This window comes from Melopsittacus undulatus, chromosome Z (assembly GCF_012275295.1).
Source record: "Melopsittacus undulatus isolate bMelUnd1 chromosome Z, bMelUnd1.mat.Z, whole genome shotgun sequence".
In the NCBI taxonomy this organism is placed as follows: domain Eukaryota; kingdom Metazoa; phylum Chordata; class Aves; order Psittaciformes; family Psittaculidae; genus Melopsittacus; species Melopsittacus undulatus.
Window position 1 is genome coordinate 1,553,197 of NC_047557.1, and position 50,689 is coordinate 1,603,885.

Consider the following 50,689-nt stretch of genomic DNA (forward strand, 5'->3'; position numbering starts at 1 on the left):
TGGACAGCCCCAACTTTCTCAGCCTGTCTTCATACAGGAGGTGCTCCAGTCCCTGATCATCCTCGTGGCCTCCTCTGGACTTGTTCCAGCAGCTCCATGTCCTTTTGATGTTGAGGACACCAGAACTGCACACAATGCTCCAAGTGAGGTCTCACAAGAGCAGAGCAAAGGGGCAGGATCACCTCCTTTGACCTGCTGGTCACGCTCCTTTTGATGCAGGCCAGGATATGTTTGGCTTTCTGGACTGTAAGCGCACACTGAAGCTGGCTCATGTTCATTTTCTCATTGACCAACACCCCCAAGTCCTTCTCCTTGGGCTGCTCTGAATCTCTTCTCTGCCAACCTGTAGCTGTGCCTGGGATTGCTCTGACCCAGGTGTAGGACCTTGCACTTGGCATGGTTAAACTTCATGAGGTTGGCATCAGCTCACCTCACAAGTGTGTCAAGGTCCCTCTGGATGGCATTCCTTCCCTCCAGTGTAAGAACCACACAGCTTGGTGTCACCGGCAAACTTGCTGAGGGCGCACTCAATCCCATTGTCCATGTCAGCGATAAAGATGTTGAAGAAGACCGGTCCCAACACGGATCCCTGAGGGACACCACTCGTTACTGGTCTCCAGGCGGACATTGAACCATTGACCACAACTCTTTGAGTGCGACCATTCAGCCAGTTCTTTATCCACCGAGTGGTCCACCTATCAAACTGATGTGTCTCCAATTTAGAAACAAGGATGTCATGTGGGACAGTGTCGAACGCTTTGCACAAGTCCAGGTAGATGACATCAACTGCTCCACCCCTGTCCATCAGTTCTGTAGCCCCATCATAGAAGGCCACCAAATTGGTCAGGCAGGATTTGCCCTTAGTGAAGCCATGCTGGCTGTCACCAAGCACCTTGTTGTTTTTCATGTGCTTTAGCATGCCTTGCAGGAGAATCTGCTCCCAGACTTTGCCAGGCACAGAGGTGAGACTGACTGGTCTGTAATTCCCGGGTCATCCATTTTCCCCTTCTTGAAAACTGGGGTTATATTTCCCTTTGTCCAGTCATCAGGAACTTCACCTGACTGCCAGGATTTTTCCAATATGATGGCCAGTGGCTTTGCACCTTCATTCACCAGCTCCTTCAGGAGCCATGGATGGATTTCATCAGGTCCCATGGACTTATGTACGTTCAGGTTTTTAAGCTGCCCTCGAACCAGATCCTCTCCTACAGTGTGCCCAAGGTCTTCATTCCCAGAGTCCCTGCGTCCACCTTCCAAGACTTGGGTGGTGTGGTCAAAACCTTTGCCAGTGAAGACAGAGGCAAAGAAGTTATTCAGAACCTCAGGCTTCTCCAAATCCAGGGTAGCCAGTTCTCCCGATAGCTTCTGGGTGGGACTAAATTGTCTTTAGTCTGTTCTTTAATTGCTATGTACCTATAGAATCCTTTCCTGTTATCTTTTACATCCCTAGCCAATTTTAATTCTAACTGGGCCTTAGCTTTCCTAACTTGGTCCCTAACTACCCTGACAACATCCCTGTATTCATCCCAGGCCACCTGTCCTTGCTTCCACCTTTTATAAGCCTCTTTTCTCCTTTGAATTTTTCTCAGCAGCTCCTTATCCATCCAAGGGGGTCTCCTGGCCCTCCTGCTGCACTTCCTTCTAGTTGGGACGCAACACTCCTGAGCTTGTAGCAGGTGGTCCTTGAATATTAACCATGAGTCTTGGGTCCCCCTGCCCTCTAGGGCTATATCCCATGGAACCTTGCTAAGCAGGTTCCTGAAGAGGCCAAAGTCTGCTCTCTTGAAGTCCAGGGCAGTGAGCTTGCTGCACACTCTTCTCACTGTCCTGAGGATCTCAAATACGACCATCTCATGATCGCTGCATCCAAGGCTGCTCTGGAGCATCACATTTCCAACCAGCCCTTCCCTGTTGGTGAGCACAACGTCAAGCAGGGCACCTCTCCTTGTCAGCTCCTCTGTTACTTGCAGGAGGAATTTGTCTTCCACACAATCGAGGAACCTCCTGGATTGCTTGTGCTGGGCCGTTTCGTTGCTCCAGCAGGTATCAGGGTGGTTGAAGTCCCCCATGAGAACAAGGACCTGTGAGCATGAGGCTGTTCCTATGTGTCTATAGAGCGCTTCATCCACAGGTTCCTCTTGATCAGTTGGCCTGTAACAGATCCCCACACTAATGTCTCCCATCGCTGTTTTCCCCTTAACCCTGACCCACAAACTCTCTTGTTGACTGCTCAGCAGTCCCCATGCAGAGTTCCATATTCTCCAGCCTATCCCTAATATAAATGGCAACTCCCCTTCCCTGCCTGCTGGGCCTGTCTTTTCTAAAGAGCCTGTAACCTTCCATTCCAACACTCCAGTCATAGGAGCCATCCCACCATGTTTCTGTGATACCCATTATATCATACCACTGCAGACGTGCCCACATCCCTAATTCCTCTTGTTTGTTCCCCATGCTATAGGCGTTTCTACAGAGGTATCTGAGCCGATCTCCAAATGAAGCCGGCTCATTGGCTGGAGCAGCTGGAATATCTGTACATTGCTCCAAGTATTTATTATAGGTGCTGGCAGCTGACTGGATGTGTTGAGATGGAATGATGTCCCCCTCCCCCAAGACGTCTAGTTTAAAGCATCCTTGACCAGTCTGGCAAGCCTGCTACCAAAACCACTTTTCCCCTTCTTTATCATATACACTTTTAATCAGGATAGTTTGTCTTAGAAAACGCACCTGGAGGAACATTTTAGGAGAGGCTACTTGTCATCTGCTAAAGACTTCCAGAATCTTCTAAAACTTCACTGATGCAGGGAATAGGTATGCAAACTTAGGGCTCATGCCTCAGAGCTTTAAATGAATCAAACTCTTAAGAGTGATTCAAGGAAACCTAAACTGCATTTATTTATGAGGAAACTTCATATGCAAAGGGAGAATTAGAAGAGCTCCTCAACTTGAGCAGTAGCAACACCCAAGTTACAACCATTTGGCAAAGCTATACTTTATTTAGTTCCAGTGTGATAGTCCTCTTACATAGAAACAGGTTTACAGTTAACAGAATACTGCAGACAAGTTTGAAATAGATGTTACTTAAAAGCTTGTAACAGGTAAGGTATCTTACATTCTGGTACAGAATACAGACCTTCCTATTGTATCAAGCCAAATGATTCAGTGCTCTGCTGTAAGAATCTGTGGTCTAAGGAAGAGAAGTAAGGACCAGCCTACACATTCAGCTCCTGGGGTGTCTGAAACCATCTACTGTGAATTTATTCCAAGTTCCAGACATCCAAGTATCCTTTTTTCTTGCTTTACAGAAGCAACATAACTGTACCTGGTACTGTCTCCAGCTTGCAAGTGTTCTGTGTGCCACAGCTGGATACCAGAACCCTACTGTTACCCAATACCAGCCTAGTTTATGTCTTCACACCGAGCTTGCTAACATTATCATTTTATCTTTCTCATTGGAATTTCTATTGTCATGAAATCCTCTGCTAGTGTTACTTCTTGGCCATCTAACACTGACTCTGCCTGTCTCTTCAGTTCGGTGATGTCCGCATCCCCCTCACCTCTCTGTGCAGCCGGTTTGTACCGCTGACTGAAGTGAGTCAACACCACTTTCTTAACTTTACACGATTTTGCAAACTCCGAAGCCATTTTCGGAGTGCTATGACCATGTTCTCTGGCCTTTTCCTCTTGTGTATCATCCAACGTGGCTTCGTGTACCAGTACATCTGCTCCACAGCAAAGCTTTGCAGCCGCATCTCCAACCACCCCTGAACAATCCCCCAGAATGCAAATTTTTCTTCCAGGAATAGGGTCTTCTAAGACATCAGAAGGAGAAATTGTTAGTCCATTTTCTAGAACAACTGTACTCCCATTCTTCAGCTTCCCATATAAAGGACCTGGTTGAACTCCTGGTGAATAAAGGGAAAAGAGTTTGTAAGTATTATAACAAGTGTCAGGTTTAAAAACAAGAAAATAAGAAGAAATACCCTCTATATATTATATACCTCTGTATATTATATACCTTTATATATAGCTATCTCACTGAAAACATACAACCTCAATGTAAGTAGAAATATAAATTGCAATTGACACTTCATATGCTTCATGCAAATACAGAGCTTATAACATTAACAGGAAGCGTGTTTGAAGGAAAGCTGTATTATCTGTACTAAAGTCAATAGAGCTATGCAGATACCCAGCCATACATTTCCCTGAAAGCCACATTGTGCTTTTAAAACTCAAACATCTGAACTTGTTTGCCCTTCTCAGCATGACAAGATTAAATGGCACTACTGTTACACACCAACATGAAGCATTTAAATGCCTTTCATAGAAAATGGAAACTTGAATTAAAGTGGTTATGGAGACATACAGCAGCTCTAATTTCTAGACCCCTAGGAAGGTTGGTCACAAAGATTTCAACTGCCTGTGAACGCAATTTTGTTCCATTTGCTGAAAATCAGAGTTGATACTCAAACACATAAATTTAGGCATTTAAATACTTTAAAAAGACAGAAAACAAGTAAAAGTAATTACCAAGGTCTTTCAGTTTCTGTACATTGAGTTTACCAGTCCGGGGCTTCTCTTCCACCACAAAGCCAAAGGAAGGAATGCGGTGAAATAGGCGAAATGCTTTCAGAACTAGCTGCTCATCCTCAAGCAGCAAGTAAGAGTCTTCTACTGGATCCAGATGGAGTATTCTCCCTTGTGCTCCATCAGGACGTATCTCATCACTGCCCATGTAAGAGAACTCCTTGAATTCTTCTGCAGGGCACTGGTCCCGTGTAGGCACCAGTTCATGAACAGTGTAGGGAAAGAGAAGTTGGGAGTGGGAGAGCTCCATACTTCTCCAGATGAAGTCTCGCAGCCCTAATGGTCCATAAATATCCAGAGGTAGTTTGTCTGCATCAGGGCTGCTTTGGAGGCTAATTGTACACAGCAGGCCAGGAAGTCCAAAAAAGTGGTCACCGTGAAGATGAGTGATGAAGATCTTGGTAATTCTGCCTATTGATCAGAACAACAGGGAAAGAAAAACCAGAAAAACAAACCCCAGGAAAATAAATGAGCACAGCAACTCAGAAATAATCACTTTGGGGCAAGAAGTAGGAAATGTAAGGGAGGAGGGAAATTAATATAAAACTAGTGTTTAAGAAATAAATTCCAAACCACAGTTTTTCTTTTCCATGGCAGTGATAAGTGTCCACACCAGGTTTATTTTTGCTTGATTTGCCAAAGACTGCCCGGACAGAAGTGTTAGTTCCTTCTAAGCAAAATGTGCTACAAGCATGGAAGAGAGCTGACTGGTGACATCTGCTATATTAAAAAGTGGAGAAGTGCTGGAAAGTGGTCATGCTTCCTCCATACATTACATGGAGTCTGTAGCCTAACGAGAAATATAATGTGGAGTCCATGTTGTTCCCACTTTTGAACTTAGCACATGAAATGAACATAAATTAAAACCAAAAGTATCCAGGTTTGACTTCAATGTTTTTAAAAGGCAAGAACCCCACAGATCCTGACTCATTTCTTTGGAACAGATGAAAACCTGCACTTAAAAGATTTGGCTTTGTTTTGGGGTTTAAGCCCTCCTCTTGATCGATTACAAAAGCCCAGAATCTTCTCTCATTACAGACACATGTACTTTAACCAGGCTGCCTCAGCTGAGGTTCCACATCAACACAGTGAGGCATTTTCTCCACCATCTGTTAGGACTCAGCAGTAGGAAGAACAGAATCTTTGTTTTGATTGAGGAACAATCAAGTAAATATCAGTAATTCTAGCAAAAAATTAATCTATCCATTTGGGCACTAAATCCCCTGATAGCTTCAGATTTCAAATGAGCAGAAAGCTGGTTTTCTGTTCACAACTGGTAATTCCATCTTTACAACTCAGGAGTCAGAAGTCTGCTCCTGCCGCTTCAGGATGAGAATCACAGCGACTGAAGGCTTAAGCCTGGTTTCTAGTTAATTTGCCAAAATGGAAAAGTTACCAGGAATTCACAGAACTTTTCCTGAAAACAAAAGCACAATAATCACTGAAAGGAAGACTCACAGCAGGTATTGTCTAGAGCTGCCTTCAGACAAACTGTGTTGGTTTAAAGCTGGTCTGCAGCCTATATTTCAAAGTACAAAGCCCGATACGTTAATTACAGAGTTTGGTTCTCAAACAGAATTCTTTACCAAAGGGCAGTCAGGGATTTACTACACAGCGGGTTCAGCAGCTGCCATCCATAGGCTCATGCATGTTCAGTACATATTCAAATGCCACAAGAATGAGTGTTTTGTGTAGAGCTCCTGAAACTCCCCCTTTCCTTCATTGCAACAGCTTTCACAGCACAAACCTGCTCGGAGATGGCTCTTCATGAACTGTGTTTGAGTTCCCTCCCCGCAGTCGAACAGCCAGCACTCTCCTTCCCTGCGAAGCACCAGTGCCGACGCTCCTCTGGTTGGAGAGGGATATGCCGAGCCAGTGCCGAGGAAAGTTATATCCATTGACATCCTCAGTGCATCCGTGTACCCAGAACAGAGATCCTGAGCTGCCGAACGTTTGCATTCATGCTGGGAAAGAAACGAACATTTTGGCTTTAAATGAAGGCATCCTCCCTGCTTTAGTGTGAGGATCAAATTCCCCTTGTATGGAATAGGGTATGACTTTCAGACAACACAATATTTACAAGCAGAAATTCTTCTTTATGTCAGTGGAAGGTTGCAGACAGCCCAAACGTAACGACTTTGTTCATTACCCAAAGACACAGCCCTATCCAGCTGGAATTGCTCAAATCTTTATAAACACATCACTGCTTCGTTCTTATTCTTTAAACTTTGTGTCTTCCCATGTGCTTTCCTCTAAAAGCTGTTTTGGAATGACTGACAGCACAGCCACTGCTGACACCTGAATGTTGTTATTGGATGTCACAAGTGGGCAGCCCAACAATGCAGAGGTGAGAGATCTGCTCCCTTCGAGACAACTTCAGAGACCACGAGGCAGGAGTGACCTGATTTACTTTGCCTTTGCAACAGCACCTTTGAAAGCTTGTTTGATGTCTCAGTGTTAGGTGGGAAACCAAACCAAATTACCGAGGCTTACATAGCCATGAAGATGCATAACTGCTCATGGGACACCTATTGCGGCTGAAGGATCTACACAATCAGCTGTGCACTGGTGGACATACCCACTGTAGTGTCGGGATGAGGAGCCCAGCTGGTCTGTATGAACAGCACAACCTTTGGAAAGCTGTGTTAGAATCATCAAATCCCAGAATGGTTTGTGCTGAAGGCACATTAAAGCTCCTCCAGCTCCAACCCTGCCACAGGCAGGGACCCCTTCCACTGGAGCAGCTGCTCCAAGCCCCTGTGTCCAACCTGGCCTTGAGCACTGACACCAATGGGGCAGCCACAGCTGCTCTGGGCACCCTGTGCCAGCGCCTCAGCACCCTCCCAGGGAACAGCTTCTGCCTAAGAGCTCAGCTCAGTCTCCCCTGTTCTGGCAGGTTCAAGCCATTCCCCTTGGCCTGTCCCTCCAGGCCCTTGTCCCAAGCCCCTCTCCAGCTTTCCTGCAGCCCCTTTAGGCACTGGAGCTGCTCTCAGGTCTCCCCTTCAGGAGCCTTCTCTTGTCCAGGCTGCCCCAGCCCAGCTCTCTCAGCCTGGCTCCAGAGCAGAGCTGCTCCAGCCCTCGCAGCAGCTCCATGGCCTCCTCTGGCCTCGCTCCAACAGCTCCATGTCCCTCTTGTGCTGCTGCCCCAGAGCTGGATCAGGGCTGCAGGGGGGGTCTCCCCAGAGCACAGCACAAGATAACGGATGATCCCCCTCACCCCAACCCCACAGATGAACGTTCCTCTCCCCGGTGCAAAAGCAGCCACATCCCCTCAGCCGCCTCCCGAGCTCCGCTGGAGCCCCCGCTCCGCTCCGGCCCTCACCCGCCGCTCCGCCCGCGGTGAACGGCCCGGGGCAGCCGGGTGGGTACGAGGGGTCCCTCAGCCGCTGCTCTGAACCCGGCTCCGTTCGGGGCCCGGCCCCTCCGCGCTCTCCCAGGCGGCTCTGCGGCCTGCGCCGGCGGGCGGGGCGCTGCGGCAGGTCCCGGCTCCGGGCGCGGCCTGTGGAAGCACGGAGCAGCGGCAGGGATGGGGTTGATGTGTCCGGTAACCGCTAACGGTAATCGAAGATAATTGGTTCTAAATTGGACTGTTAATGAAAGCGGTACTGATATGCATGATCCTATCCAGTCCATGCACACCTGGCCTGAGTGTCTCTAAACTAGTCTGTTCAACAGCTACCTGGAAACATACTCGATGTGTTCCATGATCACTGAATCCCAGCCTGGTTTGGGTTGAAGGGACCTTAAAGCTCATCCAGCTCCAATCCCTTCCACTGGAGCAGCTGCTCCAAGCCCCTGTGTCCAACCTGGCCTTGAACACTGCCAGGGATGGGGCAGCCACAGCTTCTCTGGGCTCCCTGTGCCAGAGCCTCAGCACCAGTGTCCAAAGGAGGATGCGTTTGGAGGTGATGTTCTGTGCAGGGAGGGTATGTTGGGCTCTGCAGGACACTTGGGGTGAACCCTGTGTAAAGGAAAGAAGGTGAAGCACAAGAAAGACAAACCCATTTTGAAGATGGGTAGCAAAGGTTTAGGATGTGGTGCAGATACTGTGATGAGATTGCTCCAGTCACTGATGGCTTTTCCAGGTGACCTGGATGGTAAGAACAATATGTGTGCTAGGTTTCAGTAGTGGACCTGGCAGGGATTGGTGAATGGTTGGACTCCATATTACAAGTCTTTTCCAACCAAAACAGTTCTTTAAGCCCCTTTACAAAGGGTTTCTTTGACAGTGCGGTAAAACAACCAAATGTTCAAAAAAGCTGTTTTGTAATAAAAACTGGAATTGCTTTACCTTCAGCCTAACTACCTGTTTTGTTGGCTAATCAGGCCAGGCTGGATGGGGCTTGGAATAACCTGCTCTAGTGGAAGGTGTCCCTGCCCATGGTTGGGACTGAATGAGCTCTAAGATCCCTTCCAACCCAAACCAGTCTGGGATTCTATGATCATCTGCAAGGGACAAAAGGGGGTGGGGGGTGTGGGAAATAAACCAAACCATCAGTAATTGTGTACCAATTCTATATAGATCAAGTGTTATTTTCACAGAATAAATAATATCAAATATAAGCAAAGGGAATGCATTTTACTAAGAAAATAGAAGACCAGAACACACATTTCAATAGAGTTACAACATTATAAAGGAAGAAAAATCCCCAACCTGTTTACATGTAAATACAACTTTAGTTTCAGCTGAGCAATGACCCTCCCAGGTAAAGCCAAGCCTGGACAGATGAGGCTAGAACTGTTCTCACAAGCACTCCAGTAGACTTACATTTATTTTTGTAAGGTACATATGCTCAAAGTAAAAATAAATGTAGATTATTCTGACATTTATTGACAAACTGGCCATCTTACTATGCTTGTGTATTCCTAATAGTGTTTTTATTTCTATTAGGAAGGAGCTACTTAAAGGATGGGTGAGTCAGAGTCAAGGACAGTTGGAGAGTTAAGTGCAATCCAGCGCCAACGTTGTGTGCAGGAAATACAAACACACACCAAAGGTTTCTGCACTGCACACACAATGTCTGATGCGAGGCAGCTTCTTACATGAGCCATGGTCCACTGTGCCAGCAGGTTCCGGATTAATCCCCATGAACATTTTCCCCCGGAGCAGGCACGAGTAAGCTGCGTCATCATGGAGTGCTGCGGTTTGGGAAGCAATGGCAGGAAACAGAGGTCTAAAGCTGGATTTTCCTTGCTGTTCACCCAGAACATCTGCAGGCTTCCCGATACCACAGCAATGATGTTTTTGGAAGCAGGTAAGTAGGTCAGTGTAGATCCACACAGAATTAGATGTTCCTTCAACAACGGTAACTGAATTACGTTTCCCACATTCATTGGCCATTTGGGTACAATTCGAGCTCTGCTCTAGATTTTCTCCTTGCTCCAGTATTCAATGTAACACCAGTCCCCGCCTGTTACATACGGCTGTTACAAAACACAATAGCAGTATGCATGCCCTTAAAAAGAGTTCAAAAACAACAGTGGTTTTCTTAAATTCGGGAAAAGCATTTATGGCTGAGACAGATGGGAATCCAAACTTGTAGTCCAATCCGAGAGGCTCACAGATACCTTTATTTGAATGACAAAGGTGCTCAAACCTGCACCTTTGAAGTCAAGACAACCCAGAGCAAATGGAAGATGACAACTTGGATTTAGTTAGGCCCAGAGTCAGCTGAACTAAGATTCACAGTTGTACATCAGTAATCCCCGTTCTCCTACAGGAGTAGTCACCAAATAGGGCTGCTAGTCAAAAACTAAAAGGAGTATCACTTATCTTTGCAGTTACTACCAGTGGAGTGTGACAGAGTTACTTTACCTTCTCCCACAAAATAGCGTGCTGGAAAGAACACTACAGAGAAGACACGCACATACCACAGGAAACCTGTTAAACACCAATCTGCAGGTACAGTGTTGCTTTGTTTTAAGCTTGGAAAACAAACACAACATCATGAAACATCACTATTCACAAACATAACTGAGAATTTATGCAACAGTCACATTTGGGTTTTAAAATCTATCAGACACTGCATTTTAACAGTCTTCCTCTACATGTCAGTTGTGGGCATATGCTTCAGGAACATACAAATAATTGTGGAATCTTTGAACAAGAACATGGATATTGTATTAAAAATGCTGCACTCCCTTAGCTACCTTTCTTCTCTGTCTCTAGATGCTTCTATACATTGCTGCTCAGTCCTGCTCCTGTTGATTTTAAGGAAGTAAGTCCTGGAAAAGACCAAGCTACTGACCTCGGTGTGAGTTTCTGATCTTCTCAAAGTGTTCTGTACATCCATAGAAATATCCTCACAGAAGAGACTGTGAGGGAAATACAGACTTCTGTACCACTTGTATGGGGAACTCCCTGTGTGAGAAGCTAGCACACTAGTCATCTTTTAGGCGATATGTTTTTTAACTTATGGTATGTAACATTAGAAAATGCATCCTGGTGACAAGATTTTCCCTTTGCATACTGCGTTAAGAGTTTTCTGTATAGATAAAGATCAGTAAATGCTTTTGAGTAAGCCGTAAAACAGAAAAAAACAGGTTAAGTTATATATGAAAATTGTACTGTGATTCCTTACTAAACGGCAAGAGTAGCATTTGTAGTTAATTGAAAGATTAACTGGATCTGAAGAATACTCAAAACTGAAAAAAAAGGTATCTATGTATTTTATATAAAGAAAAAATAACCTGTAAAAGACGACAGGGAGAGTGAAATGCACTTAAACATTTGCAAGCTGATGTGTTACTTGCTGCTAAGGGAAAACAGCAGTGCATTATAAGTAAAATTCCACCATGTCTTTATTGCAAGAACCTGATTAAACAATGTCCACAAGTGCAGATGCACAGATGAGGTCTGACTGGTACCAGTTAGCTGCAGTAACTCAGACAGGTTAAAGAGGGACAGTCTAGTCTAGAGCTCCAAAACATGTGCAGATCTGGGCAGGGCTAGATGGTAACTGGAGCCTCAGAGCCAGCTAAAGACTGTTTTTTCCTCACCTGTGCAGTGGTATTTCCAGAAAATTTATGCAGGAACATTTGTACTTGGGAAGATCCCACTGACAGCCAGTTCTGAACAATCCCTCTTGGCATCTGCTTGAAGACAGCAGGGAGCCTGTGCCAGGAAGGGAAAGGACTGCACTGCTCAAAACAGGCATCTTCCCTCAGCTTGATAGCAGCCACTGCCAGTTTCAAGTGCAGGAGCTCCCCCTGGGAACCGAATTCACTCTTGCCCAGAGCAAAGACTCTTGCTGGACACAGGTATTGCTATTTTTGCAAGCAGCAGGTTTTCACAGGTACTACCAGTGCCCACTGGTCATGGGCTGTGACTGTACTTCTTGCCTGAAAAAAATGATCAGACTGAAGAGATGGATGCAGGTCTTTATTTTGTAAGACAAGAGTTATATTTACGGACTGACTGCCCTTACTCTGTGATTGTTCCCAGCCAGGACACATGATCAGTGTGTTGGTCATTTTTGTTACTCGTCTTGCCTGATCAGTATGTGGGCAGATGTGGGGAAGTGTGCATTCCCAATGTACTTGAATCTAATGATGCAGAACTCCACCAGCACTACAACAGACTTCAGCTAGAGCTGAATTTTCAGGAGGCAAAAATAATTTGTACACTAAATAAATAATTTTTTCAGTAAGATCACAGATTTAAATACAATAAAACCCAGGCATAACAAAAATAGATGGGGAAAAAAGCATCCTCTGTAAAAACATCCTATGTGCATGTTGGTCTTTTTTGTATATATGCTTAAATATACAGGTTGCAAACCACGTATGTTGCCCAATTTGGCAATGCAGCATTTCAAGCCCCACCAGACACCACTTTACCACAGTTTGAATACACAGTCATTTCTCCACATCACTATTTTCTGTTTATGTAATCAGTCTTCTTTCCTCACTTAGCTAAAGCCTTCCCAAAGTTTACTCTTTTTATTTAATACATGGACATCATTTTAAATTCAAAGACTAAGCAGTGACAGAGCCCATGTCTAAAAGGGTAACAGAGATTATTTTCCCTGTTCTTTTTCAGGCCTACTCTGTGGAGACTGCGTTTTACAACATAAATTAAGCTATGAGAGACGTGCTTGCCATGAGTAAATCCTGAGCAAGCTTTATTTCATCACTACTACATTGGAATCTGGCTTCAAGTTTGCCACTATCACCTTGTTATGTCTAATTATTTAGTTTTGGCTTTTTTTTTTTAATGCCTTGATGCAGCAAACAATGGAACAGCACATTAACTTCATTTTTGTTCCTAATATACCACTGTTCTAGTTACAGAGATTACACTGGGAGAAGTCACAGACTGTAACTACCACTATGTGTCTGTGCCTGCGAATATGAAGTGATGAAGGGCACTCTGACCTGGTATAAACAAACCAGAAAGGAACGCACGTTGTGGTATCTGTAGCAAACGTGCAGTGCTACTTATTGCAAGGAAAAATTCAACTTGCATTTTGTGTTCACACAAAAAAATCCCCTGACAAATTAAACCTGTAAATGGAGTGAGGAAGATGAAGTGATCAACTAGGAGCTTCGAAGCATGAGATCTTTCAAGTCCAGTATTCAAACTGAACCAAATATACCACACCACAGGAAACATTCCGACTTGTGTATATGTGTGTGTCAATAGCTGCCTGTAACATTTTCTGTTCCAGCTTCCTCAGCTGCCTGTGGGACATTTGTTCAACGTGGCAACTGAGTCCACTTAGGAGTTTTTGAGTCTGCAATGTCATGAAAACATCACACACAAGTCTTTGTGAGAAATGGGTATGCAGGGGAGAATTAAACTTAGAAGAAAACAGAACCTTGAAAAATTAACAAGTGAAACAAAAATCCTTTGGTACATCACCTTGGAGTCTGCTGCAGGAAATCTCCTTGTAAAATCCCTAAAATATTTTGGTTAATTACCTCAGATCATAGAATCACAGAATAGTTAGGGTTGGAAAGGACCTCAAGATCATCCAGTTCCAACCCCCCTGCCATAGGCAGGGACACCTCACACTAAACCATATCACCCAAGGCTTCATCCAACCTGGCCTTGAACACTGCCAGGGATGGAGCATTCACAATCTCCCTGGGCAACGCATTCCAGTACCTCACCACCCTAACAGTAAAGAATTTCTTCCTTATATCCAATCTAAACCTCTGCTGTTTAAATTTTAACCCGTTACCCCTTGTCCTGTCACTACAGTCCCTAATGAATAGTTCCTTCCCAGCATCCTTATAGACCCTCTTCAGATACTGGAAGGCTGCTCTGAGGTCTCCACGCAGGGACTATTCATTAGGGACTGTAGTGATAGGACAAGGGGTAATGGATTGAAACTTAAACAGCAGAGGTTTAGACTGGATATAAGGAAGAAATTCTTTCCTGTGAGGGTGGTGAGGCACTGGAATGGGTTGCCCAGGGAAGTTGTGAATGCTCCATCCCTGGCAGTGTTCAAGGCCAGGTTGGATGAAGCCTTGGGTGACATGGTTTAGTGTGAGGTGTCCCTGCCCACGGCAGGGGGGTTGGAGCTGGATGATCTTGAGGTCCTTTCCAGCCCTAACTATTCTATGATTCTCCAGGCTGCCCTTTACATGATAAAATCTACTATGCAACAGTATAGCTTTGTTTTTAAAATATGTTAAGCAATTAATACTATTTTTGGGCTTTCCAAGGATAATTTTAAGTGTTTCACATTTTTCACGATTCGTACATTTCGCACAATGATGAAAACATGAAACACAAACATTGCTGCAGAGGCCACATCTGCACACCATGCCGCTCCCCAGGGCACACTCAAAGAAACAGAGGAGCCAATGCCACAAGCAAGTCTGGATATGGCAAACTTGAAACATCAAACCAGAAACCCTATTATAGAATCACAGACAGATCTGGGTTATAAGGGACCTTAAGATCACGAAGTTCCAACCCCCTGACATCACCCTAGACCACACTGCCCAAGGCTCTGTCCAACCTGGCCTTGAAAAAATTAAGACTGTTAATTTTGTTAATTTGTTTGACAAATACTCTCTGGTGATGTCACAGATAATGGAGTGTGACAACATGAGGACAATTAGAAGACTGATTATTTAAAGCAGAAATAAATCATTCTGGAAATCGGCAGTGACGAGAGAGCTATAGTTCATCATCAAACACATGTTTCTAACACATCATTAATGGAATTTTTAGTGTGGTGCTGGCTTGAAGCTAGAGATGCAGTGTCATTAAATTAATTCTGGAGAGCTCGCTCATTCCTGTGACAGATGTCATCATCCACACAGTTTATCAGGTACTTGGGAAAGTGGGGAGAAATTGATGTCAAGTGAAAAACAGGGTAGAAGGGAGGGAAGAAAAAAAAGACAACAAAATGAGTGAAAATAAATTACAGGACTCAAAGATCATGATTAAAATCAGACCGAAAAGGGGATCCCTGCAGAGAAGAAGATACTGACTAAGGAGTGCGATCTTCTGATGCATCAGTGAACCTTAGATTCAGGCCAGTCATACACATCTGGCATGAAGGATTCGTATTCGTAGGACCAAACCTTTGATCGAATGTAACTGTTCTTGTCTGCAGGTTCAGGGTAATGGAAAGCCATGTTGTTTGCGTACAAAAATTCCATAACCTGGAAAGTTAAATCACCATGTGGTTTGTGCCTTTTATTACATTCGCATAGCACCCAGCGCTTCCACTGCAATATGCTTAGAACTCACAAACTGGATAAAGACAAACACCAAAGGGATCTGAAAACTTAATTTCAGAAATCAAAAGAGCATAACTTTGGCTCACCACCACTGCCATACTGAAGCATCCAACAAATTTAGACATTTTAAAGTGTCTCTTATTAAAGGCATAAAGAACTGGGTATTGTGTACCCCAGCACCTAGTGTTCAAGGGTCATAGTGTGCAATTCAGCGCTTAATGGACACATAAACCACTTTTAGTACAGTCCACTTTTATGCTTCATACTCACCTTGACAGCAATATAAATAGAAACTTCCCTGATATTAGACAGTGGAGGATAGAGTCTTCCCTGTGCAAGTTCTTCATCAGTCAACTGTTCCGACAATGCCTGGGTTAGAAAAACAAACAAATCCTTAAAGCAGCTCCAGTGCCTAAAGGGGCTACAGGAAACCTGGAGAGGGGCTTGGGACAAGGGCCTGCAGGGACAGGCCAAGGGGAATGGCTTGAACCTGCCAGAACAGGGGAGACTGAGCTGAGCTCTGAGGCAGAAGCTGTTCCCTGTGAGGGTGCTGAGGCGCTGGCACAGGGTGCCCAGAGAAGCTGTGGCTGCCCCATCCCTGGCAGTGTTCAAGGCCAGGTTGGACACAGGGGCTTGGAGCAAGCTGCTCCAGTGGAAGGGGTCCCTGCCCATGGCAGGGGCTGGAAATGGATGAGCTTTAAGGTCCCTTCCAACACAAAACAGCCTGGGATTCTATTTACTCTTCCCAAATGGGATCAGTAACACACTAAAACACCTGAGAGAACAAGTTCCAGTGTTCTTACTACTAAAGTGCTCCCAAAGCACTAGAAAAACACAGTCACAAAATCTCAAAATTCTCGAAGATCAACTCAGGCCTGCTGCCAGACATACAAGGTGGGGAGGCAACATACACATGGACAGATTTCCTATTTGAGTGTTTAGTTTCTGGATGAAAAAAATCAAAATTGCAGTGGAAGCTGACACTTTCCACAATTTTGTCTGATCAAAATCCGTTTTTTCCCATTGGGGATGGATAAACCAAGCAGAAATCAAACAGGAAGACTGAGAGTTTCAGCAGGACTGGAGGAATTGCCCATCGTGCCATCCACCATCGCGCCAGAAGCCCAGCTTACTCTGTTCCCCCACTTACCTTAGCAGCTTCTAGGAAAACCTTATCGCTAATATGTCGAACGCTGCTGAGGATCACAGCAAGAGCCACACCTACAGTGAAATTATTGCCAATTAGGACACATCACTTTAAAACAGCAGCCTGCTGCTGAGAGCTGACAGTCATCTAGAATGCTGGGGGTTTTACTAATCTTCCCATAGCTTTCTACACACATTCACAAAACTCTCAGCATGTGTGCGAGTCATTTACCCTAACAGGTAGGTTTTAGCAAGGAGCTACAGATTAGCAGCTTAAGGAAGGACAGGGAGAGAAATATCCCCAGTGCTTCTCACTTGTGCAGAGGTTAGCTTCAAGGGGAGCATATTAACACCTATTTTGTCCTCCCCCTGCTTCCCCCACAAATAAGCAGAAGAACCCACAATGCAGCAGCTTTCAAATCCTTTAATAACATCCTTCTGTTTTCTTAGAAACAATCAGTTGGGTGAGCTCACTGTGTGCATGTTTGCATGTGTAGCTAAACACGCCTAACATCCGTCCTTAACTGATTTTCTTTCATTGATTCTGCTGATTAAATTCTCAACTTTAAAGCAATTAAAGCATTTAAATGCTGGTAATGCCTCATGCTGCTTCACTAACTGTGCCTAGTGTAGCAAGGGAACCTGGGAAGAGGTGCTAATAACCCAGAGTTAAAGATTAAATGATTTTTAAGTAGATTTTTAACAATTTTATTACCTGGAAAAATATAAGCATTGTTTCCTTGGCCTGGTTTGAAGCTTCTTCCATCTTTCAGAGTCACCAGCTCAAAGGGACTGCCACTGGCAAATAAGCAACGGCCCTGTTAAACAGAGGAATGATCATAGTTAGGCAGCTTTTAAAGAACCAGGAGTATGGAGTCATTATGAAATGCAGGGATACCAGAGTCCTGCAGCTCCCAGCTTTAGGTCTGAGATATAAAGGTACTTGACCATACAGCAAAATGGCAAATGGCCCTTCTGAAAGCAACCTCATTCAAAGACACACGTAAATCCCTTGCTGACTCTGTTTCTAGATGACAGCCACCAAACCCACTCTTTCCAGTAGGGCCTGGAAGAGATACAAGAATCAGTAAGCACCTGCATGTTTCTGCACAAACATTACGGCAAACATCTGGAAAGGGAGAGCAAGCACACACATTGAATTGTGCTGCTTTCTAAAGAGTTGGAGCAATCTATTTGTTTTATCATTCACAGTTCTTTAAGACAGCAATGTTTAGAGGAACTGCTCACAGGCAAAATAAAGTATTTGTGTGTTAATCATTATTATAACCATAACCAAGATCGGGACCCGCCAACACAGGGACTGCACAAAGACAGCTGAAAACGGCCACTTTCAAAAGGAGATTTGAGTAAAAGTACAGTAAGAAAAGGGCACTTGTTTAGTGAAGGGTGGGAGAGTGAAAGGGGGAGTGCAGTATCATACTTGCTGAGAGCTCTCAGAAGGGTGAATAATGCAGTTTCCTTACCCTTCCTTTGAAAAGCATGTTAATCAGCATGAAACATCAAAGCAAATCCAGAGCTTGAAGTGTGAAATACACCCTCCAGATAAATGACCCTTTCCTCAGGCAATAAACTCCCTGTAAGCAAAAAATATCTACTTTCTTCTGAGTAACATTTAATAGCATTACTTTAACATGCTTAAGGCTACCCAGGACCACTATGTTTGAAAATAAACCACCAGAGAGGCTAAAGTCTTGGGAGCTATGTTTGAATCTTAAGGCATACCCATGACAATAGCCTTTTTGTGTAGGGAGCAAAATGTATGGATGCATTTGAGACAGGACCAAAGGACAATGAATATTAAAACACAGCAAAAGCCCACACAATGCACAGTGGCAAAGGGCACTAAAGCATCGTCGGGCTGTTACAGGTGCCACCTGCTGGAAAAAGGATAAGGAATAGAAGGCTAGTGATGATACCTTCCTCACTGAGCTCCTACCTAAGATTTCACACCAGGATTAGGCTATTCCCGAGGCCAGAAGACACATGGGGCTGACAGCTCTGATCCGTAACTGCTTGACAACCTTTGATAGTTAAAACATTGCACTTTAAGGGCAAACGAGGGGTAAACTGAGTACATTTCAGAGAACTGAAAAGCACTATGAAAACAAATATTAGATGTGGATAAAGAGCCAGAAACATTACAAAATTTATGGAACTAAATTAGACCCATTCATTTACTGACCAGGACTATTTAATCATCCAAATAACCTATGTCTATAAACTTTCCATAAGCTGTCTATAAACTTTCCATAACTTATGGAAAATAATGAATAAAAGGACATATAGATTCAATAGAGGAGAAAACTACTAAAAGCACCTCTCTCCATTTGGCACATACTCTTCAAATAGCACTATGCTCACACAGCTACTTCAGTGAAGACAGGGATGCTGGTGAGGGACTATTCATTAGGGACTGTAGTGATAGGACAAGGGGTAACGGGTTGAAACTGAAACAGCAGAGGTTTAGACTGGATATAAGGAAAAAATTCTTTACTGTGAGGGTGGTGAGGTACTGGAATGGGTTGCCCAGGGAGGTTGTGAATGCTCCATCCCTGGCAGTGTTCAAGACCAGGTTGGATGAAGCCTTGGGTGATATGGTTTAGTGTGAGGTGTCCCTGCCCATGGCAGGGGGGTTGGAACTGGATGATCTTAAGGTCCTTTCCAATCCTAACTATGATTCTATGATTCTATTACCACACCTGAATTCTACCAGCACAGTCTAATCTTGCTTCTGCATCTGATAACAACTGCCCCAAAGTCTGACTTGTGCGGCTCAACACACAGCCATGGGGAACAAGTGAGCCTCTTCCCTTAAAACATATATTGCTCTGTTGATATTCCATAAAAAGTGTAAGTAAAAATTAGGCTGATTCTCCCTCTTATAGTGCTGCTGGCCTCCTTCAGCCACCAGAGATGCCAGTGGGTTTCACTTTATGCCACCTAAAGGCTTTGCTGTGTAATGAACACTTGTTTACTTTTTATCCAAGATACTGGAATTCAATTTTGCATACTGAAACACTGCCCAAATCACTATTCTGACTAATGCAAAGTATCTGAGACATATTAAACCATCTTCATTTAAAACCATTTTCATTTATTATTAAAAGCTTTTGCCCAGAGGCTGTTATTCCTGGCAAGGACTCACTCTGGACCTGCAAATCTCTGTTAATAAGAGCTCCCTCCAAGCTGACAGGGCCAGTAACAAAGAAAACCCGGGTGCCAACTGGACATAATGGAATTATACCCTTCCCAGAGTTAAGCTAACATCCCTGAGGTTGTAGTGCTGTAAAATGAACCACACTAAAATTGGAAGGAAGGAGTTCATGGTTCTGCATCAAGAAACAAGGAAAGATCTCCACCCATTCATTTTCATGTGTGAGTCACTTGCTTTGGAACTGCATTAAGAAAAAAAAAGTTAAAAAAGAAGTCTTTTCATGAGTCCCACCTCTGAAGCCTGCAGGCAGGCCCTGTGGATAAGGAGAGATCACAGTGAGCTGGAGCTACCATGTAGAGGAAAGGCAGTTCACGGTGTCAGAGAGAGTGCTCTATCTGCCTGATGCTCCCTTGGCCCCACCTCTGCCCTCAAACTCTCTCCAGAGACAATTAGTTTCATATAAAAGGTAGTGCAGACGGATAAAAGACAGAGATCTGGTGGTGCTGATGACAGTGTTACTGAAAAACACCCAAAACCCCCAACCTCTGACCCCCACAAACACTCCAGAGTGTAATGGCTTGGAGGTAATGGTGCAGAATGATATATCATGTATTGGTTCACTCATTTCAGTGGTTGGTGATGCCAGCGTATGAGACACAGACTTTGTGAGAGGGGATCACAAGGACACTGACTCCTGCACAGGAATCAAGGTCTTCATGGGTCATTGTTTATGATATGAGTTCTGACTCGCAGACGCTAGGAAATGACTGAGTACAAAGCAAAATTCCTGAACTGATGCAAGAACATTACCTGCTTTAAGGATTTTATTCAACCATTAGATGTTACAGGTCTCCCCTAGTCTCTATTACAGTATTAACTTAAGATCATACAATCCCAGACTGGGGTGGGTTTGAAGGAACCCTAAAACTCATCCAGTCCCATCCCCACGCCATAGGCAGGGATGCCCTCCATGAGACCAGGCTGCTACAAGCCCCATATTTAAAACCCAAAATATATAAAAAAGTACGGTTTGAAACAGTTTATTGAATAAAGCTATGAAACAGCACCTCCTGGTCATTCTTTTAAAAAGTAGTAACAAAGATTTTGGCCATTTTAAGCTTTTAAGCAAAATGTCGTTTAAAAATCAAAACTTCTTTTCACATAACCTCCATTTACTTTTTGCCAGAAGACTGGAAAGATCTGAATTATTATGTCAGTAACTCCAAATAATAAAAAAAAATAATGGAGTTCTTGTATTCTCACAGTCAGTAAACAGTTCCATCACTAATGTTGCCAATAGGTCAACATTTCTGAATGTTACATACCTCTGTTAATGTATATGCTTCCTCTGCTGTGCACTCAGATTTCACTGTGGGGTTACTTAGTGCAAATATTATGGGTCGCTCATTGATAGAGGCCATTGCTTTGATCACATCCTGAGAGAAGAGCCGCCCAGCTCCTGCAACTCCTGGAATAAATTGAAAGACATAAAAATAGAATCAATACTTGTCTGCCTCAGGGCAGGTGACAGTGACTGTAGATTAAGTTCTTATGAACCCTGAAGTCTCCCACTCAGAGCAAAGCATCGCAGGCTTTTCTAGCAGCAGAAGGAAACCAGGCACTGCTCTGTTTCTGGCTGCTTAAAATTCTCATTTTCACAGGAACATCTAATTAATGTGTTCCAAAAGCCTATTTTACATAATTTTTTTGTATTAATATGTGCAAAGAACACTTATCACTGCCCTGTGGGAACTGCAGATTCTTCACAGATGATTCATCCTCGCTGGGTGTTAACTGTGCAATGCACATTCCCTTCATGCCAGTATTTCTCACCACACCCAAACACATAGGTGCAAACACATAAAAACAGCATACATGTACACTGGCTATAGGCTTCAGGAAAGCTACTCAGCTATAAACCTGCAATTTTCCAGATAAATCACGTGCAAAGGAAATTGCAGAGTTGCACTAGGTAATACCTGTAATCCCACCTGACCTCTTGCAGAAGCCACAGTTATAAATCCATACCTACATATGTCAGTAACGTAACAGGTATAGGTGACCTGCGGCATGAAATAAGCTCCTTCAAGCCATGCTGCTTGCCAGAGAAGCTAATGGGGGAGGGAAGGCCAGAAAATTATAATTACTCAAGTTAAGATATTCCTGCAAAGCAGAAAAAGTGGTGTTTGTGACTGTTGTCATCTTGTTGCTGTTGTAGGAGATGTGTCTGGGGAGAAAAAGGTTGCATTTTTGCCTTCCTGACTCTTAGTCCCTTTCATTACAACTTCAGTTCATTATGGCCATGCAGTCCCTGAGAACATGCTCAGTCTTCTAAGTCTAATATGAGCCAGACAAGGAAGAGAGGAAGCAGTTAACACGGTCACAAGAGGCAGAAGGAGCTGAATGAAGGTTGCACTGTGAGCTCACTGAACACTGTGAACTAACTGTGAGCTAACCTGCAGTTCAGTGTATTTTCAAGCAGAAAATTGAACTCACATTTTCATCTTACACCAGCAGAAATGCAGATAACTGTCATCAATCTCCTTGGAGCCACATCAGTGAATCAAACGCAGCAAATAACCGAATGATGGAGATACAGGATCAAAAATAAACTCACTTACCAATGATAGCTGAAGGCCGAAGTACATTCACTGCCTCCACAAATGTCTTTGGTATCTGCTCTGGAACCTGATGCGTAAATGGTTCTTGATTAGCATCAACCTTTTGTTCTCGGCCCTGTAGATAAAAGGTTGAATATTTTTGTGAGGAAGACATAGAAAGCATCAGTACTGTGGTATTTCAAGGCATGGTGCACCCTTACCTGAACCAGTAAACCATATTTGTCAAACATCCATATTCTCCTATAGGCTTCCTCAGCAGAAACACCACTTTCCATCATAGCCATAACAATGAGGTTTGCAATTCCCAGCGCAGCCTTAGGGATAAAAGGACGTGGATTTTTAGTAACTCACAAAAAAACATTTCTCATCACAAATTATAACCACCACCCAGTGCAAGATCTCCACAAAACTCATTTAATAAGCCAGTTCTGAAACACAATCAGTGTTTCCCTAGATGGGGACAGACTACCGGCATCAACAGTGTCATGTTTTCAAGCACAAGAGAGGCAACATTTCTGGGTGTTGTGCCCCCATGTCTGCACCAGTTCAGCAGCCACTATAAAGCAGCCCAGCCAGACAGTAACAGTAATTTAGTGCTGCAAGCCCTCCTGTCAAGAAACTATAGCACAGTATTTTGTGCCCAGCTGCTTTCCAATCCTGTCTTTGCTCCTGCTGCCCGTGATAAAGGCCTTGCTGACACAGGGCACAAAGTAGGTGCTGGCAATGCTTCCCTCACATCCTTTCTCTTGGCTTGCTGCACATGCTGCTAAATCTGGCAAGAGAAATAAGGTAGAAGTGCAGAGCAGGGCAACAACACAACATTGGGTAGTTAGTGCAATCACAACCTTCCCCAGCTGGAGAAATTTTCAGCTAATTAAGTTATTTTGCCAGCACCATAGAAGCAATTTCACTGATATATCAAGAAGCATGGTGCTGGTCCTGACACGGCTGCCCCAGTGAACTTGCTGCAAAAAGCTACTGATTTAACTTGCGAAGAAAACCACCATGTACATCTCTCCAATGCTACAAAAATTAACAAGATGCTCTTTCCTTCTCTCTTACTAATTATAATTTTATGGTACGTTCCCCTTCAACTACACACAAGTTACTGATGCTTTTTTCAAGTCCATGTAAGAAAGTGAAAAACTTGAGTCTTGTAAATGTTAAACACCTTTCAAATAGTCAACTTTCAGCAGGTAGTCCCTCCTGTTAATGTATTTCAGCTGACCTCACATAAAAAGTCCTGCAATGGAATTCAGAGAATGTGAATCTCCATGAGTCCTACAGAGCCAGAAAATAGACAGTTAAATCTCTTGTTGCTCTAGAGCCCTTAAGAGAACTCACCTCTCCTGCCCCAAGGAACAGCACTTTTTGCTCTGCAAGTGGTTTACCCGTGGCTTTCTGTGCTGCCAGCAGTCCTGCCAAAGCCACTGAAGCTGTCCCTGTGAAAGCAGTACAAATCTAAGGTGAGCCGAACAGATTTCTGTGGTAGATTATGGCTTTAGGCAAAATTTCTGCACACACATTAAGGAACATAAGGGGTGTACCTTGAATATCATCATTGAAGGTACAATATTTCTCTCTGTATTTTCTTAAAAAACGAAAAGCGTTGTGGTTTCCAAAGTCTTCAAACTGGATAAGTGTGTTCTGGCCATACCTACAGAATGCGGCAAATATTCCTATCACCAGACACATCAAGAAATACAATCCTTTTAAAACAAATCCTGCATGTAATCTATTATCTTTGGAAAGAGATTGTCCTCAGGCCTCTCACTGTTTGAAACAGTTCCGTCTCTGTTCTATGTGTACTTAAGAGATAACTACAAGCAACATGTTCCAGGTCACAAAGATAAATCACTATAGGGGCAGACATACAGCCATGCCTCTTGACTTCTAGTCTTATTCTTATTCCATAAATGACTGTTTCAAGGACTGCGTCTTAGGGTCTTATTCTGCCAGCACTTCTGGCCATATTACATGCAAGAATATTCGTGTCATACCTGTCTGTAATGGCTTCCATAAATTCATCAATTAGGTCGTCATAGACCTGAGAGCGATCCCTTTTTTGGTATAGTCCCATGTAAAATGGGTCTTTTAAGAGCGTCTGAAAAAGAATAAATCAGATAGTAGCAGGATGAATCACTTCCTCAATATCCACTTTTGAGAGTTCACAGTAACACATTTCATCCCAAAGATATTGCATTTATATAGCCACAGTAACTGCCTCCAGTCTGTATCAATGTTCAGTAATCTCAGCTGGCACTTGAGATTGGTGATGGCTGCTTTTAAAATGGAACAAATCAATACTGTGAACAATAAACTGCTTTAATAAAGCTGATTCATATTTCCAGCTTCTTAAAGTCAGGTCAACCCGATAGTCTGTTTTACAGTGCTGAAGCATTCAGATTACTTCCAAATGCAACATTTCACTGACAAATTAATTGGTATTTTTCAGTCACTTATATTTAACAGTATAATGAATTCCAAATCATTTACTCTTACATAAAAGATTAGGTTTTATCTTTAACAAAAGTGCTGAAATAAATATCTTCTCTTACAGGACTAAATACTCTTAAATACTTTTCATAGGAATAAATTAGGGCAGGCAAAGTGCAGTGAAACTCACTGTATTATCAGTTCCAACGTCGATGCACACAGGCAAGCATTTATCTGGATTTATTCCTGCACAGGCTGTATATAAACACAGTTTTCCTACTGGTATTCCCATCCCATACACACCTAGATCTCCGAGACCCAATATTCTTTCTCCATCAGTTACAACAACAGCCTGAAAACAAAAGGAGGTGAAATTATATATGATCACTGAAATTCATAAAGTTTAGAGCAATACCAGCAAAAATTCAGGTATGTTTGCACAGTCAAGAAATAGATTACAAGGAATATTTTACTTGAAGCAATAAAGCTTAATGTTAGAATCTGATATGCTTTTTCTTTGCCAAAACCCACTGAGTGGGAAGAATCCAAGCTGCTGTATGGAACTGCAGCTTGTAACTTGGCTTTATTATTTCCATTTGTAAATAATCCAGACATCAAAAAATTTCTGCAACTATTGTTCACTTCATCTCCTCATGGTTCTTGATTCATCTGGGCCATAGAGGACTTAATGGCAAAATGTGGGCCTCTAAACTACCATTTCTCTGTCCTAATTGGAGGACAAGATCACTCCTTCTACTGCTATGTAAAACAGTAAGGAAGACCTAGAGGTGCATCCCCCAACACCTCCCCAAAAGGTGGAATAAAGAAGTGAAATAAAACGTTTGGCAAATCTAGTTCTCATCATCACCATTTACTCAAACCACAAACCTCATATTTAGGATAAAACACTGCTCTTCAACGTACACTTCATCTTCATAAGCTGCATTTTGCCATCATTGTCAAACAGCCAAGGATGTATTGTTCAGTATTTACAGTTCCATCAGGAGGTGACAAATCTTAAGAAGCTCAACTGAGATTAAATAACAACCAGGAAAAATATTATACAGTGTTAATACCTTAACGTCATTCTCTGGCCAGTTGTTCACAATTGACCTTATATGGCCTCTGTCTGAGATAGAAATAAATAATCCTCTGAAAGAAAAAAAAAACAACACAAAAATAATTCATAGGTAACAGAAATTTCACCTTGCTTTATAAAGCTCAATGTCAAACAGAAGAGATTGCTTAAAATCAAAAGCGTAGTCAGACATATATCACTCAAAGAACAATTTCTAACACAGAAGTCTGTACTTTGACACTCTAAAATAAGAGCACAGAGAGAACAGTTTTCCTGATGCTCCCTGGATTTTACACTGCTATAGATAATCACCTAAATACTCCTCGAGGGCAAAATACCTCTGGTGTTAGCATCAGACAGGACAGGATCTACACTCCTCTCTAAGGATATGAGAAGGGAACATGGTCCTAAGCCTGGCTTTACCTTAGTGAGTCTCCATCCATGGCATTACAAAAGATTAGGGGAGGGAAAAGGAAGGGACAACAAAGACAGGGACTGAGCATAGTCTTCTGCAAGACCAGAAGAACAGTGCTTCCCCCTGCTGACTGTTCATGGGGGGGGGAACCATGACAGAGAAAAAGAAGTGGAAAGGAGAAGAGATGAAGTGTCTGTATTTCTTCTGCTTGAGCAAGCCCTCTGTTTTTAGGAGGAAAGGGGGCATGAAAGGCTCAGCAGAGGTGGTAACAGATAAATCACCAACACTTGGAAAGTGCTAGTTCTCAGAAAGAAGGGGGGACATCCTGAATTCCAGACCATGCTGCTCCTTCTTACAGACAACTTCTAGATTGGCACAAGTTTCAAATTGGTTGATAATACATAGAGATGTGGAAAAGGAAAGGAGGAAAGTAAGAACTAAGGGTGTATCTTTCACATCCCATCCCAGATGGGGAGCAAACGCATGAGTTCCTTACTGTCTTTACCATAGCAGCTGCACTACATAGCCAGCTCCTCATGACAGTGAAGGATTAGCCCTTCCTCCACACAGCACTAAAGCCTGCAAGCTTTCTAGAGGACTCCAGAAATACACCTGGAATTGCAGTGAGACTGCCATGGAAAAGAGCTGATATCACTGCCAGTCTGACCTGATTCAGAGCTTAACAAAGAGCTAAATAACCTGAATAGTTGTTTTGAAGTCACTGCTGAACCCAACCTGATGCCAGATAAGTGTATTTACTGTGCCAGAGTAACTGAAAGCTGAGTAACTCCTAGTAGCACTGCTTTAATACGGGGACTATCTGCATTCAACAGTCTATTAAGCAACCACAAGCCAAGCCTCTCCCTTTCTGCTTTGCCAACATCATTCCAACTGCTTGCTGACCTCTGCTCCTGCACCCAAGATGTCTGCTGTGCTGCTCTGCAAGAACACCATGAGATGTCTCCAGCACTGCGACCCTTTGCCACCAGCAGAAACACAGAATCCCAGACTGGTTTGGGTTAAAGGGACCTTAAAGCTCATTCAGCTCCAACCCCTGCCACGGGCAGGGACACCTTCCACTGGAGCAGCTGCTCCAAGCCCCTGTGTCCAACCTGGCCATGAACACGGCCAGGGATGGGGCAGCCACAGCTTCTCTGGGCACCCTGTGCCAGCGCCTCAGCACCCTCCCAGGGAACAGCTTCTGTCTAAGAGCTCAGCTCAGTCTCCCCTCGGGGAAAGGTTAAAGCCATTCCCTTTGGCCTGTTCAGTCCTCTGAAGATGTTAGTAACAGCTCTGAGCTGCAATTAGCCTGAGATTCCTCCAGCAAAACTGCTGTATGGCTGTGCATGCCCTTGTGTTTCTGCTCCTGTGGAGGGTTGCAGAGGGGAGTATCTCCAATGAATCTACTTGAAGTTACCCTTTCTGAACAGGGGCTGAGAGTGGATGACCTCCAGAAATCCCTTCAAGTCTGCATTTCCCTTCAAATGCTCTGTTCTGGTACAGATCCTCAGACCCAGATGTGATTTTGAGAGCTGGAGAAAGCCACAGCACTCTCCTTGGAACTAAGGAGCTGTATGGCATTGCCATGTGCTCCTTCATTTAATCCTTTACTTGGCAAGCTACCATTTTTGAAAAGCCAAAAGCTTGATATTGTCACATTTGCTTCTGTAGTAGTGCCACCAGATATCACCAACTGTGCATACACGTCATACAGTCATTGCAGGCAAATACAGCCCACACTGTGGCAGCATGCTCCCTCCTGCTTAAGCCATAGCCACCAGTGGGGGTTGTGGTGGCTGCTGCATCCAGCTTACTCTGGTCTTTGGTGGTCAAGTACTGCCAGGAACACTGATCCAGACCTCTTGCTGGTACACAGCTATGACTACCAGTCAGTCATCTCACTCTATGAACAGTGGGCAGCCCGGGGCCTGTGGAGTTCTGCACAGCAGCAGACTGCACTCCAGGATCTTCCCTTGAACAGGAATACCTCCCAGTGTTACTCCTTGAGGCTGAGAGATTCCTTGCCACAAAAGATCATCAGTAAGTGATTAACAGCATGCTAAACTTTGAAGCCTTAAGTAAGGGATATAAATATGTATTGATTGCACATATATAATCCTTTGGACATAAACTGATGACCAACTGTAGGATGGATCCAGCTGTACGTAGACTCCTCTCTGAGGAGTTTAGAAAGTAAGGGGGTCCTTTCTGAATCTTATGACTCAACACGAGGATCTCCCTGACAGTTCTCTCTGACCCTGTGCTCTATACAGTAAATAATCAAGTGTACCTTGCCACTGAATCTTGTTAAACCACTGTCTGCATTTATTATTGGACTTTGTCATATCAATAAAGTATATTGCTGTTTCCCTCTTACTGAGTGAAGTGCATGACTGCATCCATGGCAGGCATCTAGAAAAAGATGGAAGGCAGTTGAAGCCCTGCACCTGTGGTATTTATGCAACATATTACCACTTCCATTTTCAAATGTTCTTTTTCTGATACAACCCAGGTCTTGAGATACTATTTAGTGAACATTTACTGCCTGAATTTACACAAGTCTTGAATACCTGAATTCCAATGAAAATGACATGAAAGATTTCCACACCTCAGGCAACTATTGATAAAAACTGTCATTAAAAGTAGCAGCAGTACATATCTATTGCTCTTACTTTGGTCTCCTGAAGATGTGGCCGTACTGGGAGCAGGCAAGGCCCACTGTTGGAGTGTATACAATTGGCATTAACCGCTCGATATCATCTTGTAATACCCTATAAAATAATTTTTCATTTCTCTCTTGGATTCCCATTATATAGATATACCTGAAATTAAGCAAAAGAGGAAAAAAAAGTCATTTATTGTTTCACACTTATGCTTATTTAAAACAATATGAAAAACGTCAAAGCAGAAAACAAGTTTGCTCTGTATTCTTTCTGCATGAAGTTGCTGCTTCCACTCAAGACTTTGAGTACTAAACACAAGCTGGAAAAGAGAGCAGCAGAACTGAAAAGCTGAAATAAGAATAGTGGATATGACATACCATGCATGTAAACATGCACTGTGATAAAAGACAACCCATGGATTCATTACAGGATGCAGCTGGGAATCTCATCACTGTTAAAAAATACCAGTGAAAGAATTTTTCATCCAAAAAAAATAAGGTCCTGACAGTAAGGTGTTGTTAATCTTAATATTAACACAGTTGTAAAACAGATTAACTCCTAACAACAGTTCATTCTGAAGGACTTACCCAGGTGTGCCAACTAAACCTGCATTTTTGCAAATTCACCTACCAACCTTATCACATATTGATTCACATTCAGTCTTGCTGACCCAACTACATAAACACAATGAATTAGTGATTTATCTTAGGCTACAGCCACTTTGCCAATACAGATGACATAATATGTTTCAGAACAGCAAGTGACATGAGTGTATTTGAAAATCATCTTTGGTTTTCATGAGAAATAGTTTTGTGTGGTCCAGTAAGCCTCGAACCATGCCAGTTCTCCTCACACTGTTAGGAGACTGCATATTTTTATATGCAGATATACACAGGCATATATAAAAACAATAACAGGATGCTAAAATTGTGTTATTAAAAAAAAAACAACCCACATTTCTTCACCAAACTAGTATGCCAAATAGAAAAATAATGTAAAAAAATTACACATTATGAATTTCAAATTCTGACCCTGTAATTCCTTTCTAGCAGTAACTAGATAAACATTGGTTTTCATTATTAATTATCAAACCCTTCTCACATATTTTTCTAGCATGTGCTAGCTGTCGCCTCCTCTCCCCCAACAGTTCTGCGCTCTAACAACCTGCCACCCAAACCTTAGATGTCACAGAAACACAGAGTACATATTACAGCAAGGTTTGCAGCTTTGTTACTGGCTAATCCGTGCACATTCTTCTTCATTATCTTATGACTATGGAATACCAGAAAGAAGTTCCCAACCTCATCTAGCTGCATGATGAATGCATGATCAATGAAAGCAGCTTTCTGTGTGAAAGTGTAAATAACCCCCAACAACTGAAAGACCCAGAAGAGGCACTGAAACCTTGTTTAGTTATCCCCATGCAATATTTTACAGCAATTTCCATTTATTTGCATGACAAAACAAGGCCAGAGAGTGCTTACTTTTCCAAGGGATCAGTCATTTTTGCCAAATTCTTATGGAAGCGTAAGGCTTGAATGTCTTGTGTCTCTATTTTAGGAGGTAGAAGTCCTTGCAGCCCAAGCATTTGTCGTTCATGTAATGTGAAGGCCATACCCTGAAAACAAGAGAGGTGAGAAATAATTAGTGGTTCTTCTAGCATTTCTACTTATAATCTGCCACTTCTGACTATCTACTGCATTCTTCTGTCATGGCAGGAGCCACAGCGGGCACAGTTTGGATGTATTTGATTGGGTTCATCCCATGTGTGTATCCGTTCTGAACACAGCTTTTCCATGTCTCTGAGACCTCATGCCCTGTGCCAGACTGCATTTTCCTCTGTGAAACTGGAGAACAACTAAAAAATCCTACTGCAGACAGACTAAGGTTTACAAATGAAATAACAGCTGCTTCTTTAATCTCTTCATAGGAACATAAGGTTGATCAAGAACATATGTGTCAGACGCAGCCTGGTCCCTGCAACTACGGACAGTGACATTTAGTCCACAGAAGTTCATCTGCATTGCTCCGTTTGCTGCTTTTCTTCTACATACTTTCAGTAATCCAGCCAGGGGGTTAGAACTGGATGATCTTAAGGTCCTTTCCAACCCTAACTATTCTATGATTCTATGATCCCAAAGTGACTGAATTGCCCCAGTGCTTCTACTGAGATCACAATTAAACCTGACTTCTTTTTTACTTAGGGCTAGAACTAATTTATTGGTTTCCAGCTGTAGTTTTCTACTACCAAAAAGCCTCATCTGTTAACAGATGAAATTTCAGAAGAGTTAAACAGCTCAAATATCACACCATTTCCATTCTTCACTGTTTCAAGGTGGATGAAGACTTTAATTTATTGTTATGTAAAGACTAATTAAAATGATTTAACAATAACATTCAATAAAACTGGCTTTTCACTCAGTACACAAAACAGCCTGCTGTGAGCTACCTGCCAGTAGAGACTGGTAGGCACTTCATGGGCAGTTAACTCCTGGGTGTAACTTTGTAAGGTGTTAACGAATCCTAGTCTGGACTCCCAGTCGACCTGTCTCAAACTGCTGATTCCATTTTGCACAACTGACCCTGCTCTAAATTTGCCACTTCCAAGCTGTAAACTTTCCTCATTTCAGTTCATCCAACTGGGTCAGTGCAGCAAATGACTAAATAAATATTCGCAAAGTGGGGAGCTGAAAAAGCAGGAAAGACTTTTGATATGTCAAGGCTGTGCATCCATCTGCAAGCAAAAGCAGAATCTGAAAGTGAGGGGGTCTGGTAGCTGCAGTGTTTTCAAAGAGATGGAAACAAGACACAGCAGTTCTGCTCCCAAACCACACTTCCTTTGTTTACTATAGCAAACGGATTAAAAACCAAGAGCACATACTCTCACATTTCCCCACACTGGAAGCAGACGCTTACTGCAAAGTTAAAGAAAAAAGGTTTATAAAAGCTCTCCAAAGTTTGTTTTATGCCTTGTAATTACACCCAAAATTTTTCCTGAAATCAGAGAAAAAAAATCACCAAAAAGAATTCGGTATTTTCTCACTTTAGAATAAAAGACAAATTCAGATTAGAAAATATATATACTTGCACCTCTGTTTATGTTTGAATAGACTTTCGTAGGTAATTGTAGAAAATATGCCTATTAACAAAAAATCCCTAAATTAGCATCTACCCCTGGTGTAATTCAGCATACTTGAAAGGATTATAACCAATATAACTACTCCATAGGAAAAAACATTATTAAATATTTAATGTTTTAATATAATTTTTCTCTTTGCTTATTTAAATAACATTTAATATCCATTGTTTTGACTAGTGATTCGAGCACTCCACCTGCTTTTCTGTACTAATTCTATACTATGTTCAAAAATGTAATATTTGAAGAGTTAGCAAGAAAAAAATAGAACAAAGTGTTTTGCAAAAAAACAATTGCAAATACTTTCTTGCTAAAAAAATTAAGTATTTAATCCTAAAGTAGATCAATGCTTTGTATTTCTGATAAAATAATTTACATATATAAAGTATATATAAAATACATATATATACACAACTGAATGTATAAATATTCCATACAATAGATTTGACATTAAACACTGCACTCAGTTTATCCTTTTTCTACTCTCTGCAAGTCATCTGCAAACCACTGGTTTATTTCCTCATGTAATTGTATTCCCAAGTATTCTTCCAGCATTGTCTGTAAGTAAATTTCAGATGAGGCTTGCTCCTGAACTTTTTACCCTTGCTGCTGGTCTTTTGCTGGGTGTAGCAGTCACTTTAGCCACCTGATACTTTTTCCTGGAAACTGAATTGAATAATCCATAATTTCAACTGAGAACACAACAATGCAAACAGCACTGGCATGAGGAAAAAACCACAAGAACACACTGAATGCTGTATTTTATATCCTATTTTGCAAAGGATTTACTTGGTTTCACTTCCGCATATGGAAACATTAAATACTGAAACATTATCTGGGAATGCAAATGCATCTTCCAAAGTTGCATGGAAGCGAACCATGCAAACGTGTCCCAGCTATCCTCCCCTTTTCCTTAGCTACCCCCTAATCTGTCACCATGAGAAGTTCAGGTCTTTCTAAAACAGCTTCTGAACACAAACTGTACTTGCAGTGCAAGTGATGTAGAATACAAAGCTGAGTACAGCTGGTAAACATCTGTAATACTGTTACTTTAGCCACTACAAAACAAAAAACGATGCCAAAAGACAATATTAAAAAGAAGGGGAAAAAGAAAACAAGTCTCTTTTCAGAAAATAAACACTGGCCAGTAAAGCCACTTATGTCACTAGTATGTCAAAGGCCAGAATCCTTTCAGTGCTACCGTACTGGCCACACTGACACTGTAAACTAGCTGAAATATATCACTAGCAAAACCTACGTCCTCCCCATCAGAAACACTGGGCCCTTAGAAATAAAGCCTACCTAATTTCTAATTCCCAGTATTAGCATGATGCTGGGATGTGGCTTTTCCTTAATTTCCCTGCACACTGATCTTAAACTGTCTAGGTCCTTAATATCAAATGAGCTCTGAGGTCAGCACTAAGCAGAACCCATCTTTATTTGGTTTATTCACGTTGTTCCCAGCCTACAGGCAACCTGGATTATCAGTGCATCTGGAGTTACAGTAACATTAAACACAGTGAATTTTTAAGCGGTACTAAGTATTTCCAGCTATTTATGTACAGGACAATTAGATCGTACCACATTAAAAGATGCTTGTAATTTCTCCCTAGGCCTAACTGGGGAATCTAAATGCCATCAGCCTCCACACAGAAATCTAATCTTCTTTCCAACTAGAACAGCAGAAGTTTTGTTCAGAGCAGCACTATAAAAACCCAGAGCCCTTCCAACACTTGCTGTATTCCCATTCACTGTCTTCATCTCTAAACACCAGCCACCTCTTGTTTTGGATTTGGGACTGTGGCTTATTCCCTACACAGCACCTTGCAGGGTCTTCCTTAAACTAGCATGCTCAGGAGCTGCAGAATTACACATTTCTCAGCTTTTCCCCTCATTTTGTGAAGGTCAGTACAGTTTGACAGCACCAGTGATCAGTTCCCAGTGAATCACGAGGCACTCAGCAATTTGCAGCAGTGGGACTGATGTTCTCAAAGGCACTTAAGATCCCAGCACCTATTTAATAGCCAAATCCTCTCTAGTTTCCACTAGTATTAAATGCTGAAATGCTGTAATGACGTGGGTTTAAGTCACAGGGATCACTTTTTTGCTTCCTTTGACCGACAGTGCCTTTCTCTGAGCATTATGCACTTACTTTCACTTTGATTAGGCCCCTTAATCCTCTTTATAGCTCAGAAAAATCAGGCGTCCTTTCCAATGCAGGACAGACAAAGCAAGGAACGCATCTCAGAGAAAACCCAGCACACTTCAAAGACCACAAATGAATAAATTAATGCACATGGACAAATTAATTGCAAGAAAACTGATGTACTGCCATGAGGGGGAAAAAAATGAAGTGTTGACAGTTATTTAGTTAGGACAAGCTCACACTGGATCTCCACTACTGTGCCTTTAATCCATGTTTGTGTGCCCGGCGGTAGGACCCTGCTTTGGCCATAACAGCCGGGCTCTACTACACAAAGTGAGTGGTGCTATAAATACCAGCATATAAAAATTCCAGTTGCTTTGCATGAAGGTGAACAGGAGACCTGAATCCTGCAAGCATGATTTTTATAGTACCACTGAGTAAGTAATACTGAGAGGTTTCTAGGCAGAGAAGTACTAGTGGTGGTAACTTTTTCCTCACCTGCAAAGTCTTGCAGCCATATACACACACACACGCATATATATATATATATATGTATATATATATATATAAAGGAGGGGATACTTTTAACTGATACCACGAATGTCCCCAAGCATCCTGCAAACCTGTACAGTTTATATAAAAATATCACTCCAAGCCTCTCATAAAAATGTAAATCAGAATATATCCAAATACTCTGTTTGGGAAATGAGTTAGCCTACTTCACAGAGGAGATATAATCAAATGGTTTTCATGCAACTTCTAATCATTGTTATATTCAGCAGTATATCATGGTCTTTGAAGTAGCATCATAAACATCTTTAAAATAAAGCAGTTTTTACACTGGATTGTGGGCTGCTTCTCTTAACTCTGCTTCCTTTTGATAAATCAAAGTTCATGACTGCACAACATGTCTCCACTGCAAATTAATGAAGTTCATGCATATAAATCAAAGGTATATTTGCTATCTCAACCACAGATTCAAAGTTTCTCTGTGTTTATGAGAACAGTGACAGCATGGAAATCTCCTTTGATTTCTCCTTCTTCATCTTTTAAACTCAATTTTGTATCTTTATTCTTCCAGAAACATGTAGCATATATACTGGAGGGAGCTGCTGATAGAGCACAGCAATCTAACTCCCTGTTGATCCATGAAATGACCCAGACATTCCCCATGTTATTCAGCCTTTAAAACCCATAGTCTCACTGCAGGCAAAGATGCCACCATTTCTTGTACTGCCTCTGTATGTGTGGAACCAAATGTAAGCCACTTTGGCTGCTACCTGCAGTAGCTCTCATTTACTAATGACATGGCTTCAACTAAAAGCATTCCCCCTGCAGAAAATGGGAAAAAATCAGAAACAGCCTTCACACTGGGAAGAAAGTCATACAGCCTCCCCAGGGTTTGCTTCCAAGCACCGACAGTTGTGGTAAAGCTGTACCTTGCAAATCATGTGCATGATGACTGAAATGGTTCATCATGTAGCATCCCTCAGCACCTCAGAGACATTTCATTAAGCTGCTGTTTTGCTAACTGAGCAGATGACATTGCTTTTGTTCCCCTTTAATGGCATTAATCCTACAACTAAAAAACCCAAAGACAAAAAAAATTAAACGTAAAGACAGTTTCTTTCCTTCCTCCATCCACCAGCTCACAAGTCCTGAGCAGAACAGCTGATCTAAGTAAAATACGGTGCAATACAACCTACCACCTTTGGCACCTATAGCACCTTTTCAGACAGATTATAAAAGCTGGTTAAACAGGTCCATCTTTCCACATTTAATTCCCTCTAAAAGCATGCAGATCCCAAGGAAGCTGATAAAAGCAGTTTCTATCCATTTCCTGCCTTCTAGAATGTTTCTTTGCAAGTGATCAGAAACGGTATTATTTCAAGCACTGCATTTCCTAGCGACATGACAATTATCATCTGAAGCACCTCTCCACATCCTGCCTATCTTGCTTTGTTCTCAGGAAGGCGGATGGGCATTGTGTATTCCACACCCCAGCTACTCGACCCAACTGACACAATCTGAAAAGTATTAAAATAAAAGAAATCAAACGTGTCAAAAAACAGCATGATGAGAAAGGGCAGTGGAAAGGACAATCTGCTTTTAGATATTCAAGTTCATATTATATTTCTGCACATTCTCTTGTCCTATCTTATTTGTTTTGTCCAAGTAGCTTTAACTTTGGGTTGGGATTCTTTATTTCATTTTTTATTCCAAATTGGAAACACACCGTTTGAATATTTACCTAAAGTCAGTGAGGTTACATACATCTGTCTTAAGGAAACTGATTCATTACACAAAAGGAATCTGTCAGAGTTTCTGGAAGTATTCATTAAGGCACACAGGAAAATAAATCAGGCTGAAAATGTGGGGAATGAACACAGATGAAACTGTGATTAGTAGCCTAGCTAAACACAACATATGAGAAGATGAACATCCATATGGAAGACAGACACAGGGACAGTTCCTCATGAATCAGTCTGGGGTTAAACTGCCACTTGTGATAGAGGATCATAGAATCATAGAATGGTTTTGGTTGGAAAGGACCTTAAGATTATCCAGTTCCAACCTCCCTGCCATGGGCAGGAATACCTCATACTAAACCATGGCATCCAAGGCTTCATCCAACCTGGCCTTGAACACTGCCAGGGATGGAGCTTTCACAACTTCCCTGGGCAACCCATTCCAGTGCCTCACCACCCTCACAGGAAAGAATTTCTTCCTTATATGGTTTCTTTTTAAATGCAATGTTTTAATGCAATGTCCTAAAGATGTCTGCTGCAGCTAAAAATTTGAGAGGCATTATCAGTACAGGAGAAAGAGATTAAAGAATGAAACCATACAAAACAGTCACACACAGAATAAGAACTGATGCCACAAGGTAGAAAAGTCATCAACTAAAGCACAGAAAGTGTCACAAATTATTAAGTGCCACTAATTTCCTGCAAGCACTCAGCAAACATAGAGATGGTATTACAGCTCACATATTTCCAGTGAAGATAAAGACATACTGATGCCACTGTATATGGCAGAATGGACATTGCCAAGGTCAGGGATCAGGTAGTCACGCATCATGTTTTGTGCTGGAAGAATAAATCCTGATCCTTGAGTGAGAATCTGAAGCATTACCACAATATAAGTAGCAATTTAATTGCCAGTACTAAACAAATGAGATTGTCTTAACAGTGTTCTAAGCATCCAACAGGCTTAAAATGCTGCCTTGTCACAGCAGGGATCTTCAGCAGAATAAAAGGTCTTGAAGCCAATTAAGTGTAACTTGAATCCCTGTCACAGAGCTGAAATCAAACATCATGGAAACATAAAACAGCAAACCAGCTCATGCAGGTGAGGTATGCACAGGCAAAAGACAGGGAAGGATGAGAAAGAGAAGAATTAAAAACACAAATGATGAGAGAAAAAAGACACTCCTATAGCATAGCCCAAGACCAGATCAGTTTGCACAAGGGGAAGGGTGGTTTTCAGTTACTGATGCTGCCATCTTGTACTTCTTATTTTAGGGCCCACATAATAAAAGAAGACCAAATGTTCTCCAGAGTTGATGGGGACTGTAAAAGCTAAACATCAACAGATAAAATGATAATCTCAACAAGCTGCCAGCAAGAGACAAAGCCCTTTATCTATGCCTGTATATGTATGATATACATATATGCACATGAAGCACTGGGGACAAGAAAAGCACAAGGGGTAAAGTACTTTGCATATTTAGTCAATCATTTATTTCTCTGCTGAATTTCCAAAACAGATCTCTATATAGATACTGCATCTTGTCTCAAGCAGGATCACTTAACTAGCTAACAGATCCATTTAAACAGGTGTCAGCCTTAAAGTCAGACTGACACAACAGAGGCAAACAAATATGACAAGTTTTTCACCTCTCACAAATAACATTTCTGGGAGACATTCGAAAGTCAAGAATACTAAACTGCTGTTAGTCAGCAGCTCTCTGATCTTCCATGCTCCTCCTCAAAAAACCCCAAACCATAAATACTGCACTGTCCCCAGTCCACCAGAGAATTCCAGGCTCAAAAAAAAGTAATAAAAATTAAAATGATATCACCACTACAGTAAGAAATGACCTATTGTTCTTGTTTCTGAATACTGTTGCATAATCAGCCTTAGAAAAGCTTACAGGGCATGAAACAATTTCCACTGGCATGTCAAAGTGTTTATAATTCAGAAAAGACTTGAGATAATCTGATCTTGACAAACCCTACCAATCTGCTTTTTTCACCTTCCCTGACACGGCAACCCCAATTTCACTTTTGCAGTTAGCCAGTCTTTAACCTCTACAGCTGACGCTCTCTATAGGCAACCTGCATTCACACAGGATCTAAGCATGTCACACAAGAAAGAAACATGACTGCAGGTCTGTATCTTATCCTCTTCTTTTCTCTTGAGGACACTCAGAAATCATGCTTGCCAAAAGACATACTGGAGCAACTCTCCCTGTAGTTAAAGGCAGAACACATGGAGATACAGCCTTCAGTTTCTAGCTTAATATCCTCCATGGATATTTTGAGGCCACTGGCCAACATCTAATTCTGACAAGAAGAGAGGCAGGGACAGGAGAGGGACAAAAAAGGTTTGCCATGCAGGGAAAGAGCCAGCCTAGCCCTTCTGCTGAGAGAAAGGCTTGGGGTTATGTGTCTGGCTTGCCAGCTGGCCAGCTTATAGCAGCACATGCTTCTTTGCATGCAGGCAAACAGGACATGGGATGGAGCTAAGAACACAAGGGGATAGGAGGAGTCAGGGCCATGGGCAGAAAAGGAAAGGAAGAAAGTTAACAGTGAAGGGGAAATATAAAGCATTAAAGGAAAGTGGAGTGGAATAAAAATCAGAGAATGGGGAAGGGTCAAAAAGGCAGACATTACTAACACAAGACAGAACTATGGAAGTCCAGCTTCCATAGCTCCATTGCTCGGGAAATACCCTGCAGCTAGCTTTGTCACCTTTGTTGGCTACTTTGAACATCTTGGATGAACTACCAAAAGCTCTCATCTCATTTCTTACTAGTTTTCTTTTGCACATTCCTGAAGATTCCTGAAGGTGGCTACTACTATTACAGGAAAAAAAAACCCAAAGAGATTAGGAATGGGTTTGTAGAAATAGGAAAATTTTTGTGAAGGGTGAAAAAAAAAAGTTACTTTCTTAGGAGAAGCTCCTCCTAGTGCAGGGAATTAATGTCTCTACCTCCCAGCTCTATTCAAGGTTTATTTTTAGATGCTTTCAGTCCAACTCTCTGCACAAGGATGTTTCTTATTCATATGGCTCAGTCCCAAGTCACAGTCTTGCAAGAAAAAGCCAGGACTAGGACAAAGAGGGTAACACTTTCTATCACAAGCAAGACTGAATTCAGAATTGACTTTTGCAGACTATGAAATAAGACTCTTTAACTGCTAAAGCTTTACTTGAATTCAACCAGCCCCAAAACCTAAGCCAGTAATTGGCAAGAATCGGCAACTCTTCATTTGGCACAAGGAAGGAGCAGTACTGATTGCGTAAACCATAGCAAACGAGGGGAGGTGCAGGCTGATAGAAGCAGAAGGTGTTATTGGAAGTCCTTGTACTGTAGGCATCCAGGTAGTAAACCTGAAATGATTGCTGACTCCTCTGTCTTCTGTACCCTTTTTTGGCTGTGTCCCAGTACACCTCCAGGAGGTGGTTTAACCCTGGACCAAGCTCCACTGGACAATTACCTAAGGAAGATAAGGTATTTGATAACCGTACAGTACCAACCTTGTTTGTTCTTGGGTTTAACATAAGTGGCTTGCCCTTCTCTTTCGTATGCACACTGCAACGTGCCATCGCACAGGGAGTGGTAGCGGCTCTCAGTCGGGAAAACATCCTTCCTCTTATACTCCACCTGGAAAAAGGGAGAGAAAACCATTCAGATGCAGAGGCAGCAGAACTAATGTTCGTATTTGTAGGCCATCTGTTGTAAAAGGAATAGGAACATGCTAGATAAGAGTCTTTGCTCTTAACAACGTGATACTAACAACACAAAATTGCCTTGCGGCAGCCAGAAAAAGAAAAAAAAGGAGTCTTTACAGCAACAAGAGCACATGAGTTAGTGGAGAGAATACACAGGGACACTGATATGAGCTAGCATTATGCTGGGGGCTGCAATCAGGCAGCATTCAGTAAATATTGTCCTATAGCACCATAAACACAGAGCAAACTGCCATTAGCAAATATTAACCTTCTGTGGTGACCCATGAAACTGGCACCAGTACAAATACCAGGGAGGACAGAACGACTTGGGCTAGTACAGTAGGAAAACTTAAACAGTTTCTCCAACCATGAAATCTTGTCACCTGTATAGCAGAAAAGAAAGAAACTATGTCTGTTAGCATATGAAAACTAGATTTGAATAAAATATAGAATTAAAATGGTCAGAAATTCACTGAACTCTATGCTTAGATTTTTTTTTACATTCCAAACCTAAAATAAAAGGCTATTTTAAGAAGGAATATATCCTTTTCAATAAAGGATATGTTTGTCTAATAAAATAAATATCCCCTAAGCATCAGGCTTACAGACAGCAAAGCAGAGATCCAGATCAGCATGGCATGGGACCCCTGCATCCCATGCTCCACCATCCCCTGACACAGCTATTTGTTTATGTCCAAGACACAGGCTAGGACAGTAAAGCAGGTTATGAGACATTTTTGAGGACTGAAATGATGCATGATTTGGATTTTTAATTTCTTCCAGATGGAAGCCAAAATTAGATTAAGGAACAAAACTTCATTATCTTAAATATAGCCTGAATACTTCAGAAGACCTCTCTATAATTAAATTTACACATAATCAGCTTTTAAGACGGCAGGCTGATCTTACAAGTTACAATCTGAGGATTTTCTTCAAAATCTTTCCAAGCAGTAAAAGAACATGAAAACATTTAATATTTTTCATCAGTAGTTACTCCTGAGTTTCTCTTCTACCCATGATAAAGCAGCACTGACATTCAGGACAATCCCTTTCTCTCATCCTGTTTGCTTGTTTACGCCTTGTTGTTGGAAAAAAGTCCTATTCAAAACCCACATGTTCAGCTGTTTCATGGGAAAGAACATAAATTTACTGTGGAGAGAAGAAGAATGGGAGCCTTCCAGCACTACAAACAAATGTTGCTTTTAACAGTGATTCCACACTAAACCAGCTAGCGGTGGGCTAAACACAGCTCATATGCCAGAACTCAGGGCACCTGGAAACCAGCAACAGATCAGCAAAATTGATTTTATTCTGCAATACAACCAGCCTTTAGGAATGGCAAATTCAGTCCTAACTCATTTTAATCCCAATTGCTCATTTGCCATCATTATACACTTGTGCACCCATCTCCTCACACACATGAGGCTAAAAATGATCTGTGGTGAGAGTCACATCAAACCTCAGCCCACATCCCATCCATGTGGTGTTTGGGTGACTTCAGTCTATCTTTAAACAAGAAATTGAAAAGCAAGCCAAACACCCCACCTTATGTTACTCTAATTAAATCTAAGTCACTTCATTGCAACTAATAAGCATTTAAGAAACATGAAAGATTGTGGCATAGATGTCTCCCAACTTGATCAATTAGCTTTCTAATCAACAAGAGAGAGAGAAAAAGACTTTTCAGGGGTGTGATTTAAATCTTAGAGATGTTACTTTCATCTCTTTTGTGAGAGAGAAGACTTACTCCTCTCCTCTGAGGTGTACCTAAAATTATTCCCTTGGTGGAGGTATCTTAGATACATAAAGCAAGTGGGAGAATCAGGATTCATTTTCAACTCAGTTCTTCTGTTTAGATCCAAGAGATAAAATCCCAGTTAATTTATATCCAGCATAAAACCTGACTGGTTACTCACTCCTGAGCTCTCCTTCTCTTGCTCTTTTAATTTACTTGTTTCACCTCCCATCTTGCACATCTCCTCTGACTCCTTTTGCTGCAGACTTTTAAACATGTTTTAGCAAGAACCTGCCTCCAAAACTCACCTTAACATGACTTACTCTGAAACCACAACACAAGCATCTTCCCCCATCCCTGGTCCACATTCCTCTGTAGAGGTGCCAAAGAGCTCTGTGCTTTGCCAGTGTGGCCACAGCCCTCCATGACTCACCACCTCCTCCCAGCTCTGCTGGCCACCAGCCTGGCAAGAACAAGCCAACCCTAACCCTAACCCCTGTCCTCCCTCTTCACAAGTCCTAATTCCTCCTCAAGAACACATGTACAGTAACCCTTAAGATTAAAAATCACATCTACATCAATACATACTGCTAATGGTTTACTGCTTCTTAAAAGAGAGCTCCCAGGCTGGCTCTCCTCACAGTTTAAGCCAGATGGATCACTGAGGTAGCCATATAAACCAGCTCACACTAGAAGCTTGGCATAGAGCTTCTCACATGAAACATGCCACCAGACAATAAAAATCCTTTAAATGCAGCCTGGTCTGCCTGACAACAGATAAGCTGCCCTGGGCAGCACCACTTCTCCCCTAACCTCATGGGAAACAAAGAAGGGACACAAAGCCTCGTGTCCAGTGGTTTACATTGCCAGCTGTGCTTCTGGGAAGTACTTTGGGCAGAAAGCAAGCTGCAAGGACAGGTCTGGAAGAACAGTCCCCAAACTGATACCTGGTTTCAAGAAGATGAAAAAGTTGGATCATGCTTCTTTGGTTTTAAATGGTTTATGATGGTTTTGTAAAAGAGTGGACAGGCTTGAGATGGTGATACTTTATCCATACAAAAAAGGAATGCTGATTTCGATAGTAGAGGCTGATAGAGAAGAAGGATGTCAACTGAGGGAAAGTGAGGGGGTTGCAATGATGTGAACACCTCCACAGAGGACAGTGGTTGTGCAATGTCTGCAAAGAAAGCAGAGGAATTGAAAGGGGAATAAAAGCCAGCTAAATCATGTGTCAGCATAACCAGAACAAGGACTTGTTTTCTTCTCTCAGCAGTATGGACTAGATGAGACCATAGTGTACCACTAAACTTAATCCAGTTCTATTGGTAATTTCTGACTTATTACTCTGTACATGCTGTGCTACAATTTAAGAGAATTAAATTCTTAAGTATAACAGATGACAGCCCTCTGCTGTGCCTTATCAGGAGGCATCTGGCCAGGTCAAACTAATTACCAATACTGCACAAGTGCCCTTATCTAGAAGCAAATGTTTTGCTGGTGTAATTATGGATTTGTTAAATTGTGAAAGCTACTTTTAAGGGAAAGGTTCATAATACTTTTAAAAGGTGCAATTATGTTAGAGAGTCAGGAAGCTCAGCGTCAGTTAAAGCAAGGTCTGCTTCAATTACTGCACAGGCTGCCTGTTATGTGGATTATACCTTAATGCTGATGAGTGGACAACAACTTGTGCTTGATGAGTTTGCAGTCATCCTTCAGTATGAAGAATGCCTAAACATAAATAGGTTTCAAGTATTCCTGAAATCCTGCATAAATGAACAGTTCTGATCTTTCCTCCATGTACAAAAGTTACCAAGACTCGTGTGTTAACAGGAACTTGTTCTTGGTAATACTTGTTGGAATTTTTAGTTCAAGATCCTATAGGTCCCAAAGTGTTTTGAATCTTTCTGATCTCAGTCAGTTTTTGTTTTCAAGCACCACTGCTCTAGGGCCAACAAACATTTTCTCTTATATACCTACAGCAGTCTATGCAGTGGGTCTGCTGTGGATGCACCACTGCACTCTGTTTTGTCACTCTAACTCTTTTTAACAAACACAAAAGCCTTGCCTACCCAAGCATGACACAAACCAGGCACACACTACCTGGCTTCATCACTTCAGTAATGATAAAGCAGTCTAAAATTATTACATTATGCAAGCACCAACAATAAATGTGCTTCCCAATGAGACTTCTACTTAAAGAAAGCAGCTTTTCCTGCACCCTTCTTTGTGGATCAAGGGGAAGGGGGCATTCCATTTCACAGCAGGAGCATGTACATGTGAGGAGGAAGGAGCAGGGAGATGAGGATGGGCCACGCAGTTCTGCACAACAACTCAGCACCTGATTCCCTGAGCTCGTCAGACACCACTGGGGAAAGTTAGAAGAAAATGGTGGTAATAATGTTTCATGTTCCTTCCAGCAAAGCCCTGAGCTGTCATTCTAAGGGACATTCCTAATATAGCGTGAAATCTGCAGATTAAAATGAATAATCATACGGGAAGACGTTACTAATAACAGGTTTGGCAGCAGTAAGTGGGTCCTTTTGGAAGCAGATCTTTAACATATTGAAACTTTTCTTCCTTCTTATTCTGAGGCAATCATTTTAGTAAGGAGAAAAGTTAGATGTGAAGCATGTAAGTGGAGCAAGTAAGTTCACAACTCAAGGCTTGAAATATTCAGCAAATAAAGCACACTTAGGTGAATTCAAACGAGAATCATTTCAGAACACCTTTGAAAAAACAGCCTGTGCTCTCTGAATTACTTTATCTAGGACTGAGTTGTCTGTTACTGGAGTCTTGGCTCATAAAAGCTCTTACCATACAACATCAGAGAGCTATTGTTTTTTTTTTATACGTTAATGGATCTGACCTAAACATTTTACTTAAGCACCAGAAAGTCCATTATCCTGTGCTGTGGCAACTGCAGCAGCAGTATTTTCAGCCTTCTCTGACAAGAAGATGACTTCACATTTTTGATTTTATCCCATTTCTCTAACTGGGGGGCTACTTGTTGTAAACATGGGTGTATCTCTGTAGGACAAAGGCTTTATCCTGCAAAATCCTCCGAAAGACTGCAGAAATAAACAGAAAGGCATTGCTGCTTTATTTGGAGAACCAATATATCTCTGTATTAGAGCTCTATTCAGATCAAAAATACGTATTTTTCTGGAGATAAGTTGAGAAAGAAACAAGAATGTTCTGAAAAACTGCTGCACAACAGGGAATACTTCCTTGGAGAACAGCTCAGCAATAAGCACAGAGAAACTGAGCTGCTGCTTAACTCAGTGCCCATCAGGTTAAGTATGAACCTGCCAACCACTTACAAACCTTGGTGTGCATTATAGTTAGACTGTAAAGAAAAAAAAGTCCTGTTTAAATTACAGAACAATCTGAAAACTACCCATACAGTTACCAGCCTAGGTAACAGCAAAGCCATTCTGTTGCAGCAAAGGTGCTGCCACAGTAGTAAAGATTCAGTTAGTACTCACTCAGGCACAGCACACCCTACCACGCGTTTTGACAGCTTCTTCCCCAGCCTGCAGAAGGAAAAGCTTCAGATCATGCCTGCACTCACGCTGCTGACTCAGAATGCTACCACTCAGGATGATCAGAAGTTGTGTCCTGGGACTGTAACACACACTTTCACTTAAAAGACTTGCTTGGAGCATATTTCTACAGACCTTATAGGGCCAGCATCACATTCAACGCTGCTGGCTGCACACAAACATGGGCTGCTTACAGGGTTTCTTACTCTGCCTAGCAATATTAGCCATGTGCATATACTCTTACACAGAAAATTTCTCTCTGTGGTTCACTATTAACATTTTGGAATTAAAACCACGAAGATACCAAATCAACAACTTTCTTGGCTGCAAGATCATCCCTTTTAATCAGCTGTTTGTCAACAGAGTTTTTGGGTTTCTTCAATCAATTGGGAGACACATGCCATGTCATAACACACCCAAGGTGCTGAGACACCAGCACCATGAGAAGCTGCTGTGCCTCAGAGGCCAAGAGAGACGTGGGACCTGCAGCAGTAGCACTTCAAACAGCCACTGCTGCTTCTTGTGACCAAGAGCCAAGAGGCAAACCCCAAGGTCTGCTCTAAAAATACCAGCAGCCTGACAAGCATTTCCTCTTCCAACAGCAGCTCCACTACTGCTCAACATTTACTCTCTAGTATTTAGGGACATGCTGTAAAACTTCTCTGCGGGCATGGCGACCATTGGCCAACACTAAAGAGCTGGAAAAGCAGCTTCACCCAGGATGAAAGGGTCTGGGGAGCATCCCCCAACCTTGACCCATGGAGCAGCCTCCAGCGATGGGGGCTGTTCTGAAGGGCGGCAGCTGCGTTTATCACCGCTCTGACAGCTGGTAAACACGCACCGCTGCACGGCCCAGGCCAGGAAACCTCCTGTTTCCCTCGCAGCAAAACACCCCCTTTGGCTTCTTTCGGTTTCCACCTGCCGCCGGAGCCGGCCGGGACCAGCTCAGCGGGCCGCGACGGTGGGAGCGGGCCCCGGGGTGGGGGGATCCCCACAGCAGGCCGAGCCCCATGGCCTCACAGCGAACACAGAGGGGCTTTGGTGCGACTTAGAGGGGCCGCAGGGGAATGGACCAAGGGGCGCGGAGCTCCGTGCGCCCCGCCGCGACTCGTGCCCCCTCAGGGTGGGACGGGGCTGGCCACACGCCCGGGCCCTGCCGGTGCCGCCCCGGCCCTGCCTGCGGCACACCTCCGGCTACTGCTCGGCGGGGGGCGAAGCGAGCGGCCTCTCCTCACCCTGGCAGCACGCAGGGTACTGGGCCGGGGGAGAGGTTTCAGAGGGAGGAGGACAAGCAGCGAGGGTCTAGGCTCTGTAGAAAACACCCCCGAGACACGGGTTGTAAAGAGAGGCCTTTCGTAAGCCATTGCAATCGTAAGATTGTTACCAGAACGGGATCTACCTCCTCCTGCTGCTGCGGCTGCTGCCTGCCGAGCGATGCTGGCCGAGGACCTGTGTCTATTGTGCCACAGCAACTCCCACCGCCGGAGCTCCGTCCGCCGCGGAGCCCACCACTAAATGAGGCGGGCGAGGAGTCGCCGGCGAGGGACACCCCGGAGGGCGGGGCGTCACCTGTGACCGACAGCACCGCGCAGCCAATGAGGGGGAAACCGGCTCTATGACCGACGGCCGCGTTCAGCCAATCAACTGCCTTTATCTCCCGGACACAAGGGAAAGAGCGGCGGGGCGCCGTGTGTGATATGTTAATGAGGCGGGAGCGACAGCGAATCAGCGCGGAGGGGTGGGGCTGTGTGAGGGCAGTGCCCTGAGGGGACGCTGAGGGAGAGGGGCTTCATGGCGGATGGGACCCCTGTACGGCAGGACTGTGTTGGCGGGCCTGGCACGGAGCTCCACAAGACCCGTGTGCAGTGAGTCCAGAACCCCCCCATGTGTGGGGCTGCACCCCCAGAGCGTGAGCAGCAGCTCAGGGAGGGGATCCTGCCCCTCTGCTGTGCTCTGTGAGACCCCCCCTGCAGCCCTGATCCAGCTCTGGGGCAGCAGCACAAGAGGGACCTGGAGCTGTTGGAGCGAGGCCAGAGGAGGCCATGGAGCTGCTGCGAGGGCTGGAGCAGCTCTGCTCTGGAGCCAGGCTGAGAGAGCTGGGCTGGGGCAGCCTGGACAAGAGAAGGCTCCTGAAGGGGACACCTGAGAGCAGCTCCAGTGCCTAAAGGGGCTGCAGGAAAGCTGGAGAGGGGCTGGGGACAAGGGCCTGTAGGGACAGGCCAAGGGGAATGGCTTGAACCTGCCAGAACAGGGGAGACTGAGCTGAGCTCTTAGGCAGAAGCTGTTCCCTGTGAGGGTGCTGAGGCGCTGGCACAGGGTGCCCAGAGCAGCTGTGGCTGCCCCATCCCTGGCAGTGCTCAAGGCCAGGTTGGACACAGGGGCTTGGAGCAGCTGCTCCAGTGGAAGGGGTCCCTGCCTGTGGCAGGGGTTGGAGCTGAATGAGCTTTAAGGTCCCTTTAACCCAAACCAGTCTGGGATTCGTTGATTCTATGACACATAGCAAAGCCCAAACAGTACCTCACTGGAGCGCAAGTGTGGCAGGGTTTGGGACTAGATGGGCTTTCCCTTCCATCACAAACCAGTCTGGGATTCATTGATTCTATGTTTTCCAGTGTTGCAAATATTGAGGGTTTTACTTTTCTGCTGGCCCTTAACATGATTTAAATTGTGAAATGTAGGAAGGAGGACTGTGCAGTTAAAAGAAGCAGTGTTGCTATGGTAACTAACAATACCTATATAAATACACTTAATCAAAACCTCCTCGACTAATTGTGATTTTGAGGCCTGTCATGAAGTGCTCATTGTGCTGCTTTCCCCCTGTCAGCATGACTGATGGCTTTGAAGCATCTCTGAATAATGTGGTGCTGCACCTGTAAACAAAGGAGATGGATAAAATAACACACAAGGTCATGACTTTTTTTATCCATGCATGGTTAAAAATAGCCCAAAATCAAAGGCATTTAAAAATGCCAGAGCTCATCTCTAAATAGGGTGAATTGGTGTTGCTGTAAACCCATGTCATTTTAGACAGATCGAGTATCTTACCCAATATATCTATATCATTAACTGCAACAGTTAATGACTTGTTGCAGTTTATTGCAGAACACTTCTTTGTGAAAGAATCTGTTGAAAGCTGTGTTGTAATTAATCCCACAAGAGAAAAACCTCCACCCCAGGGAACAGGATTAGGCAGGGCTGCAAGGTCTGGAACTCACAGCAGCAGCCTTTAATGAGAGGGAGAACTTTGGTTTCTAGACAGCACACTCACTACTTCTGCACTGGTGTTTTCTCCCAATAGCTCTCTGATGTCCATCACACTAATTCTTGAAGCCAGACTCCAAGCCACCAAGCCTTTTCCAAGCTACAGGTTGTTGCAAAGAGGAAGTATCATCCATCCTTCGTATCTTAACATAACCCTGGTCTTGTACCATGGAGCCATGTGTCATGGTAATGCTCAGCCTACTATCAGGTAATGCAGACTTGGCTTGTCCATTCTTCATCTCATACTTCTCCATAACCACTGAGTGCATGTTACATTTCTAGCTACTTCCACCAACTGCCTGGAGTACAGAAGCAGAGAAGTTGTCATTTCTTCTTCCTCCTGAGGACTTTTGTCACTATATTTGATGCTCAGCACAGAGAAGTTTCTTTTGGCGCTCATGATGTTGTTGCTTTGCTGTTGCCAAGAGAACAACTGGGAGCCTTTGGCATTCCTCGGCTCCATAAAGCCAACTGTGATGGCTCTGCTGTCTGGGAGCTGTATGGGAGCAGCCTCGAGCAGTGTCACAGCTCACTTACTACAGGGCACAAATTCATTCAGGAACTTTTGATACAACAGGAGCCTCTTTGATTATAACAGCAGATTTCCCACAGGCCACTGCATTTTACTGGGGTCCCTGTTCAGAGCTGAAGTAAAATGCATCTCTCAAGCATCAGTTTCAAGGTTGCACATCAAGGTGGTTTTCTTAAATCACATACACTCTCCTAAAACCTCACTCTATTTGCCCTGGGCTTTCCTGGGCTTTTGATCATTTGCTGCTGTTCTGTCTCCCTGTGCTACATGACAGTCAGATACTTCCTGTTTCGTTTTCCTTGTGATAAACCATATTGATTGTAACCCAGTCGGACAAATTAAACAGAAGACTTTTGAATCTATCCTTGAGATGATTTTGTCTCTGTTTCCTGTAGCTTTCCCTATTTTTTAAATATTTAAAGCAAAGTCACCGGAGCTGGACTCAGTATTTTCGTGTTTTTATATCACCGATTCTTAATGTAAACTATCCCCCCAAAAAAAAATCAACCCCAAACTTCTCTGTTCTCAAGATCCAAAGCTCTTTCCCTCTTTTTCTTTCCTCCACAGCACTGCCTCAACACCTACACTGGCACTTCTATAAATATATTTATAATTTAGTTATATATATATATATATATATATATATATAGCTACTGAACAAACAAATATTTAAGCAGTCATGTTGCTTTTTATCTACCTCCAATCTTGGACTTTTTTACAGCACAGATTAGCAGATAAGCCATCTCTCAAGAAGATAAAAACTGGCACCTTCACTTTCCACTGTATTTCTGTTAAAAAGTGCCAGTTGTTAACTTCATGGTTAAAGTAGTTCTCATACAGAGAGATGACTCTACTGACTCTTCTCATTTACATTGTGAGACTATAGCCAGAACTAGGCAGTAAAGATGGTTGTTAGCCTGGGGCAAGGCTTGTGAAGGAAAATGGTATCTTTTATTAAACTGATCCCACTAGAAGATATTGTTCTCCCCACACACCTTGTCTCTCTTATATCTTCAGAGCAACAACACTGCAAACTATTTTTATGCTGTTTCCATTATTTGATTCTACTTCTGCCTAGTAATTTTGTTCTATCATTTAAAGTTGTTCTGCTTAAAATCACTCATGTAGCATTTTTACGATCAAATATGTCCAGAATATTCTCTGGCTCTCAGACCAGCTCGCATGGGAACATCCCACATCCATGCTATAAAAGTGTTTTACAATCTAAATCAACATTTATGTGCAGACTGCACTTTGGGCATAGCATGCTAATCCCCTAACTGTCTTCAGCAGTTGTTTAGGAAAATGCTAGCTGGCCTGATCCAGAGCTGTGCCTGGGGTTGTTCTAACAATTAAACAGTGTAGGTGACAAAGCTCCAGCTCCTGGGGACATTTTGTAGCACTGTTAAATCTGTGTCTGTTGGGGATGATGTTCTTTAAGCATATATCCATACGTGTCTGTAAGTCTTCCCAGTTAGGGAACTTTGGCCTATGAGGATACAAGTCACTTCCCAAACTACTTCTGATTAAGTCCTTAGTAACTCTTGCAGATTAACT

General features: G+C 43.0%; 2 protein-coding genes across 2 annotated transcripts; both read right to left on the reverse strand.

Annotated features, from left to right (window-relative positions):
* Nucleotides 1–2,982: 2,982 nt before the first annotated feature.
* On the reverse strand, nucleotides 2,983–7,975 carry ELAC1 (elaC ribonuclease Z 1). The gene is made up of 4 exons (XM_005145373.4): nucleotides 7,910–7,975; nucleotides 6,335–6,551; nucleotides 4,531–4,998; nucleotides 2,983–3,902 (listed from the first exon to the last, which is right to left on the reverse strand). The coding sequence occupies exons 2-4, from the start codon at nucleotides 6,489–6,491 to the stop codon at nucleotides 3,433–3,435; spliced, it is 1,095 nt and encodes a 364-aa protein (XP_005145430.2). The 5' UTR covers nucleotides 6,492–6,551; nucleotides 7,910–7,975; the 3' UTR covers nucleotides 2,983–3,432.
* Nucleotides 7,976–14,138: 6,163 nt separating this feature from the next.
* On the reverse strand, nucleotides 14,139–46,829 carry ME2 (malic enzyme 2). The gene is made up of 16 exons (XM_005145397.3): nucleotides 46,739–46,829; nucleotides 39,868–39,994; nucleotides 30,307–30,440; nucleotides 28,832–28,981; nucleotides 25,743–25,818; nucleotides 24,857–25,018; nucleotides 24,231–24,334; nucleotides 23,778–23,887; nucleotides 23,575–23,672; nucleotides 22,431–22,544; nucleotides 22,231–22,345; nucleotides 20,935–21,077; nucleotides 17,150–17,252; nucleotides 16,439–16,509; nucleotides 15,559–15,657; nucleotides 14,139–15,210 (listed from the first exon to the last, which is right to left on the reverse strand). The coding sequence occupies exons 2-16, from the start codon at nucleotides 39,973–39,975 to the stop codon at nucleotides 15,061–15,063; spliced, it is 1,737 nt and encodes a 578-aa protein (XP_005145454.1). The 5' UTR covers nucleotides 39,976–39,994; nucleotides 46,739–46,829; the 3' UTR covers nucleotides 14,139–15,060.
* Nucleotides 46,830–50,689: the final 3,860 nt, after the last annotated feature.

Excerpts from the sequence above, each read along its gene's own strand:
- ELAC1 (XM_005145373.4), bottom strand. The coding sequence starts at position 6,491 with ATGTCAATGGATATAACTTTCCTCGGCACTGGCTCGGCATATCCCTCT. Across the intron at positions 4,999-6,334 it reads GAAGAGCCATCTCCGAGCAG|GCAGAATTACCAAGATCTTC; the intron begins GTTTGTGCTGTG and ends TCTGATCAATAG. Across the intron at positions 3,903-4,530 it reads ACAGAAACTGAAAGACCTTG|GAGTTCAACCAGGTCCTTTA; the intron begins GTAATTACTTTT and ends TTTATTCACCAG.
- ME2 (XM_005145397.3), bottom strand. The coding sequence starts at position 39,975 with ATGTTTTCCCGACTGAGAGCCGCTACCACTCCCTGTGCGATGGCACGT. Across the intron at positions 25,819-28,831 it reads CACATCTTCAGGAGACCAAA|AGGATTATTTATTTCTATCT; the intron begins GTAAGAGCAATA and ends TTTTTCTTTCAG. Across the intron at positions 22,545-23,574 it reads TGTTCCTTGGGGCAGGAGAG|GCTGCGCTGGGAATTGCAAA; the intron begins GTGAGTTCTCTT and ends TTTATCCCTAAG.